The sequence below is a fragment of the Coregonus lavaretus genome (genome assembly GCF_964263955.1).
Source record: "Coregonus lavaretus genome assembly, chromosome: 16".
Lineage (NCBI taxonomy): Eukaryota > Metazoa > Chordata > Actinopteri > Salmoniformes > Salmonidae > Coregonus > Coregonus lavaretus.
In genome coordinates this window covers 26,690,313-26,762,401 of record NC_140003.1, presented here as the reverse complement: position 1 = coordinate 26,762,401, position 72,089 = coordinate 26,690,313, and the positions used below count along the sequence as shown (strand labels likewise).

At 43.6% G+C, this 72,089-nt stretch overlaps 2 protein-coding genes across 2 annotated transcripts; one reads left to right on the top strand and one right to left on the bottom strand.

The window, feature by feature from the left end:
- Positions 1 to 15,861: 15,861 nt before the first annotated feature.
- ikzf2 (IKAROS family zinc finger 2) lies at positions 15,862 to 46,076 on the bottom strand. The gene is made up of 8 exons (XM_084179532.1): positions 45,616 to 46,076; positions 42,938 to 42,984; positions 35,097 to 35,204; positions 25,857 to 26,045; positions 24,325 to 24,492; positions 18,964 to 19,101; positions 18,505 to 18,636; positions 15,862 to 17,391 (listed from the first exon to the last, which is right to left on the bottom strand). Exons 2-8 carry the CDS (start codon positions 42,969 to 42,971, stop codon positions 16,571 to 16,573), a joined length of 1,590 nt encoding a protein of 529 aa, XP_084035658.1. The 5' UTR covers positions 42,972 to 42,984; positions 45,616 to 46,076; the 3' UTR covers positions 15,862 to 16,570.
- A 14,974-nt stretch (positions 46,077 to 61,050) lies between these two features.
- On the top strand, positions 61,051 to 61,703 carry LOC311143772 (mitochondrial import receptor subunit TOM22 homolog; the record flags this gene model as incomplete). Its single annotated transcript, XM_084179658.1, has 2 exons — positions 61,051 to 61,449; positions 61,680 to 61,703. 2 exons carry the CDS (start codon positions 61,051 to 61,053, stop codon positions 61,701 to 61,703), a joined length of 423 nt encoding a protein of 140 aa, XP_084035784.1.
- Positions 61,704 to 72,089: the final 10,386 nt, after the last annotated feature.

The following is a 72,089-nucleotide window of genomic DNA, read 5'->3' as shown; positions in this document are numbered from 1 at the left end:
CTCTCTCTGTGTCGGCCTGTCTGTCTGTCTGTCTGTCTGTCTGTCTGTCTGTCTGTCTGTCTGTCTGTCTGTCTGTCTGTCTGTCTGTCTGTCTGTCTGTCTGTCTGTCTGTCTGTCTGTCTGTCTGTCTGTCTGTCTGTCTGTCTGTCTGTCTGTCTGTCTGTCTGTCTGTCTGTCTGTCTGTCTGTCTGTCTGTCTGTCTGTCTGTCTGTCTGTCTGTCTGTCTCTCTCAATTCAATTCAATTCAATGGGCTTTATTGGCATGGGAAACAATGTTTACATCTCTCTCTCTCTCTCTCTCTCTCTCTCTCTCTCTCTCTCTCACACACACACACACACACACACACACACACACACACACACACACACACACACATACAAGCACACACACACACACACACACTCCCTCTCTCTGTATGTTGTTTGGCCCACAGCAGAGGAAGGAAGGTGGAAGTTCCGCCACATCCAACATCCTCCCCACATGTAGCTCTCCACCCTCTCTTTGAGCTGCCTGACCACAAACCAGCCCAACATTACGCAGAGGCCTTTGCACTGACATCAGGACTTTGCATTGTTGCTTTATCCTATCCCTAACGCTAGATACACAAACTCTCCCATGGAGTGGTTGGAGCACAGGGTGAGTCGCAGACTAGTGCAGCACCCCTGGAGCAGTTTAGGGTTCGGGTTAAGCCCTTGCTTAAGGGCACAGTGGCAGGAGCTGGTGGCTTGGACACTATAAGTAGTACAATACCCAGCTTAAATGTACACATTTCACTGACCAGCTGTGTGATGGGTTCTTTGTTAAACAATGATAGTCCTGTGAGAACAGACAACTGTTTCCTGTGTAATCCAGTGTAGCGCCAGACAACTGCCTACACCTGTGGAGCTGGATTCCCCTAACAACACTCCAACACTCCCCAGACCTTACAGCTCCTGTCTGGAGGCCCCTCCCTGAACTACTCCATATCCTTACTGACATGGCTCTGACACTGTGCTGTGACATCACATCAGTCAATCACTGCACTGAACCTTGTGGGGACATACAATTCAGTCCTATTCAAAATCCTATTTTCCCTAACCCCTAACCCTAACCCGTACCCTTACCTCAACCCTAACCTTATCCCTAACCCTTCTGGTCCCCACAAGTATAGTTAAACATGTCCACACACACACACACACACACACACACACACACACACACACACACACACACACAGAGAGTGGTACAGTAAGTTTAGCCATAGAACCCTTTTTGGTTCTTGCACCATTTCTCTAGCAGTGTAAAGCCTGTTGCTGCATTGTCTTGTGATGTGTGCTGGGTGTGTATTGGCGCGAGAGAGTGATGGCGTAGCAGACCAGCCCTAACATCCCCATGGCCAGGCAGGAAAAACAGGAATAGGAGTCACCAGGTAGAGATTGCACAACTACAGAGTGGCTATATATGGGCTTAAGATATCAGGAACCTCCTACTGTAACATCAAACTCACAGGACTGGGCACAAACCTGTTGAATCAACGTTGTTTCAACGTAATTTGTCAATGTATGTGAAGTGGAATCTATGTGGAAAATTTTTTGTATATAAAAAAGTCATCAACATTACACCTAAAACTGTTGTTTTGAGGGTGACATTTGAACCACAGGATTATGTCATCATGGTAACCAAATTTCAACATAGACAAACCTTAATATATGTTGATCTATAGTCAGGCAGCATCTCCTACTGGAAGTTGATCTATCTAAAGCTACCCTTTGGTCTCCCATCCAGAGTTTTAACCAAGCCCTGCTTAGCTATGATATTTGTCGCTGACTATTACCAATGTGCTATCGTGAGTATTATTGTTGATTTCCACTTAAAAACAAAATCATTTCAAAGGATAGGTTTAACAGAGCAAATGAAATGTGACCATACTTTAACACTCATATCATCAATGATGCATACTATTTAGACCTATATAGCATTTGCAAAGTCATCAACAGCTATTGTTTAAATTCAACCCAAGATTCAACTAAACATAGACAGTACATAGGCCTAGGGTTTCAAACTCAGGTTGATTTCAAATTTAATTATATTTAGTGATATCAAATTGTGTTTGGTTGTCAACCCAACCAAATATCAACATTTGAAGGAAAACTTGTCTGTCGGCCTTGCATTAAAGAACATAATTGGTTAAAGAAAACTGTGATAAATAAAAAAGTATACCAGTTTAATTTAAGGACCAAAGGATTGACAGCCGTCCCATATAGATTGCAAAATAGTTGGGAAGAGATTTTTGACGTACCGATCCCATGGCATAGTGTTTATGGACTGATATGCAAAACGACACCGGATTCAAAACTTAGAATCTTTCAATTTAAATTATTATATAAAATTCTTGCTACCAATAGAATGTTATTTATATGGGGGATACAATCTTCCCAGCTCTGCAGATTTTGCTGCGAAGAGACAGAATCATTAGATCATTTGTTTTGGTACTGTCCATTTGTAGCTTGTTTTTGGACACAGGTCCAGGAATGGCTAAAGGATTGCAATATTTACCTGGAGCTAACCTTGCAGATAGCATTACTGGGTGATCTGAAAAGTCATAGTCAATCGATCAATAATATAATAATACTTTTAGCAAAAATGTTTATTTTCAATTTACAATCTGTAGAAACAATGAGAATAGAAAGGTTCAGAACTTTTGTAAAACATCACAGTACAGTTAAAATATATGGCAAATAGAAATCCTATATGGATGGTGTTAAGAGATAGATGGGTGGTGTTGAATGGAGTTGAAGGATGGGACTAATAACAACTAACAACAAGATAACTAATAATGTAAGCATACTGTGTCCATAATAAGTATATAGGTTGTAGGGAGCTTTTGTGAAAGAGCACAGTTATTAAGATATGGCATATAGAAGCAAACCGGATGGACATCATGAAAATGATCGGAAAGGTTGAGAGTAGAAGAAGTTCAGGAGAAAAAACTAACAAAATATAATTATTGTAAAATTGACTGTGTCCATAAAATGTACATAGTACGTATAAGCTGGAAGTATAGGCCTAAGCATTGTTGTTCACTAGTTTACTCCAATTAGGGAAAGGGTGGTGGGGTTGGAAAGTAATTTAAAGGATACGTATGTGTATGTATGTATGTATGTATGTATGTATGTATGTATGTATGTATGTGTGTATATGTGTCACGAACGTTGAGAGACGGGTCAGACCAAGGTGCAGCGTGAAAAGCGTACATGTTTATTTAACTCAATAAACATAAACAAAACAAAAAACAACGTAACGTGAAGTCCTACGGCTATACACATACAAGCCTAAACACGGAACAAGATCCCACCACTAAGGTAGGCAAACAGGCTACTTAAGTATGATTCCCAATCAGAGACAATGAGCGACAGCTGTCTCTGACTGGGAATCACACCCGGCCAAACATAGAAACACCACATCAAGATCCTAAACATAGAAATTCTAACATAGAGTTTCACACCCTGACCAAACTACCTAGAGAATAACAGTCTCTCCAGGTCAGGGCTTGACAGTACCCCCCCCCCCAAAGGTGCGTACTCCGGCCGCACCAACCTGACTCATAAGGAGAGGGTCCGGGTGGGCATTCCACCTCGGAGGCGGATCCGGCTCCGGGCGTGACGACCTCTCCCTCTCTGCCTCCCCGTTGCGCCCCTGGTCTGGTATGGACCTCGGCGCGATGCTTCCTGTCTCCTTCCTCTCACGATGCACCAAGCCCTGTCTGGACCCTGGTGTGGGAAACCCCGAACCTGGAGAGGGCGGACATCTGGACCTGGATCGGCAATCCCCCCACGATGCACCAAGCCCTGTCTGGACCCTGGTGTGGGGGACCCCAAACCTGGAGAGGGGCTGACGTCTGGGCCTGGATCGGCAATCCCCCCACGATGCACCAAGCCCTTTCTGGACCCTGGTGTGGGAGACCCCGAACCTGGAGAGGGGCTGACGTCTGTACCTGGATCGGCAATCCTCCCGCGATGCACCAAGCCCTGTCTGGACCCTGGTGTGGGAGACCCCGACCCTGGAGAGGGGCTGACTTCTGGGTCTGGACTGGAGCCGCTGACCGGAGCTGAACTGGACCCCGGTAGAGCGGACTGCTCTGGCTCCGGAGTGGAACCGCTGACCGGAGCTGGACTAGGCACCGGTGGAGCGGACTGCTCTGGCTCCGGAGTGGATCCGCTGACCGGAGCTGGACTAGGCACCGGTGGAGCGGACTGCTCTGGCCCCAGAGTGGAACCGCTGACCGGAGCTGGACCGGGCACCGGTGGATGGACTGCTCTGGCTCCGGAGTGGATCCTCTGACAGGAGCTGGACTGGGCACTGGTGGAGCGGACTGCTCTGACCCCGGAGTGGAACCGCTGACCGGAGCTGGACTGAACCCCAGTGGAGCGGAATGCTCTGACTCCGGAATGGAGCCGCTGACAGGAGCTGGACTAGGCACCGGTGGAGCGGACTGCTCTGGCTCCGGAGTGGAGCAGCTGACCGTTGCTGGACCAGGCACTGGTGGAACAGGCCGGGCCGGACTGGGGACACGCACCACAGATCTGGTGCGAGGAGCAGGAATGGGCCGGGCCGGACTGGAGACACGCACCACTGGCCTGGTGCGGGGAGCAGGTACGGGGCGTACCGGGCTGGCGACATGCACCACTGGTCTGGTGCGAGGAGCAGGAACGGGCCGGGCCGGACTGGAGACACGCACCACTGGACTGGTGCGGGGCGCAGGTATGGGGCATACCGGGCTGGCGACACGCACCACTGGTCTTGTGCGGGGAGCAGGTACAGGGCTTACCGGGCTGGTGAGGCGCACTGGTGACACAGTGCGTAGAACCGGAGCAGGATATACTGGACCGTGAAGGCGTACTGGAGGTCTGGAGTGTACAGCTGGCACAACCCGTCCTGGCTGGATGCCCACTCTCGCACGACATGTGCGGGGCGCTGGCACAGGACGCACTGGGCTGAGCATGCGCACTGGCGACACAGTGCGTATCTCCGCATACTTAGGTTCCTCTATGAACACACGCTCGTTCTGTTGGCTGACCAGCTCCTCTCTCCTTGCCTCCACTACTTCCTTCTCCCTTTGAGCCTCCTGTAGCGCCTCCCTCTGAACGGATACCTCCTGCTCCCTCTGATCTAACAGCCCCCGTAATGTGGTGGCCTCATCTCTCAGACTCGATCCGCAGGTCTTGGAGGACCTCTAGAATAGCGGCCTCCTGCTGCCTCGTCGTCCACCCCGTGAGCCCCCCCCAAAATGTTTTATTGGGGCTGCTTCTCGGGGTTCCTCTTCGACCGGCACCGTTGATGTCGCCGTTGATCCTCTCCTACCCGGGCTTCCTCCTTCATTGCCCTACCGTAACGGACGGCCTCCTTCTCGGTGATCTTCCCCCAACCGAGGAGGACATCTACCAACGTGGCCTCCTGCTGTGTCCCGGGTGTTTGCTCCTCCTGGCCACGCTGCTTGGTCCTTTTGTGGTGGGATCTTCTGTCACGAACGTTGAGAGACGGGTCAGACCAAGGTGCAGCGTGAAAAGCGTACATGTTTATTTAACTCAATAAACATAAACAAAACAAGAAACAACGTAACGTGAAGTCCTACGGCTATACACATACAAGCCTAAACACGGAACAAGATCCCACCACTAAGGTAGGCAAACAGGCTACTTAAGTATGATTCCCAATCAGAGACAATGAGCGACAGCTGTCTCTGACTGGGAATCACACCCGGCCAAACATAGAAACACCACATCTAGATCCTAAACATAGAAATTCTAACATAGAGTTTCACACCCTGACCAAACTACCTAGAGAATAACAGTCTCTCCAGGTCAGGGCTTGACAATATGTGTGTATGTACAGTATATATGCATATGCATGTATATATGTATATATATATATATATATATACAGTGGGGAAAAAAAGTATTTAGTCAGCCACCAATTGTGCAAGTTCTCCCACTTAAAAAGATGAGAGAGGCCTGTAATTTTAATCATAGGTACACGTCAACTATGACAGACAAAATGAGAAAAACAAATCCAGAAAATCACATTGTAGGATTTTTAATGAATTTATTTGCAAATCATGGTGGAAAATAAGTATTTGGTCAATAACAAAAGTTTCTCAATACTTTGTTGTATACCCTTTGTTGGCAATGACACAGGTCAAACGTTTTCTGTAAGTCTTCACAAGGTTTTCACACACTGTTGCTGGTATTTTGGCCCATTCCTCCATGCAGATCTCCTCTAGAGCAGTGATGTTTTGGGGCTGTCGCTGGGCAACACGGACTTTCAACTCCCTCCAAAGATTTCTATGGGGTTGAGATCTGGAGACTGGCTAGGCCACTCCAGGACCTTGAAATGCTTCTTACTAAGCCACTCCTTCGTTGCCCGGGCGGTGTGTTTGGGATCACTGTCATGCTGAAAGACCCAGCCACGTTTCATCTTCAATGCCCTTGCTGATGGAAGGAGGTTTTCACTCAAAATCTCATCATACATGGCCCCATTCATTCTTTCCTTTACACGGATCAGTCGTCCTGGTCCCTTTGCAGAAAAACAGCCCCAAAGCATGATGTTTCCACCCCCATGCTTCACAGTAGATATGGTGTTCTTTGGATGCAACTCAGCATTCTTTGTCCTCCAAACACGACGAGTTGAGTTTTTACCAAAAAGTTATATTTTGGTTTCATATGACCATATGACATTCTCCCAATCCTCTTCTGGATCATCCAAATGCACTCTAGCAAACTTCAGACGGGCCTGGACATGTACTGGCTTAAGCAGGGGGACACGTCTCGCACTGCAGGATTTGAGTCCCTAGCGGCGTAGTGTGTTACTGATGGTAGACTTTGTTACTTTGGTCCCAGCTCTCTGCAGGTCATTCACTAGGTCCCCCTGTGTGGTTCTGGGATTTTTGCTCACCGTTCTTGTGATCATTTTGACCCCACGGGGTGAGATCTTGCGTGGAGCCCCAGATCGAGGGAGATTATCAGTGGTCTTGTATGTCTTCCATTTCCTAATAATTGCTCCCACAGTTGATTTCTTCAAACCAAGCTGCTTACCTATTGCAGATTCAGTCTTCCCAGCCTGGTGCAGGTCTACAATTTTGTTTCTGGTGTCCTTTGACAGCTCTTTGGTCTTGGCCATAGTGGAGTTTGGAGTGTGACTGTTTGAGGTTGTGGACAGGTGTCTTTTATACTGATAACAAGTTCAAACAGGTGCCATTAATACAGGTAACAAGTGGAGGACAGAGGAGCCTCTTAAAGAAGAAGTTACAGGTCTGTGAGAGCAAGAAATCTTGCTTGTTTGTAGGTGAACAAATACTTATTTTCCACCATAATTAGCAAATAAATTCATAAAAAATCCTACAATGTGATTTTCTGGATTTTTTTCCTCCATTTGTCTGTCATAGTTGACGTGTACCTATGATGAAAATTACAGGCCTCTCTCATCTTTTTAAGTGGGAGAACTTGCACAATTGGTGGCTGACTAAATACTTTTTTTCCCCACTGTAAATATATATATATATATATATATATATATAAAACATGGGGGATTGGAAGTGATGCAGACAATTACATTGATGGAAGTTACAATCTATCTGCAATATTAAGCTGATCTACACCCTAAAAAAAAAGAAAAAAAAAGAAAAACATTTGAAGGATATGTATTGTCTGCTCGCATAGTTCCATCTCTGCCACTAAGTCTGACTTTAATTCCAGTTTGTCTACAAATTAAGAATTTATATGTTGGATTCACATTTCCATCTCAACCGAAAATCAAAGTTAAAGAATAGGAATAAATCAAATCAAACTTTATTTAAAGTGCATTTAAAGTTTGATTTGATTTAGTCCTATTCTTTAACTTAATGTTTGATTGAGATGGAGACGTGAATCTAACATATACACTGAACAAAAATATAAACGCAACATGCTACAATTTCAAATTTTAAACTCCGATTTTACTGGGTTACAGTTCATTTAAGGAAATCAGTCAATTGAAATAAATTCATTAGGCCCTAATCTATGGATTTCACATGACTGGGAATACAGATATGCATCTGTTGGTCACAAATACCTTTAAAAAGAAGGTAGGGTCGTGGATCAGAAAACCAGTCAGTATCTGGTGTGACCCCCATTTGCCTCATGCAGCATGACACATCTCCTTCGCTTAGAGTTGATCAGGCTGCATTTGCCTCATGCAGTGCGACACATCTCCTTCACATAGAGTTGATCAGGCTGTTGATTGTGGCCTGTGGCATGTTGTCCCACTCCTCTTCGATGGCTGTGTGAAGTTGCTGGATATTGGCGGGAACTGGAACAATCAGTCGTACACGTCGATCCAGAGCATCCCACACATGCTCAATGGGTGACATGTCTGGTGAGTATGCATGCCATGGATGAACTGGGACATTTTGTGTACAGATCCTTGCGACATGCGGCCGTGCATTATAATGCTGAAACATGATGTGATGGCAGCAGAAGAATGGCATAACATTGGGTCCCAATATCTCGTCACGGTATCTCTGTGCATTCAAATTGCCATCAATAAACTACGATTGTGTTTGTTGTCCGTAGCTTATGCCTGCCCAAACCATAACCCCACCGCCACCATGGGGTACTCTGTTCACAACATTGACATCAGCAAACTGCTTGCCCACACGACGCCATACACGCTACGCTGTTTTCCTCTGTCTGCTACAGTTGAAACCGGGATTCATCCGTGAAGAGCACAATTCTCCAGCGTGCCAGTGGCCATCGAAGGTGAGCATTCGCTCACTGAAGTCGGTTACGACGCCGAACTGCAGTCAGGTTAAGACCCTGGTGAGGACGATGAGCACGCAGATGAGCTTCCCTGTGCAGAAATTCTTAGTCTCAGAAGATCCTGCAGGTGAAGAAGCCGGATGTGGAGGTCCTGGGCTGGCGTGGTTACACGTGGACTGCGGTTGTGAGACCGATTGGACGCAATGACAAATTCTCTAAAAAGATGTTGGAGGTGGCTTATAGTAGAGAAATTAACATTCAATTATCTGGCAACAGCTCTGCTGGACATTCCTGCAGTCAGCATGTCAATTGCATGCTCCCTCAAAACTTGAGACATCTGTGACATTGTGTTGTGTGACAAAACTGCACATTTTAGAGTGGCTTTTTACAAGATGCACCTGTGTAATGATCATGCTGTTTAATCAGCTTCTTGATATGCCACACCTGTCAGGTGGCTGGATTATCTTGGCAAAGGAGAAATGCTCACTAACAGGGATGTAAACACATTTATGCACACATTTTTTTTTTGCCTTTTGTGTGTATGGAACATTTCGGGGATCTTTTATTTCAGCTTGTGAAACACTTTACATGTTGCGTTTATGTTTTTGTTCAGTGTACATTATTAATTTGTAGACAAACTGGAATTAAAGCCAGATTAAATCAGTGACACAGATGGAACTATCCAAGCAGAAGATACATCTCCTTCAAATGTTGATATTTGGTTGCATTGACAACCAAACACAATTCAATATCAGTTTTGAAATACAATAAATAGTATATTAACTTGTTGACAAGTAAACAAATTATATGTTGGATTCACATCTCCAACTCAACCAAAAATAAAAGTTGAAGAATGGGAGTAAGCCAGTGGCTCAGATCGACCTATCCAAGCAGTATATAGGCCTACATCTACTTCACATTTTGATATTCGGTTGAGTGCTCATTCAGGATTGCGGAGGAGGGCTTCAGTAGTGTTACTGTGCTGCCTGACTTGGTGAACTGTTATTGGGTTGTCTCTGTCAGATCTTGGCCGAGCCTGACCAGAGCACAACTGTGTGTGAATAGCTGCTGTGTCCCCAACACCTCTGAACAACACTTACAGTATCTTCACACTGGATCTGCCGCATGTTGCCCAAACACACTTTAATAACTCCACCTACATGTACACATTGCCTCACTGGCTGGTGTGCCCCCGCACATTGACTATGTGCCGGTGCCCCCTGTATATAGCCTCGCTGTCACGCCCTGATCTAGAGAACTCTTGTTGGTTGGTTCAGGGTGTGAGTTTCAGATTGAGATCTATGTGATTATATTCTATGTTGGAGATCTAGTATGTGTATGTCTAGGTTTGGCCGGGTGTGATTCCCAATCAGAGGCAGCTGTCGCTCGTTGTCTCTGATTGGGTATCATACTTAGGTAGCCTGGTTGCCTACCTTAGTTGTGGGATCTTGTTTGTGTTCCTGTAAGGCTTGTTGTGTATATAGCCCATAGGACGTCACGTTTTCGTTGTTTTGTTATTTTGTCAAGTGTTTATTCGTCTTAATAAACATGTACGCATACCACGCTGCACCTTGGTCTGACCCGTCACTCAAGGAATGTGACAGAAGATCCCACCGTAAAAGGACCAAGCAGCATGCCCAGAAAGAGCAAACGCCTGGGACTCAATTGGAGGTAACCTTGGTAGATGTCCTCCTCGGTTGGGGGAAAATTACTGAGGAGGAGGCCGTCCGTTACCGGGAGGCAATGAAGGAAAGTGTAGCCGATGAAGGACCCTGGGTGAAGGAAGAAGCCCGGGTAGGAGAGGATCAACGGCGACATCAACGGTGCCGGCCGAGGAGGAAGCCCGAGAGGCAGCCCCAAGAACATTTTTTGGGGGGGCTAAAGGGGTGGTCGGGGATCGAGAGAGAAGAGCCTCGACCATTACACCCGTGGGGGTTCCAGGTGGAGTCTCTACAACCATGGGAGCAGGAATGGGAGCAGTTTTACAAAGAGGAGTCGGAGGAAGACGACGACGATTAATTTCTGTTCCCTCACTTGTGGGGGCTCCCGGAGGGGGATTGGCAGTGGAGAGAGAAGGACTGGAACAGTCGTGGATCTCCAACGCCAGTTCCCAGCCCGGTACGCCCCGTGCCTGCTCCCCGCACCAAACCAGTGGTGCGTGTATCCAGTCCGGCACGGCCCGTGCCTGCTCTTTGCACCAAACCAGTGGTGTGTGTCTCCAGTCTGGCACGACCCATGCCTGCTCCTCGCACCAGACCAGTGCTGCGTGTTCCCAGTCCAGCTCCGGTCAGCGGCTCCACTCCGGAGCCAGAGCAGTCCGTTCCACCGGGGTCTAGTCCATCTTTGGTCAGCTGCTCCACTCCGGAGCCAGAGCAGTCCGCTCCACCGGTGCCCAATCCAGCTCCGGTCAGCGGCTCCACTCCGGAACCAGAGCAGTCCGCTCCACCGGTGCTAGTCCAGCTCCAGTTAGCGGTTCCACTCCGGAGCCAGGGCAGTCCGCTCCACCGGGGTCAAGTTCAGCTCCGGTCAGTGGCTCCACTCCGGAGCCAGAGCAGTCCGCTCCACCGGTGCCCAATCCAGCTCCGGTCAGCGGATCCACTCCGGAGCCAGAGCTGTCCGCTCCACCGGTGCCTAGTCCAGCTCTGGTCAACGGCTCCACTCCGGAGCCAGAGCAGTCCGCTCCACCGGGGTCCAGTTCAGCTCCGGTCAGCGGCTCCACTCCAGGCCCAGACGTCAGCCCCTCTCCAGGGTCGGGGCCTCCCACACCAGGGTCCAGACAGGGCTTGGTGCATCGTGGGAGGAAGGAGAGGGGAAGCATCACGCCGAGGTCCAGACCAGACCAGGGGTGCAACGGGGAGGCAGAGAGGGAGAGGCCGGAGCCGCCTCCGAGGCTGAATGCCCACCCGGACCCTCCCCTACTGAGTCAGGTTGGTGCGGCCGGAGTACGCACCTTTGGGGGGGTGGGGGGGGGGGGGGGTACTGTCACGCCCTGATCTAGAGAACTCTTGTTGGTTGGGTCAGGGTGTGAGTTACAGATTGAGATCTATGTGATTATATTATATGTTGGAGATCTAGTATGTGTATGTCTAGGTTTGGCCGGGTGTGATTCCCAATCAGAGGCAGCTGTTGCTCGTTGTCTCTGATTGGGGATCATACTTAGGTAGCCTGGTTGCCTACCTTAGTTGTGGGATCTTGTTTGTGTTCCTGTTAGGCTTGTTGTGTGTATAGGCCATAGGACTTCACGTTTTTGTTGTTTTGTTATTTTGTCAAGTGTTTATTCATCTTAATAAACATGTACGCATACCACGCTGCACCTTGGTCTGACCCGTCTCTCAACGAACGTGACACTCGCTATTGTTATTTTACTATTGTTATTTTACTGCTGCTCTTTAATTAATATTATTATTATTGTTAATTTTTTTAGGGTATTCTTTCTTAAAACTGCATTTTTGGTTAAGGGCTTGTAAGTAAGGTATTCGGCGCATATGGCAAATAAAATGTGATTTGATTTGTGGGGAGACACCACACCTTGATTGTATAAAAAAAGTGTACAGACTCTGTTGTATCACATAAATAATCATTGTGTCAAATGTGTTGTACAGCAGTTGTACAACTTGAGTGGGAACAGGGTGTGAGAGAGAGACAGTCCTACTGGGTCACAAGTGAGGACCAAGAATTGGTCACATCTTTTTACAATCCTGTGTCCTCATTTACTGTGTCCTCATTTGTATGTGTATATACTGTATTTTAACATACAAACAGGTAATACCTTGCTTCATGATATTCAACTAGTACATATTGTAAAAATCTTTACATCCATATCAGTAAAATCAATACTTTAATAGTGGGAAGCCCATGCCTTATAAACATATATTTAGCTATTTACAGCACAGTATCTTCATCTCATGTCAAGGATATTGGAAACAGACTTCAGTAGCAACATTGGTTTTGTTAATACCTCAATATTCTCTTGAGGTTTTAGAATTTTGTAACATTTGTAACATCATCAAATCCATCCAATTCAGAGTTTGACCTATAAATGAAAGCAATTAATAAGCAATACTGTATCATATATAGAACTAAAGGAGTAAGATTCCTTAAGAGATGTATATATTTTTAAATGAACATAATTTGAAGCTGTAAACATGCTTGTATACTAGCAGAGTGGCTGGTGTTTCTATCAACAATGTAAATGTGTAACTTAAATGATTGTGATACAATTAAAGACATTGTAAAAGTAAAAGAAAAAAGCAATATCCCAAATTATGATTTTGAGATTTTGTTGATACAGAAATTATGTATTCCAAGATGTATTGGAAGAAATACAACAGTCTATAGAAGTACATAGATTACAAATACCTGAGACCCCCACATGATAATAATTTCAACATCAGTGCGTATCTGTGCACATTACTAACCCGTTTTAATATAGTGCCAGAATATACACCATTCATATTATGTATACAGAAGTACCCAGCAACCCTCACTTTTACCAGTATTGTTAGTTAGCACTTGTTATTTAAGAATAATAAAAAACTGCATTTTTACACAACTATTCAAATTTGACATTTACCAAGAAAAATTGAAATCCAGTGCAATTTTTAGTACATATAAAATTCATCACAACCGAGAGCGTCACTAATTCCACTTCAAGTATGCTCTTCATCTAGGAGTGTGGAGTCTGTCAATAAGATCATTTCTTCTTTGTGTTCATATAGGCTCATATAAATGCATTTATAGGTTGCAGCCTCCAGATATATTTACACACGATGCTTCAACATTATATTTATCACTCTTTAACAAGGTTGTACAGTACTTATAGAGGTAAGACGGCTCATACAGCAGAGAGACTGTAGCTCCATCAACAACCCACTGGGCGCACACTGGTTGAATCAACATTGTTTCCACGTCATTTCAATGAACCAACATGGAATAGACATTGAATTGACGCCTGTGCCCAGTGGGAAAGCACTTTATGAGCTAAGGCCTTTACATACACACATACAGATGAAATGTAGGATCTTAATTTGAGCCAGTTTGCTACAGCAGGATAATAATCCTGCAGCAGCAGGAAATGTTAATTATTATGTGGATTATAATGAATGGACATGTTTGTAGGGGTTGACACATTTTCCGTAAGGGAAAAACAAGTCTGAAATTTCTAAGTGGAAATTACAAACTTCAGAAGCCTTTTTAAACCTCAAATACACTACAAGTTTGAAATTTCCTACATTGCAGGAAAGTTCTCCTGCAACAGGGTGAGGTGAACAAATTAAGATCCTACATCTGTAGTAAAAAAAACTGAAAAATAAATGTAAATATACAATATCAATCTCACTTTCACAGACAATAATCGTTTTTTTTTCTTCCCGGTCCGGTAGTCTGACTTTTTGTTATGTCGAACATTTTTCAGAAGTCTAATCTTGGTGCTCACATGGTCTCCCTCAATTGATGTACGCACGAGACAAATCAGAATATAGTAAGATTATCTACAATGACAAGTAAAACATATAACGGCTCTGCAGCAATTATTTCATAACAGATAGTAAAGCAATAGTGTGCACTTTCCTACAGGTGGGCTGACATATGTTTTTCAAATATTCTAAAACTATTTGTTAGCATCCATGCTTGCTTCATAAAGAATAGTAATGATTCTGGATTTGCTTAGAAAAACAATAGGCGGACATACAGTAGATTGAAGACAGTTATAACATAGAATAGGCCTATACCGGTGCATTAGAACATCTATAGAAAGATTAATTATCAAAGATAAAGGTGTGAGTAAATACAAAAATAGGGGCTTTCATTTAAAAAGAATAATGCATTGAGGGAATGCAGAATGCATGTAATAGCTACTACAATAGTTAAAAGATGTAAACAGATACCATTGCCAATACTTTACAGTAACAATAAGCTGTTGCAATAAAAGTACAGTATGTCTTTAGAAATATTAACAGAAATAAGCTGGCACTTTGATTAGGAAGGTTACATACCACATAACATACAGGAAGGAGTGAATAAGTTTGAACTGAACAGTGAACTGAGCCTGGCCATATGCACATAGGGCCATTCCTATGGCCAAAGACCATCAGGACAAAAGACAGTGGCAATTCAAAATATGGTACATGCTGCATAATAAACAGATCAACAGCGACATTACATACTTTGCCAGCAAAATATTTGTTATCTAAAGAGCAGCATGTACATTGTCTTACGCATTTGTCCAAGTACACCTAGATGATCATATTTGATTCTAAAAAGGCTTTTAGTAAACCCTAAACCACACTGCTATCTATCTACTTAACAGTACCAGTGCATCAGCTTAATTGTACTGGGCTCAATCCCTTCCACATCACATTCACATCCAATGTACAGCAGGGTTGGTATCAACTCCATTCAAATAAACTGCTAATCCAAATTCCAATTTTCCTCATAGCTTTTTTTTTAATTGACTGAATTGAAATGGCTTTGTTTCCAACCCAGGAGTACAGTAGAGCTCATGCACTGACATGGCGCTTGCAGAAAGCAGCCTGTTTCCTATAAGACACATGAGTGGGGCAAAGGCAAGCTGCGAGCTGGAGATTTGAAGTTACTATTGAACCATCAAAACAGGGATTGGCTCATCCCTTCCCGTCTTCCCCATCCCTCAAGGCATCAGGCTGCTAGTGAAAGAACAGGTTTAGGGAGGAGGTGGGTTGCAGTGCAGTGTTTTTCCTTTCCTTTCCTCTGTGAAGTGCTGTGAAACTGAGAAGGTTACAGGAACTGTTCCACAGAAAGCAGATATTTAGCTAGGGTATTGAACGAAACAATAAAAAAATCTGTAGACAATGTTTGAAAAGGTAAATCATGAATACCTTTCTCTCTCTCTCTCTCTCTCTCTCTCTCTCTCTCTCTCTCTCTCTCTCTCTCTCTCTCTCTCTTTCTCCCTCTCTCTCTCTCTCTCTCTCTCTCTCTCTCTCTCTCTCGCTCTCTCTCTCTCTCGCCCTCTCTCTCTCTCTCTCTCTCTCTCTCTCTCGCTCTCTCTCTCGCTCTGTCTCTCTCTGTCTCTTTCTCCCTCTCCCTCACTTTCTTGCACATTTCAATTTTTTTGACTCTCTCTCCTTGTCTTTATTTGTCTTTCTCCCTTTCTTTCTTTCTTTCTCGCTCTCTCCTTCTCTCTCACTTCTTCCTTTCCCTCTGCAGAAAATGTAATTATTTAATGTGACTAGTGTGACAACACACCTGTACAGTTAGCCGTTAGAAAGACAGAGAACATGTACAGTATCTTGCAAGAAATCATGTAAGAAATAATATTATATTCTAAAGTATGGTTCAGTTGGTGGGGTCAGGGAAAGCCCCCTTGATAAGTTGAGACCTTACATGGCAGTCTGTGTGACAACAAACAAGTCCAACAGTACATTATTCAGCAAGAAAGGAACAGTGAAAATACTTATAAAACTATAATATAACTACTCACAGTATTAGCTGCTCTGTGACAATCTGAGACACACCATGACAAAACTGTCTAGGTGTACTACTTCTTTGTGATTTTTTTCACTTAAAGAAAATCCCTCACATGAGATATATATCTCAACCTCAAATTTTTTAAAACACCTTGAAAAATAAAAATGTGTATTTGGCCCAGACCTTCATATATTAGTTTGGAATGATATATAGCTAGTATCATTATGCTGCAGCAAATGTTGGTTACATTTCTCTCTCCTGGTTGGTTGCATTGACCACACACAGTTATCTCAACATCACTGTGCTGAGGTGGGATGGGGGGGGGGCAGGGGTGGCTCCTGTCCTGTCCAGCCCTCTAGTTGAAGGTGTGTTCCCCGCGGATGATGTGAGATGAGAACTCATAGCGGTCCTTACTGCGGTGGCCACAGATGTTGCACTCCAGCGGGTCCCTGTAACCATGACAACCCATGTGGATGGTGTACATGACATGGTCCAGGAAGAGAACGCGGCAGTGTTCACACTGGAATACCCTCATCTCCCGCCCCTCTCGCCCAAACACACGCACCCCTTCCCGACTCATAGGCCTCTCTGCCGCCCCTCCCTGGGCCATCTCAGCCACGCCTCGCCCCTCCTCTCTGCCGCCGTATGCTGGGCTGGATCTGGGACGGTGGTGGGGGTTGTTCCAGTGGTAACCCAGCCTATCCTGTGGGCTGCTCCGGGCGGAGTCAGCCGAGTCTAGCCCACTGTTGCTAGGAGACTCTTTTTCCTCTCTGGTACCCTGGGGGTGGTGCTGCTTGGGTCTGGTAAGGGCGATCGGCCCGTTGGAGGAGGGATGGAAGTCAGGGGGAGGAGGGGGCAGAGGTGAAGGATGAGGTGGGGCGTTGCGGCTACCCGGTCGGTCCATACGCAGCTCTGGCCCAAGAGGGTAGACGTGGTGGAAGAGGGGGTTGACCATGGGTACCACCTCAGCCATAGAAAGGGACGGCTGTGGACGGTGGGGACCATGGGGGTGGGGGTGGTGGACCAGGGGCCTCGGGGAGTCAGAGCCCAGGTAAGAGATGGCGTTGTTGATAGCCTGGTCCATCATGTGAGCCTGCATCAGCTCTGCCTCTTTCTCATACTTCAGACCCATCTCATAGCTCAGCTCCGGGTAACTGTAGCGCATCATCTTCTCACCTGCAGAGCACAGCTTGCATATTACCACAATGAAACTCACATATGCATAAGCTCACCGTAGGAGAAATTGTCCAGTCGAATGACATCACTGGATAGTACAGAATACATACAACTGTAACTCTATAGCATATGAAAGAGTGCCTTAATTTTGTGTGCGTCTAACCTTTCCATTTTTAATAAGCTAAGCATTACCAAAGTACACTTCCTTTTCTCTTGCTTTCATCTTATTGTATTTTCTCTTGTGTTGTTTAATAGTGGAAAGCCCCATCCATCTGAATGCACTGTTTAACCCCTCCAAAACAGGGATGCGGTGAGCTGTTTTGCTCTTCTCTCGATAAGAGCTATTGCAGAGATACAGGTGTAACAAACCACAGAGTGAAAAACATGTCCTCGTCTCTCTCATCCGCTCTCTGTGTCTCACTCTATCTCTTCTTCTCTATCTAATAGTGCAGTAAATAATAAAAACAAAATAATTGTCTTCAGCACTAAAATGCAAAAATTGGCGGTTATATGCCAACAAAATGTTTACAACACTGTAACAATTGTTTCGTAATACAAAACAAATGTATTTATTAATGTATTTCAATAATTATCAAAAATGTTAAAATTAAAAATGAAAAAGATTGAGAAATATTCAGAGTGGAACAACTGGATCTGAAATTTGAAATTGTACATTAATCCAACAAAAGTGTGCAGTATGTGAATAGTGTCTTAATTTCTACCGTTTAGTCAAGGTCATCTGTTAGTTGCTGAACAACAGTATCTGGTTTCAATGTACCTCTGCCCAGGCACGCAATTCAATTCATTTTTTGCATGCATACACTCATTCTGTTGCAGTTCTGTTAAACTGAACATAACAAATAAACAGTCGAAACTGTAGACTGAATTTAATCCAACAGAACAGGTCAAATTCAATCCCAAAATGGGATTAACTAAATACCCTACTGATACCCTTAATACCATAATTATGAAAATTACATAATTATTATTCTAAAGAAAAATTACAAAATATACAATAATTATCTAACCTACTATTAATAATTGTGAGTTAGGGGTCCTTACGGTGAACACATTATGGTGCCCCCAGACAGGAAGTGATGCAATGATGCTTACCCACAAACTTCTGTGGAGTGGTGCTCTTCCTCTTCCCTACGTTACTCTGCAGTTTCTCAATGACAGGTGGCCGGTTTAATGTTGCCATGGCAGCGGCCTCTACCAGGGGCCTCTGCTCTTTAGGGACCTCACCTGGGGGTCAGGAGTCAGAGCATGAGAGTGTGTGAGTGTGTGTGAGGTCTGCGCCAAGGCTTGTAGGTAGTAGGTGGCTGGTGTGTAAAAGTAACATAAGTAGAGTTCACAGGGTACTCACACAAACCATAAAAAGGAAGGAGGAAGAGAAGCTAAAATTATCTTTAATTTAACTCCATACCTAAATTATAAATGATAAATGATAAAAGGTTCAAGTGCAAGGTGTAGAAAAGGTGCCAAAGAAAAAGCAAATGTTTCTGAGTCCATGCCATCAACAGAGATACCATATAGCAGGTCTCTGTACCAGAGCAGGACATTCACACTCACCTGGATAAGGCCCAGTGTTGGAGGTGGGATCCATGCCAGCACTCTGAAGGTAGTTATGGCAGCGCTCTTTATGCTCCTCCAATGACGTCCTCTGTTTGTAGCTCCGCCCACAGTAGTCACACTTGTGTGGTTTACCCACTAAATTAGAGAAATGACATCAAAGGAAAAAACTATTAATTTAATTCATTCATCAACTCACATAAACAGACAGGTAACGTAATTCTATTTGAACTCTCTAGGAGGTTTTAGTAAACACATAGAACCCGTGGAGAACACAGAAACTAGAGCAGGGCTATGAGCTCATGGAGTCATAATTGTTCCATTAGTGGGATCCCACACACCATCATTGCCAACCAGACAGAGAAGGTGTGGGCAGGCGAGATATACCAAGACACTCGAATACACACATTTGCCTTTCATACGCCCTGGAACAACTGTTAAAACCTACAACTCTTCCGGGAGCCCATCACTACTACTACGGTGCATAACTCAATTGGCCTGCTGTACACAGACACAGATACACTCTGCATCCCGTTGTAGAAGGAAAATAACTCTAACGTCAGACCTAAACAACATATCTGTTTCTCCTCAGCAGCTGGAGGTGGGGAGTGATTCATGCTTCCAGTTCCATTCAGATGGGGTCTATGCTGGTGAGACTGGCCAAAATCTCCTCTAGCTTTCCCCTAGAGAAGATCGATCCATTGATCCTTCCTTCCATCCTCCCTTCCTTCCAATCTTCCTTCATTCATTTATTAATTGTCCTTCAATCATTCACTCATGAATGAATTACTCATGAATGAATTAATACAATTGGCAACCAAAGGCTGAAACTACTGAAGAGTACTAATCAAAGTCTTCTGTAGTAGAAACAAGGCTCTGAAAGTCCTCAGAATGAGTCATAAAGGGGGAACAGTGGTCCAGACGACACCAAGCAGTGGCCCAGACACTGGCACAAAATAGGTGCCGTTCACATGAGAAAATGTACTAGCACCAGAGGTTACTAGAAACTACCTGACCTGTTACTGTGGGAATAACATGTTTCAGTCTGACAAGTACTTTGAAAGTAAGACACAGATACGCTTATGTAACATTTCACTAAGTCTATCAGAACATATTGATATTTGGACATATTGGTGAGTGGGTGAACGTCTGGTTTACATTTTTCAAGCTGATCTCAAAAACTTGATTGTGGAAAAAATCTGACTGTGTAGGTTACTTGTCTTGTGGTCTGTGAATGCCAATTGGTTTAGTGTATTTGAAACTGTGGTTCATGAGTAAGCTTTATACTAGCAATGGCATCATCATGTAATTTACAGGTCATGATCATCATCATTACAGAACACTTGCCCTATTTTACTTATGAGTCTCTCCTTATGTAGCCTAATATAATGTCACTGTAATTGAAAAACACCATGAACTGTCTGTCTGCTCCAATGATCTCAGCCACAGCACCTGCTAACTGTAGCCAGCCGGATTGGGCAGTCACACTTTCATATTGGAATAGGCAACACACAAACACACACACACACACACACACACACACACACACACACACACACACACACACACACACACACACACACACACACACACACACACACACACACATTTTATTATATTACTCATTAGCAAAACCTCTGGCCTTTTGCTGATTTTGGATGTATCACAAAAATCCCACTTTCAGCAGCTATTCTTGAACATGCAAATAGCCTCATCTCTCTCTGCCTTCAGACACAGTTGGCTGCATCCAGTTGGGTGATAAACAGGAACCTATCTCAGAAACGTATTGTTGTCTCATGTAATGTAAAAAAATGAGTGAGCCTATCACTCCTAATGTTGCACCTTAAACACCTTCAAGATTAACCATTTGCACACATTTGCATAGCAATTCAAATAATTATTTGATTCACATTTAACAATGTGTTTGGGGATGGGTTTAGATACAACACAGTCCATGTAGTGCCACTCTGTGTCTTGACAGTGACACGGAAAAGTATATTCTTGTCTTGCACATCGGATTGTGCAATACATGAAAGCGTTCACCTGTCGCTGTCTCTCTCTCTCTGTTTCTCTGTCTCTCTCCCCACTCAATCTATCTCTCCACACCTAACCTCCCTCTCTCGTCACTGGGGGCAGGGAGAGAGAGGGAGAGAGAGAGAGAGAGAGGAGAAAGCAGAAGAGGCCTTTTATCTAGAGAACGCCATGCCAACCTACTCCCTATGCCACAGAAGAGTTCCTAACATTCCATTCAACCCTCAGGTAGTGTAGTAGGCAGGCTGAGGGGTAGAGGGGATTCATGCAGCACTACCACATACTACAGCACTGCATAGGGAACTACAGTACACCTAAATGTGCCGCCTACACTGACTTGAGGAGGGTGAAGAATTAATTTAGCCTAACAAAACAGGAAGTGAAAATGAGAAAAAGGTCAAAAGAGAAAGAAAGAGACATGGAGAGAGTGTGTGAGAAAGCATGACAGAAAAAGTGAGAGCGACACAGAGGGCTCTATTTTAACAAACTTAACGCAATGGTAAATCTGGTAGCGCTATAGGTTCGGGATTGTGTCAGAAATATTTTTTCTATTTTCACAACCAGAATTATGTGCGCAGTAGTTGGTGATGGCACGAATGGGCTGGGTTTTGATGAATAAAAACGTTGTGGGTGTGTCGAGGGTTGACACCTCACTGGCCAATTAGAACATGCTCCGTGGTTAAATATGTGGTTGCTTCAAGTTGTCTATTTACGGTCTTTCATGTATTGCATTGTAATCAACTCCAATTCGAATGTTAGTCCGTTATAGCCCAGTTCGTTAAATAGCCTGACCCATATTTGCTAAATATGTTAAACATACTAAATATGTTGAACACAGACTAGGCAACTTAGACTATGGCTGGTTTTACGCACATCCAAACTTTTCACAGGAGCTGGACAAAGATCCAATATAAAGAGAAAGGGAGATTGTCCACTCACCGTTATAATGCTCCCAAATGAATGTTTTATAAACATCATGGAACCATCTCACAGATCATATTTGCACTTCTCCAGAAATAGCAGACGAAATAGCATTGCATTCGAGCCATGTACAGTGCCTTCAGAAAGTAATTACACCCCTTGACTTTTTCCACAATTTGTTGAGTTACAGCCTGAATTTAAAATGGATTCGATTTAGATTTTGTTTCACTGGCCTACACACAATACCCCATAATGTCAAAGTAAATACTTTGTAGAAGCACCTTTGGCAGCGATTACAGCTGTGGGTCTTTCTGGGTAAGTCTCTGAGCTTTCCATACCTGGACTGTGCAACATTTGCCCATTATTATTTTCAAAATCCTTCCAGCTCTGTCAAATTGGTCTTGCCATATATTTTCAAGTAGATTTAAGTCAAAACTGTAACTCGGCTACTCAGGAACACTCACTGTCTTCTTGGTATTCAACTCTAGTGTAGATTTGGCATTATGTTTTAGGTTATTGTCCTGCTGAAAGGTGAATGAATCTCCTAGTGTCTGGTTGAAAGCAGACTGAACCAGGTTTTCCTCTAGGATTTTGCCTGTGCTTATCTCCATTCCGTTTCTTTTTTATCCTGAAAAACTCCCCAGTCTTTAATGATTACAAGCATACCCATAACATGATTCAGCCAACACTATGCTTGAAAATATGGAGAGTGGTACTCAGTAATGTGTTGTATTGGATATACCCCACACATAACACTTTGTATTCAGGACAAAAAGTGCATTTCTTTGCCACATTTTTTGTAGTATTACTTTTGTGCCTTGTTGCAAACAGGATGCATGTTTTGGAATATTTTTTATTCTGTACAGGCGTCCTTCTTTTCACTCTGTCAATTAGGTTAGTATTGTGGAGTAACTACACCCTTAGAAAAAAAGGTGCCATCTAGAACCTAAAAGGGTTTTTGAAGAAAACGTTTTAGTTCCAGGAAGAAACGTTTTGGTTCCAGGTATAACCGTTTTTGGTTCAATGTAGAACCCTTTACACAGAGGGTGCTACATGGAACTAAAAAGGGTTCTCCTATGGGAACAGCCGAACCCTGCCACCTCAGAACAAGCGAGCTGATATAAGACAGCTAAGTTACCAACCCTGGTGCCAGTGTTAGAAAATAGCAGAGTGCTGGCTTTTACAAGTCGAAATTGCCAAAGAGCGTGTGTAATACCAGCCGAACATAGAGCCCAGAGAGAAAGACCCACTGGTAATGGGTAGCTACAGCATTCCAACAGGACAACGACCCTAAGCCCATAGCCAAGACAATGCAGGAGTGGCTTCGGGACAAGTCTCTGAATGTCCTTGAGTGGCCCAGCCAGAGCCCGGACTTGAACCCAATCGAACATCTCTGGAGAGACCTGAAAATAGCTGTGCAGTGACGCTCCCCATCCAACCTGAGAGAGCTTGAGAGGATCTGCAGAGAAGAATTGGAGAAACTCCCCAAATACAGGTGTGCCAAGCTTGAAGCGTCATACCCAAGAAAACTCAAGGCTGTAATCGCTGCCCAAGGTGCTTCAACAAAGTACTGAGTAAAGGGTCTGAATACTTATGTAAATGTCATATTTCCGTTTTTTTTTTTCATACATTTGCAAAAATGTCTAAAACCTGTTTTCACTTTGTAATTATGGGCTATTGTGTGTAGATTGATGAGGGGAAAAAATGATGTAATCTATTTTAGAATAAGGCCGTAACGTAACAAAATGTGGAAAAAGTCAAGGGGTCTGAATACTTTCCGAATGCACTGTACATGTGAATACTTCTAAGAGGACAACACTAGAGATTAGGGTATACTGTCGTGTGTCCCAGATCTCAAAGAAGAGGCAGGGGAGAACACAGAGACAGAGGCATATGATGCAGAGATAGGAAAGTGGGTTACAGTTAGAGCAACACAGCGCAGTGTTTCTCTGGTCTACCCATACTGTATATCTACAGAGAACAGAGAGAGTTCCTTTCTGAGGAGACGTGAGCTGAGCAGGTTATAGGAACAGCATGTCCTGGGTGCCTAACCACAGCCCTCATCTGTCTGCACAAAAATCCCCAGAGAGATGCATCCATCCAACAATACGAAACCCTGTCAGGGTTAGATATTTGTGGGGACTGTTGCTAATCTGTCTCACACAAATTTAGACACAGGCCAGACCAGATCATGCTTTAAGTTACAACGAGATAGGCCTGTTCTATAGCATCAACATAGTATGGACTATTTGAGAAGTTAATGAAACCAGGATAAATACTCAGGAGTAACCACAGTAATAAAAAAGTTAAAGGAAGCATAGACCCAAGACAAAGGGAATAGGAAGACAAGGAGAAAAAATAGGAACATAGAGGAAGAAACGAAAGAAGAGAGGACGCAGAGGGGCTGACCTGAGTGTGTGCGTAGGTGGCCTGCAAGTGCGTCACGACGGCGGCAGGCATAGCTGCAGAAGGGGCATTTGAAGGGCTTCTCCCCCGTGTGCAGCTTGATGTGTCTCAACAGGTTGCCCTTCTGAGTGAACGACATGCCACACTGGTTACACTGGAATGGCCTATCACCTGAGAGGGGCACAGGAAGTGTTAAACTGGAACGGGGTACCACTCGAAGGGGCACAGGAAATGCAGGCTCTCATCTCTCCCTCCCCCTTTTACATACAGCCAGATCAGCAACACACAATACCCACCAGCTACCTACTCTTGCTACCTAGTCTTGAGTTGCCACAAGTCTCGATTTCACTCGGCTAGTGGACCGAAAATACTTGAGAAAGACGGAAATGGAGGTTCGCAGCTACTCAACAGCAATCAACACATTGCAATGGTAAAACATGGTTAGATTGGTAAAGACAAGCAACACGCCTTAGCTGAGAACGTTGTAACATCTCAAGTAATGCAGAGAATATATTTTGTCAGTGGGTAGAAAAACACTAACGTGTGGTGTCTGATGTGTGCTGTGTACAATTGATACATTTGAACTACAACCTACAGTTGTCACTACAGAGCCATTTATTGTATATCTACAGTAATAGTGTCTGGAGTGTGGTGAGATGAGGTGTTAGATCTCCACCCTAATAGCTCTGCTCTGGATCGCTTCTCACCACACAGTAGGTGTAGAAATACAGTGAGTTTTTATCAGGCCCCTGGTAGGGCTGTAGACCTTCTACACACACATACACAAACACCACCACCACAAACACCACTAAGTTGGTATAAGTTAATAAGGCTTAGTGTGCCTGTCAAAGTCTTTTCAGATAGTAAATGGTTAAGACTTAGACAGTCTTACAGTGTGTCTTAAAATCTTCCATTGCGTAAAAATACTGGACATCTTTAATTCCAGCTTTACCATGGAAGTATGTTTGTCTGTATCTATGCAAAAAGTTTGCCCGGTTCACCAGTAAACTATAGTAATCTCATCAACATCTTGATGATCGTCTCTTGATCTGCAGCCGAACATTTGGAAAAGTGAAATGTGATCCTAAATCTGTGAAGGCCGAGACACAATAATAGCGTCAGTTAAGGGCTAGGGAACAGGTTGTGGAGGATTCCTGGGATGTTTTCCATGGAAATGATTCCAAGGCTAAACTATTGTATTGTACAAAACAGCAAAGCTCTCCACCTCCACACCCGTAGAAACAATTTCTGACTCACACAATTTTTTCTTTTTTTTAATCATAGGATGAGAGACGTACAATTGCTTTAGTCTGTAAAATACATATCTCATAGGGAGCTACCACGTGAAGTATAATTTATCCATCATTTATTAACGTATAACTAATGGGTTTTTGCAGATTGTTAGATGTTAATGGTAAAACATTGACATTCCTTAGATACATCACAGATTATTGAGTCATTGTTGTTCAATTTAAAGTACATTAGGTTTGGGCCATAAGGGACATAAGGGGAAACCACTTTAGAGAAACATTTACCATTGGGCAGCCGAGTTCCTGGGTCACATGACCCATCTGACCCAGGGACCCCATCCTGTAGGTTGTTTGGGCTGTCAATCATGGGCTCTTCCAATCCCGATTCCTCTTCCCCGCTTTGTCCTATATCCTCTGCTGTGGTCCTCCTGTGCCCTTCATCTTCTGGCTCTTCTTCTTGTTTGATGGTGTTTTCTGGAAGAGACAGGTATGACCAATCAAATTACTGTTTTTCAGACAATACATGACAATCACATGACATGGTTTTAGTGGGTGATCCTTGTTCTTCCAGTAAGAGGTGCAGTGGCTCTAAACCTTGTAAATCTGTTTCTCTTTTAATGTATACCTCCATTGATTGGAACAAGGTAATGTTGCATGTTATTTCCCCTGGAGAAGCAAGTAATATAATGATGCTCAACATAAATTGCCAAAGTTAATGCTAAATCCTAGAGGCAGGGACTCTCCACATCTGACTAACAATGGTTAGTTATTGGTACATTCTTGGAATTGTATGCAATTATTACTGCTATCTTTTTTAAACCTGAGACTTTTGGAATTGACACAGTAAAGTAGTTATGTGGAGAAAAGTCCATGTGGGTTTCGACTTGACTGGCGCTGGGAGACTGGCTGGCTGGCTGGATGGGGGGAGACTCTGGCTGACTAAAGGCACGAACGCCTCAACTCTACTGGGTTGGCCACTAGACTCTCAGTATCCCTCATCCGACGTTATAGGGAGGCTGACACACAGACACACAAATATGGCCCAGATTCATATTCCTCCAGTCTGGCTTAAGTAACTTTTGACTCTTGAGTCACTAGGGACACACACACATAGCCACAGAATAATATTTAGAGATCGTCCTTTCCCACACAACTGTTGAAGGTGCAATATGCAGAAAATGTACCATCTAAAATATATTTTCAATAACCAAAAATATTGTATTTTCAGCTGTTTAAAGCCGAAAGTAAAAGACACAAAAACAAAACTTAAGACCGGGAAGCATAGAAACAGCACACATAAATTAGAACATATCTACCACTTCTTAGACTTACGTTCAATGAGAATGACAGATCTATAACTTACATTTCTATGTGAATTTGGTCGGGTCGCCCACAAAGTTACATATTGCAGATTTAAGATTATGCTATGCTTAGCATATACGTAGGGACCTTACGCTTGAATGTTTGGTATTTGGTATTTTATAGGATCCCCATTAGCTGTTGCAGAAGCAGCAGCTACTGTACTTTTCCTGGGGTCCACACAAAACATAAAGCATGACAAAATACATAACACTATTAGACAAGAACAGAAACACAAATTTAAAATAAGAACAATAGAATAAAAAATTGTCCTGTACTGCGTATACATACAGCATATTCATTACAGCATATACAGTACATACAAGTTTTTAGGTCATTCAAGGTCAGAGGCATTGTGCCGTGAAAAGAAGACTTATTGCATTCCTTCACAGTAGCCTGAAGGAAAACCTGATACGGACGATAATCTTAACCATCCAGACAAGCCTGTTTGTGATTTGTGACTGAGACCATAATCATGGTGTGGGTACGGAAGGAGCCGGAGCAATAAACCCAAACCTCTCACATCCATATCATCCATCCCCTAACTGGGTCCCTTCAGGCTCCTAGGCTCCATTAAAGGGGATTTTGGCAATTAAGCCACTTACAGTTTCTACGTCCTGAGAGTCAGATGAACTCGTGAATACCATTCTTATGTTTGCATCCAGTATGAAGGAAGTTAGAGGTCGTTTTGCGAGCCAATGCTAACTAGCTTAGCGCAAAGACTGGAAGTCTTCCTTCATACTGGACCAGGCACTTGCACAGATAGAGCCGTAGGTGTGCTGGAGCACCTGCCCCCTTGCCCTCCTATGAAAAAAAGTGCACTTTTGATTGGTGGAATATTTTCAAAAAGAATTCCATTTTATTTAATACTTTTGTCTCTTTTCTCTCTAACTTTAAATGCAATGAATTGCCCATCAAACTATATAATTTCATAAACTCATGAATCTTGAAAAAAGTCCTCTCTTCCGCCCTTCTGCCACCGTGAGCACTAGTGTGCTGCTGCACTCGTCCGGCCATACACTAGCGATGAGTTTCAAATGAATACAGCCAGTAGTAGGTTCATTTGGAGTTGCTAGCATGTGTTGTCTCAGGGTCAGGGACAGGGATGGGGGACCCTGCATTCTGACTCTTTGTCAGTAGCAGAACAAATTCAAATCAAGTAAAGACTAGTTAGCTTGTTTTGACAGCATAGCCTAGCTAACTAGCTAGCTGAGTCATCTAGCCTACATTCGGGATGATCAGCTGATATAGCTCAACCCCATAGGCGTTCTAGCAAAGCTAAGGCCTATGTTTAAATAGAGTCGATATCCACGGCCCCGCTGACATTTTATAGCACAATAGACAAATCCCCATAAAAATCTGTCTGTTTAAGATAGAGATATCTTTTTTGCATGGGCTGCGTCTCAATCCACCGCATCCGCCGATGTCAGCCATCCGCATCTGCAATGAAAGGTGTCAGAGCTACAGCGGTGTTTGTCAGACCATGAGACATCCTGAAAATCGGTCTTCTCACGAAAACGTCTGTAGATTCCGAATGGCTTACAAACTAGTATTACCCCTCTATGGAAAGATTAGACTCTCACGATGGTGTTCTACGTTTTGCTTTACGACCCCCACAAGCGTCACGGGACTCGTCTGAAGTCGGTACCGCCGATCTTCTGTCTGTAACATCCAAACAGTTTAGGCTACACATTAATATGACCCCTCTATGGAAAGGTGAGACTCTCATGAACACGTACATGTCTTTCTCTAGGACACCCACAAGCTTCCCAAGACTTGTCTGAAGGTAGCCTAGTACCAGTTAAAATGTTGGTGCCTAAAAAAAGGGTTACACATGTGTCAAATATATATACAGTACCAGTCAAAAGTTTGGACACACCTACTCATTCCAGGGTTTTTCTTTATTTTTACTATTTTCTACATTGTAGAATAATAGTGAAAACATCAAAACTATGAAATAACACATATGAAATCATGCAGTAACCAAAAAAGTGTTAAACAAATAAAAATATATGTTATATTTGAGATTCTTCAAATAGCCACCCTTTGTCTTGATGACAGCTTTGCACACTCTTGGCATTCTCTCAACCAGCTTCATGAGGTAGTCACCTGGAATGCATTTCAATTAACAGGTGTGCCTTCTTAAAAGTTAATTTGTGGAATTTCTTTCCTTCTTAATGCGTTTGAGCCAATCAGTTGTGTTGTGACAAGGTAGGGGGGTATACAGAAGATAGCCCTATGTGGTAAAAGACCAAGTCCATATTATGGCAAGAACAGCTCAAATAAGCAAAGAGAAATGACAGTCCATCATTACTTTAAGACATGAAGGTCAGTCAATACGGAACATTTCAAGAACTTTTAAAGTTTCCTCAAGTGTAGTCACAAAAACCATAAAGCGCCATGATGAAACTGGCTCTCATGAGGACCGTCACAGGAATGGAAGACCCAGAGTTACCTCTGCTGCAGAGGATAAGTTCATTAGATTTAGCAGCCTCAGAAATTGCAGCCCAAATAAATGCTTCACAGTTCAAGTAACAGACACATCTCAACATCAACTGTTCAGAGGAGACCGTGTGAATCAGGCCTTCATGGTCGAATTGCTGCAAAGAAATCACTACTAAAGGACACCAATAATAAGAAGAGACTTGCTTGGGCCAAGAAACACGAGCAATGGACATTAGACCGGTGGAAATTTGTGCTTTGGTCTGATGAGTCCAAATCTGCGATTTTTGGTTCCAACCATCGTGTCTTTGTGAGACGCAAAGTAGGTGAACATATAAACTCCGCATGTGTGGTTCCCACCGTGAAGCATGGAGGAGGAGGTGTGATGGTGTGGGGGTGCATTGCTGGTGACACTGTCAGTGATTTATTTAGAATTCAAGGCACACTTAACCAGCATGGCTACCACAGCATTCTGCAGCGATACGCCATCCCATCTGGTTTGCACTTAGTGGGACTATCATTTGTTTTTCAATGGGACGATGACCCAAAACACACCTCCAGGCTGTGTAAGGGCTATTTGACCAAGAATGAGAGGGATGGAGTGCTGTTTCAGATGACCTGGCCTCCACAATCCCCTGACCTCAACCCTGACTGAGTCTGTAATACCAACATGTTTCAAGCAGACCACCATAGTCCCCGTGCCCAAGGACTCTAAGATAACCTGCCTAAATGACTACCGACCCGTAGCACTGACGTCTGTTGCCATGAAGTGCTTTGAAAGGCTGGTCATGGCTCACATCAACAACATTATCCCAGAAACCATAGACCCACTCATATTTGCATAGAGCCCCAACAGATCCACAGATGATGCAATCTCTATTGCACTCCACACTGCCCTTTCCCACCTGGACAAGAAGAACACCTACGTGAGGATGCTATTCATTGACTACAGCTCAGCATTCAACATCATAGTGCCCTCAAAGCTCATCACTAAGCTAAGGACCCTGGGACTAAACACCTCCCTCTGCAACTGGATCCTGGACATCCTGACGGGCCGCCCCCAGGTGGTAAGGGTAGGTAACAACACATCCGCCATGCTGATCCTCAACACGTGGGCCCCTCAGGGGTGCGTGCTCAGTGCCCTCCTGTACTCCCTGTTCACCCATGACTGCATGGCCAGGCACGACTCCAACACCATCATTAAGTTTGCCGACGACACAACAGTGGTAGGCCTGATCACCGACAACGATGAGACAGCCTATAGGGAGGAGGTCAGAGACCTGGCCGTGTGGTGCCAGGATAACAACCTCTCCCTCAACGTGACCAAGACAAAGGAGATGATTGTGGACTACAGGAAAAAAAGAGGACTGAGCACGCCCCCATTCTTATCGACGGGGCTGTAGTGGAACAGGTTGAGAGCTTCAAGTTCCTTGGTGTCCACATCACCAACGAACTATCATGGTCCAAACACACCAAGACAGTCGTGAAGAGGGCACGACAAAGCCTATTCCCCCTCAGGAGACTGAAAAGATTTGGCATGGGTCCTCAGATCCTCAAAAAATTACACAGCTGCACCATCAAGAGCATCCTGACTGGTTGCATCACCGCCTGGAATGGCAACTGCTTGGCCTCCGACCGCAAGGCACTACAGAGGGTAGTGCGTACGGCCCAGTACATCACTGGGGCCAAGCTTCCTGCCATCCAGGACCTCTATACCAGGCAGTGTCAGAGGAAGGCCCTCAAAATTGTCAAAGACTCCAGCCACCCTAGTCATAGACTGTTCTCTCTGCTACCGCACGGCAAGCGGTACCGGAGTTCCAAGTCTAGGTCCAAAAGACTTCAAACACAGCTTCTACCCAAAGTCATAAGACTCCTGAACAGCTAATCATGGCTACCCGGACTATTTGCACTGCCCCCCCACCCCATCTTTTTACGCTGCTGCTACTCTGTTAATTATTTATGCATAGTCACTTTAACTCTACCCACATGTACATATTACTTAAACTACCTCAACTAGCCGGTGCCCCCGCACATTGACTCTGCACCGGTACCCCCCTGTATATATAGCCTCCCTACTGTTATTTTATTTTACTTCTGCTCTTTTTTTCTTTCGGCGCATGTTGCCAATACAATTTGATTTGATTTGATTTGAATTGAGATGGTTTGGTATGAGTTGGACTGCAGAGTGAAGAAATAGCAGCCAACAAGTGCTCAGCATATGTGGGAACTCCTTCAAGACTGTTGGAAAAGCATTCCTCGTGAAGCTGGTTCAGAGAATGCCAAGAGAGTGCAATGTTGTCATCTAGGTAAAGGGTGGCTATTTGAAGAATCTCAAATATAAAACATATTTTGATTTTTTTAACACTTTTTTGGTTACTATATGATTCCATATGTGTTATTTCATAATTGATGTCTTCACTATTATTCTACAATGTAGAAAATAGTAAAAATAAAGAAAAAACGTTAAATGAGTAGGTGTGTCCAAACTTTTGACTGGTACTGTAAATAATTTCCTGATCTTTCCAATATCTCTCAGATACAAACTTCCTTTAGCATTTTATTTTTACTATCTGTTTTTCCAGGTATGAATCTGTTATTCAATTCATTTCAATGAGCTAATAGCAGTAAGTGTCACGATCGTCATTCATAGAGGAGGACCAAGGCGCAGCGTTGAATGCGAACATTTTATTTATTAGAATGATCACACGATCAAAACAACAAAACGAAACGTGACGTCCCTGGTTACATAAACAAACCAACACGGAACAAGAAACCACAAATAATGAATGCCTAACGGCTACCTAAGTATGACTCCCAATCAGAGACAACGAGCTACAGCCGTCTCTGATTGGGAGCCACCCTGGCCAACATAGATATATAACAACTAGAACATAAACAAATGAAAACTCACACCCTGGCTCAACATACTAGAGTCCCCAGAGCCAGGGCGTGACAGTACCCCCCCCTAAAGGCGCGGACTCCGACCAAATACAACCAAATACAACAGGGGAGGGACCGGGTGGGCACTCCGCCTCGGCGGCGGATCCGGCTCCGGACATGACCCCCACTCCTTCTCTAACCCCCCAAAGTACACCTGGTCCGGTCTGGCCCTGCTGACCGGAGCTGAACTGAACACTGGTGGAGCGGATTGCTCTAGCTCCGGCGTGACGCAGCACCTGACCGGTGCCGGACCCGCCACCGGTGGAACAGGCACGGGCCGTGCCGGACTGACGACGCACACCACTGGCTTGGTGTGGGGAGCAGGAGCGGGCCGAGCCGGGCTGACGAAACGCACCACTGACTTGGTGCGGGGAGCAGGAGCGGGCCGGACCGGGCTGACGACGCGCACCACTGACTTGGTGCGGGGAGCAGGAATGGGCCGGACTGGGCTGGCGACGCGCACCACCAACTTGGTGCGGAGAGCAGGAACGGGCCGGACAGGGCTGACGAAACGCACCACTGACTTGGTGCGGGGAGCAGGAATGGGCCGGGCCGAGCTGGCGATGCGCACCGTAGACTTGGTGCGAGTGGCAGGAACAGGCCGGACCGTACTGGGAACACACACCACTGGCCCTACGTGGGGATCAGGAACAGGCCGGACCGGACTGGCAACACACGCCAGTACCTCTCGCCGTGCCTCTACATCTTCCACCCCCTCTTCGACCAGTGGCCCCCGTAACCTGGCGGCCTCCTCTGCCAATCCGCTGGGCCGCTCTGCCGCGGTCTCCTGCTGGCCCGTCGTCCACGGCGTTAGCCCCCCCCTAAAAAATTTCTGGCCGTCTCCCCTACCCGTGGACCAGGTCTCCATGTCCCTCGCCAGCCTTTCGCCCTTCTGCCACAATGTCAAGCCCTTCTCTTCCTCACTCGGCTTGACCCAGTCGAGGAGGCGAAGGAGATCTGTTAGGGATCTCCCTGGCGATGGCTCCTGGACACGCTGCTTGGTCACATCTTGGTGGTTTCTTCTGTCACGATCGTCATTCATAGAGGAGGACCAAGGCGCAGCGTTGAATGCGAACATTTTATTTATTAGAATGATCACACGATCAAAACAACAAAACGAAACGTGACGTCCCTGGTTACATAAACAAACCAACACTGAACAAGAAACCACAAATAATGAATGCCTAACGGCTACCTAAGTATGACTCCCAATCAGAGACAACGAGCTACAGCCGTCTCTGATTGGGAGCCACCCTGGCCAACATAGATATACAACAACTAGAACATAAACAAATGAAAACTCACACCCTGGCTCAACATACTAGAGTCCCCAGAGCCAGGGCGTGACAGTAAGGCCAAATTCAATATTTCATCAAATATTATTTTTATATGCAAGTGGAGCGTGGTGATTGCTAGAGTTGACTGTGTGTGCTGATTGCTTTAGGGATGACAACAACATCCACTGTGGTGATTGCTATAAGGTTGACACTAAGTCATGGTGATTGCTATAGGGTTTACACTAAGTCATGGGGATTGCTATAGGGTTGACACTAAGTCATGGTGATTGCTATAGGGTTGACACTAAGTCATGGTGATTGCTATGGGGTTGACACTATGTCACACTATCCACTCCACTGAGGTGATAGGGTTGACTACATCCATTTATCTCACAACATAGACTAAATATAATTCTGGAGTCCTGCTATTGTCAGCAATGACATGGCAATCTCTGCAACTACATGCCAGTATTTTCTTAAGATATATTTCCCCTTTTATCTCTTAGCCTTGTGTAAACTGAAAGAGATCCTCTTTTACTAACAGCATGACATTGAATTTATCCTCCAGAGCTGTATTCTGCCAACATGGAGCTAGCAGATTGAGGGGTATTGGAAGTGGGGTATTCACATGAAGAGCTCTCCACTCTCTGTCGAAGCTGGCTGAACTTGAGATGGTTGCTGGGACAACAGCATATTATAGAACCCAGATAAATAAAATATGAAGAAAGAAACTGATGGGTCAAACTACCAAGGAGGATAAACTACATTAGGTTTCCAAGCTAAGTGAAAAGTGCTATCATAAGCTAATCTGAGCAAGGATACCTGTCCCATACCTGGCTGTGTATTGAACACCTCATTGTTTACATTACTCAAGGGTCAGAGATCAAGAGGGTCAAGAAGAGCCACCCATAAGGTATTTTGCTAGTGGAACTGTAGAGGTATTTTGCTGAAGTGAATGAAAAAATACTTTAAAATGTTATACCATACTAATAGTTTGATTCTAAACATAAGTGTATAGACAAACATGTTTTTTTGTTTTGTACACACTGACACAACTGCTTAATTTCAAGAGGAATTCAGTGTCAGTCAGTGTTGTGTTACAAAAGCGGTGTCATGGTAGAGTGGTGTTAGGAAACCTCTGGGTTGGGATGACACAAGATGTATATGTGAGAGTCTCTCTCCCTCTGACAGCACACACAGATCTGGGACCAGTCTACTAATACTGGGGGATGCTGCGGGAAGTAACTTCCCTTTTCTGGTTCAGCCACCTCATGGTGACATGTCTGAAGACAATCAGAAAAATGGCACCATGTCTCAGCTCTTCCTATTTTTGTTCATTTAAGGGAAGGGAACTATGCAAGACCCTTCAGATAAGAAATGAGTTTTTGATGACCCTTTGATAAAAGAAAATAAACTGTTTCTCAAACTGATTCCTCTTGACGCGTGTGTGTGTGTGTGTGTGTGTGTGTGTGTGTGTGTGTGTGTGTGTGAATGTGTAACCACTCACCAGTGGGTGAATAAGGACCCTTGGGCTGCTGTGCGTTGGGTGTGTTTGCAGACAGGTCCACCAACAATCTAGAGTTCTCTGTCTTCCTGGGAGAGCAGTCTCCATTACCTGGGAGACAGATAGACAACAAGATAGCTGGGAACATCGCACTGCACAGCATTGCAATGCACTGAACAGCATACATGGTATCAGTAAAAGGTTTGGACACACCTACTCATTCAAGGGTTTTTCTTTATTTATACTATTTTCTACATTGTAGAATAATAGTGAAGACATCAAAACTATAAAATAACATATATGGAATTATGGGTCCCCTGTAGCTCAGTTGGTAGAGCATGGCGCTTGCAATGCCAGGGTTGTGGGTTCGTATGAACTCACTAACTGTAAGTCTGTCTGGATAAGAGCGTCTGCTATATGACTAAAATGTAAATGTAATGTTGTAACCAAAAAAGTGTTAAACAAATCAAAATATATTTTATATTTGAGATTCTTCAAATAGCCACCCTTTGCCTTGATGACAGCTTTGCACACTCTTGGCATTCTCTCAACCAGCTTCACCTGGAATGCTTTTCCAACAGTCTTGAAGGACTTCCCACATATGCTGAGCACTTGTTGGCTGCTTTTCCTTCACTCTGCGGTCCGACTCATCCCAAACCATCTCAATTGGGTTGAGGTCGGGGGATTGTGGAGGCCAGGTCATCTGATGCAGCACTCCATCACTCTCCTTCTTGGTAAAATATCCCTTACACAGTCTGGAGGTGTGTTTGGTCATTGTCCTGTTGAAAAACAAATGATAAGCCCAAACCAGATGGGATGGCGTTTTTCTGCAGAATGCTGTGGTAGCCATGTTGGTTAAGTGTGCCTTATTCTAAATAAATCACTGACAGTGTCACCAGCAAAGCACCCCCACACCATAACACCTCCTCCTCCATGAATTGCGGTGGAACCACACATGCGGAGATCATCCGTTCACCTACACCACGTCTCACAAAGACACGGAGGTAGGAACCAAATAATCTCCAATTTGGACTCCAGACCAAATGACAGATTTCCACTGGTCTAATGTCCATTGTTCGTGTTTCTTGGCCCAAGCAAGTCTCTTCTTCTTATTGGTGTCCTTTAGTAGTGGTTTCTTTGCAGTAATTCGACCATGAAGGCCAAATTCACACATTCTCCTCTGAACAGTTGATGTTGAGATGTGTCTGTTACTTCAACTCTGTGAAAAATAATACTTTTTTGGGCTGCAATTTCTGAGGCTGCTAACTCTGACGGGGCTGAACTTATCCTCTGCAGCAGAGGTAACTCTGGGTCTTCCATTCCTGTGACGGTCCTCATGAGAGCCAGTTTCATCATAGCGCTTGATGGTTTTTGCGACTGCACTTGAGGAAACGTTCAAAGTTCTTGAAATGTCCGTATTGACTGCCCTTCATGTCTTAAAGTAATGATGGACTGCCGTTTTTCTTTGCTTATTTGAGCTGTTCTTGCCATAATATGGACTTGGTCTTTTACCAAATAGGGCTATCTTCTTTATACCCCCACATACTTTGTCACAACACAACTGATTGGCTCAAACGCATTAACTTTTCCACAAATTAACTTTTAAGAAGGCACACCTGTTAATTGAAATGCATTCCAGGTCACTACCTCATGAAGCTGGTTGAGAGAATGCCAAGAGTGTGCAAAGCTGTCATCAAGACAAAGGGTGGCTATTTGAAGAATCTCAAATATAAAATATATTTTGATTTGTTTAACACTTTTTGGTTACTACATGATTCCATATGTGTTATTTCATAGTTTTAATGTCGTCACTATTATTCTACAATGTACAAAATAGTAAAAATAAAGAAAAACCATTGAATGAGTAGGTGTGTCCAAACTTTTGACTGGTAGTGTACATATATACAACTCCATCTCTCCAAATGTCATCACATCCTACACAAATGCTTTGAGAGGTGTCAATTGTAGCAATCACACCTTCTAAAAAAGTGTAAAAATGCCTGATGATACCCAGAGATACTTAGCCTGGGGATAACTTAATGCTGTATTTCACACTTCTAATTCATAACAGGAAATCATTCTGAACCACTTCCAGTAGCAAAGAGATTTTCCGTGGGTGATCTTCCAACCAGACCCAGTACTTGCTTAGCTTCAGGTGCTAGCCAGTACAGTACCATTTTTCTGTCAGCCTCGTGTCCTCTCCATACAGATCAGATCAGATTGCGGCCTGTCAGCACCCTCCCTGACACACAGGCAATGCCATGGGATAGCTATAGCTGTGGGTCCTTTCCTGTCCACTCAGAAGGAGAGCTGTACAATCCCTTATCCCGTTACAGCCTGGCTCCAGCACAGCCTCTCAAACAATACAGCAGCAACACCACAGCACCCCCAATGACCCAGGTGTCAAATCCCACAGGAGCCAGACCACAGCAAAGACAACACTGTTCAAGCTATCACCTGGGAGTATTCTGTTAATATACACTACCAGTCAAAAGTTTTAGAACACCTACTCATTTAAGGGTTTTTGTTTAATTTTACTATGTTCTACATTGTAGAATAATAGTGAAGACATCACAAGTATGAAATAACACAATCATGTAGTAACCAAAAAATTGTTAAACAAATCAAAATATATTTTATATTTGAGATTCTAAAAAAGTAGCCACCCTTTGCCTTGATGACAGCTTTGCACACTCTTGGCATTCTCAACCACCTTCATGAGGTAGTTACCTGGAAAGCATTGCAATTAACAGGTGTGCCTTCTTAATAGTTAATTTGTGGAATTTATTTCCTTCTGAATGCATTGGAGCCAATCAGTTGTGTTGTGACAAGGTATGGGAGGTATACAGAAGACAGCCCCATTTGGTAAAAGACCAAGTCCATATTATGGCAAGAACAGCTCAAATGAGCAAAGAGAAATGACAGTCCATCATTACTTTAAGACATGAAGGTCAGTCAATACGGAACATTTCAAGAACTTTTAAAGTTTCTTCAAGTGCAGTCACAAAAACCATAAAGCGCTATGATGAAACTGGCTCTCATGAGGAACGCCACAAGAATGGAAGACCCAGAGTTACCTCTGCTGATTTTTGGTTCCAACCGCTGAGTCCTTGTGAGACGCGGTGTGGGTGAACGGATGATCTCCGCATGTGTGGTTCCCACCGTAAAGCATGGAGGAGGAGGTGTTATGGTGTGGGGGTGCTTTGCTGGTGACACTGTCTATGATTTATTTAGAATTCAAGGCACACTTAACCAGCATGGCTACCACAGCATTCTGCAGCGATACACCATCCCGTCTGGTTTGGGCTTAGAGGGACTATATTTTGTTTTTCAACAGGACAATGACCCAACACACCTCCAGGCTGTGTAAGAGCTATTTTACCAAGAAGGAGAGTGATGGAGTGCTGCATCAGATGACCTGGCCACCACAATCCCCCGACCTCAACCAAATTGAGATGGTTTGGGATGAGTCGGACCGCAAAGTGAAGGAAAGGCAGCCAACAAGTGCTCAGCATATGTGGGAACTCCTTCAAGACTGTTGGAAAAGCATTCCAGGTGAAGCTGTTTGAGAGAATGCCAAGAGTGTGCAAAGCTGTCATCAAGGGTGGCTATTTGAAGAATCTTTAATATTAAAATATATTTTGATTTGTTTAACACTTTTTTGGTTACTACATGATTCCATATGTGTTATTTGATAGTTTTGACGTCTTCACTATTATTCTACAATGTAGAAAATAGTTTAAAAAATAAAGAAAAACCCTTGAATGAGTAGGTGTTGTAAAACCTTTGACCAGTAGTGTAGGTTTACAGGAAAGTACCTGAAAGTAACAGTCTAACAGTTAATCTTCGTCAAAGCTTCCCTCATGGAAGCTAAAACAAAATGCTTGTCTTTTATGTGGTAGACTAGTGTTACAATGTTAGGATTGGCTGCTGCTGAATGAGGCACACTGGGAGTTGTGGTCCATGACTATGATGACACAATCCCTGGGTCTGGTCTCCGGTTGCACGCCACGCTGGGGTTGGATGAAATCTCAGGTGACTGACGGGTAGCTATCCATTGGCAGTGGTGTCTGTTGTAGAGATAGGGGTGGCCCAGATTTGTCATGAAGGATTTTCCATTACTGTGCTAAGTGTTGACGCCTTGATGTCTGCCTAGCAGTTCTGTAGGGCCTCTCAGGTTAGGTAAAGGCTCAGTGTGTCTCAAAGGTGGTGTGTACTAATAGCACCTGAATGTTGATGTTCGTATGTTTATATGTACTTGTAATTATTACTGAAACCCTTAATGGTATTTAGCTGAAACTGGTTTAAAAGACGAACTGTGGTTGTTATTCATATATACAGTATACATGCTTGCTAACCCTAGGAAACTATTTTCCACCTTCTCCTCCCTCCTTAATCCTCCCTTTCTGCGGACGACTTTGTCATCCACTTTAAAAAGAAGGTTGATGATATCCGCTCTTCATTCACTCAGCCTATTGAGTCCACTGGTCCCACTCACACAGAGCTACCCTATGTTTTTACCTCTTTCTCCCCTCTCTCTCCAGGGGCGGCAGGTAGCTTAGTGGTTAAGAGCGTTGTGCCAGTAACCGAAAGGTTGCTGGTTCTAATCCCCAAGCCGACTAGGTGAAAAATCTGTCGATGTGCCCTTGAGCAAGGCACTTAACCCTAATTGCTCATGTAAGTCGCTCTGGATAAGAGCGTCTGCTAAATGACTAAAATGTAAATGTAAAATGAAATCCTGCGACTAGTGAGGTCTGGCCGCCCAACAACCTGCCCGCTCGACCCCATCCCCTCCTCCCTTCTCCAGAAATCTCTGTAAACCTTCTCCAATTCCTCACTTCCCTCATCAACTCATCCTTGACCACTGTCGCACCCCTCCTCAAGAAACCAACACTCGACACCTCCGACGTCAAAAACGCTCTCTCAGAACAATCTTCTTGACCCTAACTAGTCAGTCTTCAAGACAGGTCACTCAACCAAGACTGCTCTGTTCTCATCCTCCTAGATCTATCCACTGCATTCGACACTGTGAACCATCAGATCCTCCTCTCCACCCTCTCAGGGCTGGAAGTCTCAGGCTCTGCACACTCTTGGATTGCATCCAACATGGCAGTCTACTCCTACCAGGTGACGTGGAGAGGATCTGTGTCTCTCACTACTCACTACTCTCACTACTGGTGTCCCCCAGGGCTCGGTTCTAGGCCCTCCACTCTTCTCTCTATAAACCAAGTCACTCGGCTCTGTCATATCATCAAATGGTCTCTCCTATCATTGCAATGCGGATGACACTCAACTACTTTTCTCCTTCCCCCCTTTTGACACCCAGGTGGCGATAAGCATTTCTGTGTGCCTGGCAGATATCTCAGCTTGGATGTTGGCCCACCACCTCAAGCTCAACCTCGACAAGACGGAGCTGCTCTTCCTTCCGGGGAAGGCCTGCCCGCTCCAAGACATCTCCATCCCAGAGTGCAAAGAACCTTGCCATGACCCTGGACAACACCCTGTCATTCTCTGCAAACATCAAAGCAGTGACTCGCTTCTGCAGGTTCATGCTCTACAACATCCGTAGAGTACGCCCCTACCCTACCACACTAATTTCCCGTCTGGACTAGTGCAACTCACTGTTGGCTGGACTCCACTCTTGTGCCATCAAACCCCCGCAACTTATCCACGACACTGCAGTCCACCTGGTGTTCAACCTTCCCAAATTCTCCCATGTCACCCCGCTCCTCCGCACACTCCACTGGCTTCCAGTTGAAGCTCGCATCCACTACAAGACCATGGTTCTTGCCTACGGAGCAGCAAGAGGAACGGCCACTCCCTACCTTCAGGCTCTGCTCAAACCCTACACCCCAACCCGAGTACTCCGTTCTGACACCTCTGGTCTCTTGGCCCTCCCACCCCTATGGGAGAGCAGCTCCCACTCAGCCCAGTCCAAGCTCTTCTCTGTCTTGGGACCACAAGGACAGCAGATACCCTGCCCCTCTTCCAAAAACATCTGAAACGCTACCTCTTCAAAGAGTATCTTAAATAATCCCACAGCACTCCCCCCTCACACCCCTTCCCCACCCCTCCCCCCACCAAAAATAAATAAATAAATAATAATAATAAATAAAGCCTTTTGTGAACTAACACTCGCACTTGACTCTTTTCCCCTTACTAGCTCTGACTTTGCTGACAGCTCCTTTATTGATGAAAAATTGACTTACTATACCTGTGATATGTGGTTTTCCCACCTAGCTATCTTAAGATGAATGCACTAACTGTAAATCTCTCTGGATAAGAGCGTCTGCTAAATGACTCAAATGTAAATGTAATGTTTTGATACAGTTATATGTGTGCACTCATACACACTCACTTATTTATCAGCTGCCATTACTCATACAATAGTTAAAATTGCAGCTCGCTGGCCCCTAAGTGATGCATGCTGGAACCAGGTTGAGGAGACAGTGTATGCCCACATCAGTGACCTCAGCGACTGGAGCCAACAACACACACACACACACACACACACACACACACACACACACACACACACACACACACAGTCTGCTAAGTAAGAATCAGAGCTTTGATTCACACCACTTGTTAGCTGACTCAATACTGTATTTACCACCACACCATGGCCCAGATGACTTGTATAGACAGTGGAGGCTTCACTGGAAGAAGACAAAGTGTGTAATGCATCAGATATGGATTGTTCCATGTGTTGGCGTGGCCAAAAGGAAACTAAAATGTATGAAAATGACAAAGAGAGAACAAGAAATCATGATATAGGCTACCGTGTATATGATTTATCTTATCAGACATGTTAGTTACTGTAGGATGTCTTATGAAGTGAGATTGAAAATGAGTTGTGTTAAATTATCAGCAACATGTTGTTGGCTGGTTATAAAAATACCATCATTTCTGAGTGGGAGGACTATAATGAGCCACAGAAACAGGAATGACATAAAGTTAGAATGATCAAGGCTTGGAACTGTGCAGGATTTCTCCCCCTGGACGGCAGAGTAACTCTGTTGTGGCTTGTTGGAAACACACAGGCAGCATAGGCTGGAGCAAGGATCTGGTTTTTCCTGTCAAACTCTCAACCTCCGGACCATCCCTCCAGACTGTGAGAGATCTCATTCACCAACTTGCCTATTAACATTTTAGAGGAGATATGGCGGTATGCTTCAAACATGAACCAAAATATATGTGTATCAGCGATGTGAATGAAAGCAGAGGGCGCTATATCCTACTTCATCCTACTTTTTTCCTTCACACTATAACATTCATGTTTTTTACAACTCGTCCCAAAACTATTTCCAACAAACACAAGAAGGAGTTGTCAAACTCCACAGATTGTCAGTGTGCTCTATCAGAGGGAATCTGTGAAGGATAATGTAAAGAGGACGGAAGTACCACTGTGTACCTGGTACAGCACCACCCTACTGATAAGACATCTCTAGGGGACCCAAGTTGGCAGGATCGTTTTACAGGATCAGAACGCATGTAGCTTGTGAAGGAGGAGGAGGGTGGGAGAGGGGATGCCTCCTTCTCCTACAAGACTGTTCACCCCTGCTCCTACACCTGGTCCACCTGCCCAGTATCCCTGTAGGCCTAGGCCTCTCATCAGGGAACCAGAACAATTACAAACCTACCATATTTATGGATACGGACGGATACCCTACAGACTAGATTAGAAAGACCAGCTTGTATAAAACCATAAAATGACAATTGAGAGACACATCCAGCATCTGCAATGTGAAAAAGGATGTCGCTAACACAACTTTTCAACAGTTTAAAGAATTAGAATAGGTCAGGAGGCTTCAGGTTAGAGAGAAATTGAAGAGTTGACTTACTTGCAGAGTATCCATCAGTTGCCTCTGTTTCCATAGTCGGTGGAGAGCTTTAGGTATCAAAAGAAACAATAAATTAGAAGAGCACTTGAGCTGTACCACGATGCTTACCCACTGGGCACACACTGGTTGAATGAACTTTGTTTCCACGTAATTTCAATGAAATTACATTGAACCAACGTAGAATGGATGTAGATTTGACGTCTGTGCCCAGAGGGTACTCTCTTCCTAACCTCTTCTAAATCCTAATGAAATTAGACAGATTGTACTGTTTGGTTGGAGTGATTTTTTTTTTACGTGATCATTGCATGTTTAGACAACACTTCATAATACATTTAATGAATAAGCCATTATGAATTATTATAAATATTTATGAATGCTAAAATAGCCAAATTAGAGGATATGTTGATTTATGAAAAAGGCAATGATTAATTTGAGATATTTCACAAATATATTACAATAAAGGTTGAGTGAAAATACATTAAACTCATTATGACTGATACAATTACAGGACGTACAAAAATGATACAGTGTTCAAATACAACTGAAGCCGAAAGGTTCACACCACCAGGCTTTTGTCTAGCATCACTGCAACATAAAACTCTATGGTTCAACTTCCCAAAAAGCTGCTAAAGGGCTGGTGGCATGTAAAATATAGCCTTTGAATAGAATGAAGTGGTTCATTGAAAGTTGCACTATTAGAGAAGTAACACATATATCCAGCTAAAACTATACTATGTGCTATAAATGTACATAGAGTGAGAACAGACATTGCAGTTCTAGTAGTTTCAGGTCCCCTGAAAAAGGCCTTAAGCTAAAAATAAATATGTCTGAGAGAACAGTAGTGAGGTGCAAACAAACCACCACTAGCCAACCTAATGTCTGCTATCTGTCTCAACGGAAATGTAGTAGACATGTATTATCTGTTGGTGGTTCAGATGTAATTGTGTAGTATTGATGTTTGATGCACAAGATAATAAGAGGTGTACATCCTCATAGCATGACCCACAAGAGGAGTATGTCCTTATAGTATGACCCACAAGAGGAGTATGTCCTCATAGCATGACCCACAAGAGGAGTATGTCCTCATAGCATGACCCACAAGAGGAGTATGTCCTTATAGTATGACCCACAAGAGGAGTATGTCCTTATAGTATGACCCACAAGAGGAGTATGTCCTTATAGTATGACCCACAAGAGGAGTATGTCCTTATAGTATGACCCACAAGAGGAGTATGTCCTTATAGTATGACCCACAAGAGGAGTATGTCCTTATAGTATGACCCACAAGAGGAGTATGTCCTTATAGTATGACCCACAAGAGGAGTATGTCCTTATAGTATGACCCACAAGAGGAGTATGTCCTTATAGTATGACCCACAAGAGGAGTATGTCCTTATAGTATGACCCACAAGAGGAGTATGTCCTTATAGTATGACCCACAAGAGGAGTATGTCCTTATAGTATGACCCACAAGAGGAGTATGTCCTTATAGTATGACCCACAAGAGGAGTATGTCCTTATAGTATGACCCACAAGAGGAGTATGTCCTTAATAGCATGACCCACAAGAGGGCTAAGCCCTCATAGTTCAGTTTTTTTTTTTAAGCATATAAACCCAATCTCGGGGACTGACCTAGCAAAACATTTTCTTTTAGGAACTAGCATACAGATGTCAACATTTTGGCAACTGTCTTGTAAATGATTACCACTTCTTTCTACATACAATATAATAATAATCACACATACATATTCATAATCAGTCAATAAAAAATGGCATAGATTTTCCTTAAGAATTGACTCTTCAATAATTGGGATACCTATTAGCCTGCAATGAAAACGATTCATACATAAGACTAAGAGCCATGATATGTTTATATTTTTAACCCTCCCGTTGTCCTAGGGTCAAAATGACCCGCCACTGTGTTGAACCAATTTTATTTAATTTTTATATTTTTGGGATCATTTGTGAGGAGGCAGTGATACTTTCTTTTTGACCCTAGGACAACGGGAGGGTTAAGAGTATTTTCTCTCGAATGTACAGTCAGTCCTATATGGGTAGACTAGGCTATTCAAATAAATAAATAAACAAAACAGTTGTTTTAGACTCTAAAGTTAAAGTGATAAGCAACCTAAGTTATTTGATTAATTCAATCAATAAAATTTACCTTTATATTTTTGACAATTGAAATTAGAAGTGCTTCATCAGCAATAGACAGAAAGCCCATAAGAAGTATTTGCACCAACTATCTGCGCCTCCATGGTGGAAACCTGTCTCTACAGACGCTCCGCCGTGCACGTGTGTAGGCTAATTGACAGCCCAAGATCTCCCTTCAGCTTAAGAAAAAATATATGGGTTGATTTTTTTTTCATTTAGATGATCTGAATCAAGGCATTTGATTGACACAATCGGCCGTCACCTGTTATTGTATGACCTGAGCAATCGAATGGGTTGCACTGTCAATTTATCGATCAATCGCTCTGAAACAGTAAGCAGAATGAGGATCTTTGAAGTTTATCTATTGCGTCCAGATAAAACAATGATGCAAAGTTATTATAAATGTATTACAAAGTTGCATAACGTTGTCGTGTAAGGCTGGTAGCCGAATTATTTTGAGGTCATTCTAATGTGTAGGATGCCTGTAACTTGATAAATTGACAAAATATTTGACCGGACATTACCTTTTGTGTCTCCCCTGTTCAAGTGATAATCAGTGATCTTCGTCAGTGAAGCTGCACCTCCTAAAATTCAAATGAAAATCCTCAGTAGCCTAATATGTTTTTGATAGACAATAACAAACAATAATTTAGGGGCTACTCTCCTCCAAAAAAAGTGGGATGCCCCCCAAAAAAACTTGAGTTGAGTATAACACTGTCCTGTCCTGCATACAACCTGAATCAAGTATAGGAACAGAGCAGCGCACTCCTCAAGAAGTAGCTTTGGTAGTTCCTTCCTCTGTGCTGAACTAGCCCGTCAACTTTTCCACCTCAAACGTGACCCCCGCACGCGCCTTCCATGTCTCCTACAGTATTCTATATGGGCACGTCAACATTTATAGACTGTGTATTACTGGATGTTGTGTTTACTAAAGCAGCGAGGTCGAAGACTCAACTTGTTTTTAGACTAAATGAAATAAAGAACTAGGGGGATAGAACTGGATACACCGGTTCCTATGGAATTAGCCAAAGAATAGGAGTAGGGAACAGCCTATTTTCAGCCGAGGGAGGCTAAGGAATCAGAAAAAGCATCCGTATGATATTCAAAAGGTATTGGATGAAGTCGGAGTGAGTGAGTGAGAGAGTGAGTCAGTAGGCAGTGCCTGAGAGATATGCCAGATAGCATGCTGTCTCATACTAACCTGTCAAAGTATTCACAGGTGCAGCTACAAATACATTTCAGTAGATACAGAACGTCTCCTCAACTATGGTGCCCATTCAGTCTAATTCATTTAGGTTACATAAGATAATAAAGTGTCTCTCTTGGCACTGCTGTTTGGGGAAAAAACTTTTCGAATAGTGTCATAGAGACTTTGCAGAACCCCCCACTCCTGCATCATTTCCATTTACGTCATTTAGCAGACGCTCGTATCCAGAGCGACTTACAGTTAGTTAGTGCATACATTATTATTTTTTCATACCCCCTGTGGGAATCGAACCCACAACCCTGGCGTTGCAAACGCCATGCTTTATCAACTGAGCTACATCCCTGCCGGCCATTCCCTCCCCTACCCTGGACGACGCTGGGCCAATTCCGCCCCATGGGTCTCCCGGTCGGCTACGACAGAGCCTGAATTCGAACCAGGATCTCTAGTGGCACAGCTAGCACTGCGATGCAGTGCCTTAGACCACTGCGCCACTCGGGATACAGTTACTCTCGGGAGACAGCCACTCGGGAGACAGCCACTCGGGAGACAGTTACTCATCAACAGGAATCGGATCACTGTTGAGTCGCGAGCCGTCTGGCTTTCATAGGTGAGAAGCACTTGACTTGCTGGATGCAGTGGAGACAGCAGCAGGCATTGCATTGTCTGGATGAATCAATTGTCGGATGTTGAGCGTTTATCCAGGGGCATATTTTATATGTCATCATAGCAGAGTAACTGTCATCCTTGTAGGCTAAATATATAATCATCACTGTGGTGTATTTGTTTTCTTTCCTTATTTACCTTATAAACGCAGGATATTGAATAATCCCATCACAATGTCTTTCTTGGATCACACTGTAATATATTACAGTAGTTCCGCAGGCAGCAACAGTTAATCCGCCGATACTTCCTCCATATTAGAAAGCAGAGCAGACGAGTCGCTGAGTGTCTACTATGGGAACTTGGTCTAACACAGAGAAACTGATCTCTCTCGCTCTCTGGCTGCCTGTGTGTTCGGCAATCGATTACAGTACTTCACAGCCTGTTGCTTTTTCATTTAACATATTGACATTACATTTTTCTAAGATAACACTAACACATTTTGGTTGTGAGTAAATGGTGAAAACAATGATTGAATAGGATGCAAAAGGATAATAATAATAAGAAGAATAAGAATAAGAATAGGAGAATAATAAAGTGATACTGCTACTTAATAATTACAGTAGATACAATTCTCATAATAATATTAATTGTATTAGCCTACTAAACTGTTATTAAAAAGTGCATATCAACCAAGACGATGCGCAATAAAGTAGGCTATGACTTAAAATAAATATTTTGATAATACATTAACATATATTAATAACAGATCATTATTATCACCATTATTATTATTATTATTATTATTATTATTATTATTATTATTATTATTATTATTATAATAGGGGGGATTCCAGTTCTTTTTGACACCACATTTGCCTGCATTTAGGCTATTTACAAAGAGGTCTAAATAATAAAAAACATGGACACAAGCAAAAATACATTACAGTATTCAGACCCTTTACTCAGTACTTTGTTGAAGCACATTTGGCAGCGATAACAGCATAGATTATTCTTGGGTAGGACGCTACAAGCTTGGCACACCTGTATTTGGGTAGTTTCTCCCATTCTTCTCTGCAGATCTTCTTAAAACATGTCAAGTTTGATGGGGAGCGCTGCTGCACAGCTATTTTCAGGTCTCACCAGAGATGTTAGATTGGGTTCAAGTCCAGGCTCTGCCTGGGCCACTCATGGATATATCCTGCGTTGCCTTGGCTGTGTGCTTAGGGTCTTTGTCCTGTTGAAAGGTGAACCTTCGCCCCAGTCTGAGGTCCTGAGTGCTCTGGAACAGGTTTTCATGAAGGATCTCTCTGTACTTTGCTCCGATCCTGCATCTTTGCCTCGATCCTGAGTAGTCTCCCAGTCCCTGCCGCAGAAAAATATCCCCACAGCATGATGCTGCCATCACCATGCTTCACCATAGGGATGGTGCCAGGTTTCCTCCAGACGTGACGCTTGGCATTCAGGCCAAGGAGTTCAATCTTGGTTTCATCAGACCAGAGAATCTTGTTTCTCATGGTCTGAGAGTCTTTAGGTGCCTTTTGACAAACTCCAAGTGGGCTGTCCTGTGCCTTATACTGAGGAATGGCTTCCATCTGGCCACTCTACCATAAAGGCCTGATTGGTGGAGTGCTGCAGAGATGGTTGTCCTTCTGGAAGGTTCTCCCATCTCCACAGAGGAACTCTAGAGCTCTGTCAGAGTGACCATCAGGTTCTTGGCCACCTCCCTGACCAAGGCCCTTCTCCCCCGATTGCTCAGTTTGGCCGGGCGGCCAGCTCTAGGAAGAGTCTTGTTGGTTCCAAACATCTTCCATTTAAGAATGATGGAGGCCACTGTATTATTGGGGACCTTCAGTGCTGCAGAATTTTTTTGGTACCCTTCCCCAGATCTGTGCCTCGACACAATCCTGTCTCTGAGCTCTACGGACAATTCCTTCGACCTCATGGCTTGGTTTGTGCTCTGACATGCATTGTCAACTGTGGGACCTTATATAGACAGGTGTGAGCCTTTCCAAATCATGTCCAATCAATTGAATTTACGACAGGTGGACTCCAATCAAGTTGAGAAACAACTCAAGGATGATCAATGGAAACAGGATGAACCTGAGCTCAAGTTTGAGTCTCATAGCAAAGGGTCTGAATACTTATGTAAATAAGGTATTTCTGTTTTTTATTTGTAATACATTTGCAAAAACCTGTTTTCGCTTCATCATTTTGGAGTAATGTGTGCAGATTGCTGAGGATTTTAATCAATTGTAGAATAAGGCTGTAATGTAACAAAATGTGGAAAAGGTCAAGGGGTCTGAATACTTTCCGAAGACACTACCCGTCAAAAGTTTTAGAACACCTACTCATTCAAGGGTTTTTCTTTTTTTTCTCTTTTTGTTTCTTTTTCTTTCTTTTCTTTTCTTTTTTTAAACTTTTTTTTTTTTTACATCAAAACTATTAAATAACACACATGGAATCATGTAGTAACCAAAAAAGAGTTAAACAAATCAAAATATATTTGATATTTGAGATTCTTCAAATACCCACCCTTTGCCTTAATGACAGCTTTGCACACTCTTGGCATTCTCTCAACCAGCTTCATGAGGTAGTCACCTAGAATGCACTTCAATTAACAGGTGTGCCTTCTTAAAAGTTAACTTGTGGAATTTATTTTCTTCTTAACGTGTTATACCCAATCAGTTGCGTTGTGACAAGATGGGGGGGTATAAATAAAATAAAATAAAATGTTATTTGACACATGCGCCGAATACAACAGGTGTTACAGTGAAATGCAGTTTTAAGAAAGAATACCCCAAAAAATCACAAACATATGCAATATAAAATAATACAAAATTAATTTAACAAATAAATAAAGAGCAGCAGTAAAAATAACAAAAGCAAGGCTATATACAGGGGGTACCGGTACCGAGTCAATGTGCTGGGGCACTGGTTAGTCGAGGTAATTGAGGTAATATTTACATGTAGGTAGAGTTATTAAAGTGACTATGCATAGATAATAAACAGAGAGTAGCAGCAGCTTAAAAGGGGGGGGGGGATTCAAATAGTCTGGGTAGGCATTTGATTAGATGTTCAGGAGTCTTATGGCTTGTGGGTAAAAGCTGTTTAGAAGCCTCTTGGATCTAGATTTGGCGCTCCGGTACCACTTGCCATGCGGTAGCAGAGAGAACATTTTTAGGGCCTTCCTCTGACACCGCCTGGCATAGAGTTCCTGGATGGCAGGAAGCTTGGCCCCAGTGATGTACTAGGCTATACCAGGCAGTGATGCAACCGGTCAGGATGCTCTCGAAGGTGCAGCTGTAGAACTTTTTGAGAATATGAGGACCTATGCCAAATCTTTTCAGTCTCCTTAGGGGGAATAGGTTTTGTCGTGCCCTCTTCATGTGGTCCTCTGTAGCTCAATTGGTAGAGCATGGCGCTTGTAATGCCATTGTAGTGGGTTCGATCCCCGGGACCACCCATACCTAAAAAAAATGATGCGCACATGACTGTAAGTCGCTTTGGATAAAAGCGTCTGCTAAATGGCATATTATAATATTATTATTATGACTGTCTTGGTGTGCTTGGACCATTTTAGTTTATTGGTGATGTGGACACCAAAGAACCTGAAGCTCACAACCTGCTCCACTACAGCCCCGTCGATGAGAATGGGTGCGTGCTCGGTCCTCTTCTTTTTCCTGTAGTCCACAATCGTCTCCTTTGTCTTGATCACGTTGAGGGAGAGGTTGTTGTCCTGGCACACAGCCAGGTCTCTGACCTCCTCCCTATACGCTGTTTCGTTGTTGTTGGTGATCAGGCCTACCACTGTTGTGTCATGGGCAAACTTAATGATGGTGTTGGAGTCGTGCCTGGCCATGCAGTCATGAGTGAACAGAGAGTACAGGAGGTGACTGAGCACGCACCCCTGAGGGGCCCACGTGTTGAGGATCAGCGTGGCGGATGTGTTGTTACCTACCCTTACCACCTGGGGGCGGCCCGTCAGGATGTCCAGGATCCAGTTGCAGAGGGAGGTGTTTAGTCCCAGGGTCCTTAGCTTAGTGATGAGCTTTGAGGGCACTATGATGTTGAACGATGAGCTGTAGTCAATGAATAGCATTCTCACATAGTTCTTCCTTTTGTCCAGGTGTGAAAGGGCAGTGTGGAGCGCAATAGAAATTGCATCATCTGTGAATCTGTTGGGGCGGTATGCAAATTGGAGTGGGTCTAGGGTTTCTAGGATAATCGTGTTGATGTGAGCCATGACCAGCCTGTCAAAGCACGTCATGGCTGCAGACGTGAGTGCTACGGGTCGGTAGTCATTTAGGCAGGTTATCTTAGTGTTCTTGGGCACAGGGACAATGGTGGTCTGATTGAAACATGTTGGTATTACAGACTCAGACAGGGAGAGGTTGAAAATGTCAGTGAAGACGCTTGCGAGTTGGTCAGCTAATGCTCGGAGTAAACGTCCTTGTAATCCATCTGGCCCTGCGGCCTTGTGAATGTTGACCTGTTTAAAGGTCTTACTCACATCAGCTACAGAGAGCGTGATCACACAGTCATCCGGAACAGCTGATGCTCTCATGCATTTTTCAGTATTACTTGCCTCGAAGCGAGCATAGAAGTAATTTAGCTCGTCTGGTTGGCTCGTGTCACTGGGCAGCTCGCGGCTTTGCTTCCCTTCGTAGTCTGTAATAGTTTGCAAGCCCTATCACATCCGACGAGCGTCGGAGCCGGTATAGTACGATTCAATCTTAGTCGTGTATTGACACTTTGCCTGTTTGATGGTTCGTCGGAGGGCACCGCGGGATTTCTTATAAGCTCCTTGAATGCGGCGGCTCTACCCTTTAGCTCAGTGCGGATGTTTCCTGTAATCCATGGCTTCTGGTTGGGGTATGTACGTACAGTCACTGTGGGGACGACGTCATCAATGCACTTATTGATGAAGCCAGTGACTGATGTGGTGTATTCCTCAATGCCATCATGCCAACATATTCCAGTCTGTGCTAGCAAAACAGTCCTGTAGCTTAGCATCTGCTTCATCTGACCACTTTTTTATTGACCGAGTCACTGGTGCTTCCTGCTTTAGTTTTCGCTTGTAAGCAGGATTCAGGAGATTATAATTATGGTCAGATTTGCCAAATGGAGGGCGAGGAAGAGCTTTTTTACATGTCTCATTGTGTGGAGTAAAGTTGGTCTAGAGTGTTCTTCCCTCTGGTTGCACATTTAACATGCCAGCATCAGTTTGTGGTGGTCAATAGACAGCTACGAAGAATATAGATTAAAACTCTCTTGGTAGATAGTGTGGTCTACAGCTTATCGTGAGATACTCTACCTTAGGCGAGCAAAACCTTGAGACTTCCTTAGATATCGTGCACCAGCTGTTGTTTACAAATATACATAGACCGCCACCCCTTGTCTTACCAGAGGCTGCTGTTCTATTCTGCCGATACAGTGTATAACCCACCAGCTGTATGTTATTCATGTCTTTGTTTAGCCACGACTTGGTGAAACATAAGATATTACAGTTTTTCATGTCTCGTTGGTAGGATATTCGTGCCTGTAGTTCGTCCACTTTATTATCAAGCGATTGTAAGTTGGCCAGTAGTATCGATGGCAAAGGCAGATTAGCCACTCGTCGCCGGCTCCTTACCAAGCACCCCGATCTCCTTCCGCAATATCTCCTTTTCTTTCTACTGCGAATGACGGGGATGAGGGCCCTGTAGGTTGTCTGGAGCAAATCCCTCTCGTCCGACTCATTAAATAAAAATTATTTGTCCAGTTCAAGGTGATTAAATCAAATCAAATCAAATCAAATTTTATTGGTCACATGCGCCGAATACAACAGGTGCAGACATTACAGTGAAATGCTTACTTACAGCCCTTAACCAACAGTGCATTTATTTTAAACAAAAAAGTAAGAATAAAACAACAACAAAAAAGTGTTGAGAAAAAAAGAGCAGAAGTAAAAAATAAAGTGACAGTAGGGAGGCTATATATACAATAGAATAAAGTGACAGTAGGGAGGCTATATATACAGGGGGGTACCGTTGCATAGTCAATGTGCGGGGGCACCGGCTAGTTGAGGTAGTTGAGGTAATATGTACATGTGGGTAGAGTTAAAGTGACTATGCATAAATACTTAACAGAGTAGCAGCAGCGTAAAAAGGATGGGGTGGGGGGGCAGTGCAAATAGTCCGGGTAGCCATGATTAGCTGTTCAGGAGTCTTATGGCTTGGGGGTAGAAGCTGTTGAGAAGTCTTTTGGACCTAGACTTGGCACTCCGGTACCGCTTGCCGTGCGGTAGCAGAGAGAACAGTCTATGACTAGGGTGACTGGAGTCTTTGACAATTTTGAGGGCCTTTAATTAATCTCTGTTCCGATGTCCAGAAGCTCTTTTCGGTCATAAGAGACGGTAGCAGCAACATTATGTACAAAATAAGTCGCAAACAATGAGAAAAAACACTCAAAATAGCACGTTTGGTTAAGAGTCCATAAAACGGCAGCCATCCCCTCCGGCGCCATCTTCTCTATACATAAGATAGCCCTTTTGGTAAAAGACCAAGTCCATATTATGGCAAGAACAGCTCAAACAAGAAAAGATAAACGACAGTCAATCATTACTTTAAGCCATAAAGGTCTGTCAATACGGAACATTTCAAGAACTTTGAAAGTTTATTTAAGTGCGGTTGCAAAAACCATCAAGCGCTATGATGAAACTGGCTCCCATGAGGACCGCCACAGGAATGGAAGACCCAGAGTTGCCTCTGCTGCAGAGGATAAGTTCAATAGAGTTACCAGCCTCAGAAATTGCAGCCCAAATTAATGCATCACAGAGTTGAAGTAACAGACACATCTCAACATCAACTGTTCAGAGGAGACTGTGTGAATCAGGCCTTCATGGTCGAATTTCTGCAAAGAAACCACTACTAAAGGACACCAATAATAAGAATAAACTTGATTGGGCCAAAAAAAACACAACCAATGGACATTAGACTGGTGGAAATTTGTCCTTTGGTCTGGAGTCCAAATTTGAGATTTTTGGTTCCAACCGCTATGTCTTTGTGAGACGCGCTGTGGGTGAACAGATGATCTCTACATGTGTATTTTCCACCATGAAGCATGGAGGAGGAGGTGTTATGGTGTGGGGGTGCTTTTCTGGTGAGACTGTCTGTGATTTATTTAGAATTCAAGGCACACTTAACCAGCATGGCTACCACAGCATTTTGCAGCGATATGCCATCCCATCTGGTTTGGGCTTAGTGGGACTATCATTTGTTTTTCAACAGGACAATGACCCAACACACCTCCAGGCTGTGTAAGGGCTATTTTACCAAGAAGGAGAGGGATGGAGTGCTGCATCAGATGACCTGGCCTCCACAATCCCCCGACCTCAACCAAATTTAGATGTTTTGGGATGAGTCGGACCGCAGAGTGAAGGAAAAGCAGCCAACAAGTGCTCGGCATATGTGGAAAGTCCTTCAAGGCTGCTGGAAAAGCATTCCAGGTGAAGCTGGTTGAGAGAATGCCAAGAGTGTGCAAAGCTGTCATCAAGGCAAAGGGTGGCTATTTGAATTATCTCAAATATAAAATATATTTTGATTTGTTTAACACTTTTTTGGTTACTACATGATTCTATATGTGTTATTTCATAGTTGTAATGTCTTCACTACTATTTTACAATGTAGAAAATGTGTAAAAATAAAGAAAAACCCTTTTCTAGAACTTTTGACCGGTATTGTATATATTATTGTTTATTTATTATAATGTTTTCTTGTAAGACGTGGAATAAGCAATAAGCTCTGTTCTGTCCTGTAGATTCATTATTCGCCTCTTCTGCTCCCTCCTGTGGTAAAGACCAGACTTGTCTGAAATGACCTAGCTACTGTTTGTCAATGCCTGTTATAAAAGTTGCTGCACACTCAGAATGAAAAGAAACTAAAAAATAAACGTGAGAGAGTTTTGACATTCTATGTTTTCATGTGATGCGTTGTTCATATGTCACACATGAGAACTTCTGGTCACGTTAGTCACTTCCAACAAATGGTTAGATGTTTCACTCTTTGGATTTGAATAACAAAAAGACTGCTGATGTGATATGATACCTTACTTACTGGTAATAAAAACAAGATAATGTGAAGCACCTTTAGCCAACATGACACACTTTTGTCACAGCAAGGATACATAACCAAATATAATACATTTTCAACATTTAATTTATATTATACAGAACTTTTGATATAAAGAAATTAGTCACACTTTATTTGGATAGTCTGGATAGTCCATCTGTAGATGCTCTACAGATGATCATACTATCAACAAACTAACTGTTGATAAGCAAATGCTTGCTGAGGTTACTGTTAGGGTTAGGTTTAGAATAAGGCTTAGGGAAAGGGTTAAGGTTAGGGTTAAGATAAGGGTTAAGGTTAGGGTTATGGTTAGGGCTAGGAATGAATCCCCCAATACATATACATTCATAATTTATAAATTATAGGGATTATTATAATGCATTACATGAATTAAAAGTAATCAATTACTCATTTATCAATAGTATATATAGTTTGTAATGCAGAATAAGTGTGGTATATTTTGTCCTGAACATTTTTATTCAGTATAAGATGAATTGGAGTATTATTTGAGAAAAATGGAGTTGGACAGTACCTAGGACATTACACTGTCAGAAACATAAATAAAATGTGTAAACAAATTATCAAAATTAGAACTCAAAATTATTCAGATGAGAGAAGCATATATCCCTGTATATAGCCTCCCTACTGTTATTTTATTTTACTGCTACTCTTTAATTATTCTTTATTTTTATTTATATTTTTTACTTATCTATTTTTTACTTAACACTTATTTTTCTTAAATCTGCATTGTTGGTTAAGGGCTTGTAAGGAAGCATTTCACTGTACAGTCTACACTTGTTGTATTCGGCGCTATTGGCAAATCAAATTTGATTTGATTTTGATTTAAATAGAAGAATTCAAAAATTTTCAGTTTGAGTAAAAAAAATTCCTGCATGATAACATTTGCCCTCTTGGAAAGTGTTTACCTCAAAGTTAAGCTTTTACATAGCAGCTCCTGGATTTAAAGGAGTCTGACAGTAGACACCCACCCTGAGAGTGAGCGTAAGGGAAGTTTCCACTGCAAGTTGGCGTTTGAAGTGGAGGGAAAACCGTTGCAAGCCCCCAACCACACCTTTCTCTATTGCTCTCTCTCTCTCTGTCTCTCTCTCTCTCTCTCTCTCTCTCTCTCTCTGTCTCTCTCTCTCTCTCTCTCTCTCTCTCTCTCTCTCTCTCTCTCTCACACACACACACACTCACATCTCATAAGAATTTTGAAATTAAATTTTCCCTTTTTCACACTTTGAAGACATCTTAGTGTGGGTTCTCCAAGACAATGGTATGTTTGTGTAACAGAGGTGGTTTGGTGAACTATGCTTGAATAACTCTCAATGGTTGAAAGGATAGTTACCTACTGCACACAGCATCTACACTCTTAGAAAAAAGGGTTCCAAAAGGGTCTTCGGCTGTCCCCATAGGATAACCCTTTTTTGGTTCAAGGTATAACTCTTTTGGGTTCCATGTAGAACCCTGTGTGCAAAGGGTTTTACATGGAACCCTAAAGGGGTTCTAGCTGGAACCAAGAAGGGTTCTTGAAATGGTTATCCTATGGGGACAGACGAGAACCGTTATTGGTTCTAGATAGCACCTTTTTTTCTAAGAGTATATTCTGTACAGTCTGGGAGGATATGACTTCACTCACAGTAAAAGTTTAAACCACGTTGAATTATCACTTGTATAGGAACTACTGTCCCTGAAAACCATATAAAAACAAAAACATAGAGAATTGTGTCACAAAACCACTAATTAGAAAAACAGCCGGGCCCCAAACCACAAGGCCATCTCTCTTCCTCGTATTTAGAGCCTTGTCCTCTAACTCCTTTTTTTCACTTTCCTCCACATCATCAAACTCAAATAATTTGCCACACGAACGGTTGTCATTAACTGTATATGCTCTCTTTCAGAAGAGAGAAAAGTGAGAAGGCATAACCTCAGGGTAGAGCGAGTGCCTTTCACACCCACGTTAAGGTCACAGATGATGTTGTGGCTTGATATTCTGCATGCTCCTGCAATGGATAAAAGGACAGCAAAGGTGTGAAACTACTCTCAATACAGCCTCATAACAGCTTTGCACTTTTAAACAGGAAATGTTGATCTATAGCAGGTAATTAGCAATGTAAAGAGATAGTTCAGTGAGTTATGACTTGTAGCAATATACCTCAATGCTGCCATCCACTGTTCAAAACAGTAAGTGTGTACTGGGGGAGCACATCTGTTTGATCATGCTGTTGATATGCAGTCATGAATGTACCACTTATTGTTAATTAATTATTTCTCAATATCCAGTGGCACACAGTGTGGCGATTACACATCCAGTAAGCATTACATGAAGAAATATCTACATTAGGTATTATATTCTCAAAATAACAATAGGATAATCAGGCGATGGTAGAGGGCACCAGTGCTCTTCCTAAGGCTTTGTCTGGATACATCCCAGCTGGAAAGAGAAAGTATAGTCATTGACCCTTTTAGCTGGTGATCTATATCACAGTTCATCACAGTTTAAATGTGAAAAGGTTTAAAGGTATTGTATGATGCACTGAAAAATTATGACCATAACACCCATTCATCCATGAAATAAATATATTTTCTCAGCACCCTCAGTATCATATTTTGTGACAGATCTGTAGAGACAGTGTCTGTCCCAAATGGTACCCTATTCTCTATATAGTGCACTACTTTTATCCATAGCCCATAAGGCCCACTATAAAGGGAATAGGGTGCCATTTGGGACTCAGGCACAGACTTGGATGTGAAGGATGAATATCATCAGCTCCACTGAGGTTGGAGAGACTTGCTCTTCATGTATTGTGATAAGAAAACCCTGGTCTTACTGCGAGCTCATCAGTGCAGAGATGTGGGTGTAGAGTAGAGAGAGAGAGGAAGAGAGAGAGAGGGGGAAATTGAGAGAGAGAGGGGGGCGGGGGGTCTGAGAGTTATAGGAGTAGGCCCAGGTGTAAGTCTTCACGCCGCGGCTGCATATCTTACACAGACAGCGGAGGGGATTGCATCGTATTTCACACCCAGCCAGCTATCGAGGGCGAGCAGCATGCCATGTAAACCTAACATGAGTTTGTCAAATGGAACATGCTCTTCCCCACTGGGCACACACTGGGTGACTCAACGTTGTTTCTACGTCATTTCAACTTAATTACGTTGAACCAGCATGGAATAGACGTTGAATTAATGTCTGTGCCCAGCGGGACTCTTCTTGTCATGAAAACCGTTTCAACATGCTTTGAAAGCTGGCTGTAAATTCATTTTGTAGAAACGTTCATTTCTAGACAACATGCCATCCTGACACTGGTATCTTTGTTGTAGTTGTTCTCTCGTCTCATTCGAGTCCTCCTGACACACTCTGCACCGTACATCCCCTGTGAGACAACACCTCAGATCAAACCATACAGTAAGTCTCTTTCACCAGTCCGTATATGATTGTTTCTTACCCAATGTCTGGGCAGAAAAGGGTTGGGGTAGGTTACTTTCTAAATGTAATTGATTACAGTTACTAGTTACCTATCCCAAATTCTCATCAGTAACGTAACTTTTGGATTACCCAAACTCACTAACGTAATCAGATTATTTTCACTTACTTTTGGAATACTTTCCCCTTAAGAGGCATTAGAAGAAGACAAAAAGGATCCATCAAACGTATTTGTTGTGTCATCATAGTGGTCTCTAAATGGTGGGCATACTCAAACAACAAATGTAAATTTGTGCCTTTTTTATGCTGAATTAAATGTCATTGAGAAAACAGAAAGGTGTCATAATGTACACTACCGTTCAAAAGTTTGGGGGCACTTAGAAATGACCTTGTTTTCCATGAAAACATACATGAAATGAGTTTGAATATGAAATATAGCAAAATGCATGGGAAATGTAGTCATTGACAAGGTTAGAAATAATTATTTTGAATTGAAATAATAATTGTGTCCTTCAAACTTTGCTTTCGTCAAATAATCCTCCATTTGCAGCAATTACAGCCGTGCAGACCTTTGGCATTCTAGTTGTCAATTTGTTGAGGAAATCTGAAGAGATTTCACCCCATGCTTCCTGAAGCACCTCCCACAAGTTGGATTGGCTTGATGGGCACTTCTTACGTACCATACGGTCAAGCTGCTCCCACAACAGCTCAAAAGGGTTGAGATAATAATAATAATATTTAGCAGACACTTTTATCCAAAGCAACTTACAGTCATGCGTGCATACATTTTTGTGTATGGGTGGTCCCGGGGATCGAACCCACTACCTTGGCGTTACAAGCGCCGTGCTCTACCAGCTGAGCTACAGAGATCCGGTGACTGTGCTGGCCACTCCATTATAGACAGAATACCAGCGGACTGCTTCTTCCCTAAATAGTTCTTGCATAGTTTGGAGCTGTGCTTTGGGTCATTGTCCTGTTGTAGGAGGAAATTGGCTCCAATCAAGCGCCGTCCACAGGGTATGGCATGGCGTTGCAAAATGGAGTGATAGCCTTCCATCTTCAAGATCCCTTTTACCCTGTACAAATCTCCCAATTTACCACCAGCAAAGCACCCACAGACCATCACATTGCCTCCACTATGCTTGACAGATGGCATCAAGCACTCCTCCAGCATCTTTTCATTTGGTCTGCGTCTCACAAATGTTCTTCTTTGTGATCCGAACACCTCAAACTTCGATTAGTCCATAACACTTTTTTCCAATCTTCCTCTGTCCAGTGTCTGTGTTCTTTTGCCCATCTTAATCTTTTTTTTTTATTTGGCAGTCTGAGATATGGCTTTTTCTTTGCAACTCTGCCTAGAAGGTCAGTATTCCGGAGTCGCCCTTCACTGTTGACGTTGAGACTGGTGTTTTGCGGGTACTATTTAATGAAGCCGCCAGTTGAGGACCTGTGAGGCATCTGTTTCTCGAACTAGACACTCTAATGTATTTGTCCTCTTGCTCAGTTGTGCACCGCGGCCTCCCAATCCTCTTTCTATTCTGGTTAGAGCCAGTTTGCGCTGTTCTGTGAAGGGAGTGGTACACAGCGTTGTACGAGATCTTCAGTTTCTTGGCAATTTCTCGCATGGAATAGCCTTCATTTCTCAGAACAAGAATAGACTGACGAGTTTCAGAAGAAAGTTATTTGTTTTTGAGCCTGTGATCGAACCCACAATTGCTGATGCTCCAGATACTCAACTAGTCTCAAGAAGGCCAGTTTTATTGCTTCTTTAATCAGCACAACAGTTTTCAGCTGTGCTAACATAATTGCAAAAGGGTTTTCTAATGATAAATTAGTCTTTTAAAATGATAAACTTGTATTAGCAAACACAACGTGCCATTGGAACACAGGACTGATGGTTGCTGATAATGGGCCTCTGTAAGCCTATGTAGATATTCCATAAATTCCATTTACAACATTAACAATGTCTACATTGTATTTCTGATCAATTTGATGTTATTTTAATGGACAAAGAAAATTGCTTTTCTTTTGAAAACAAGGACATTTCTAAGTGACCCCAAATGTTTGAGCGGTAGTGTATATATTTTTCTCTCAAACATCCTTTCTAAATTTAAGAGTAATCCAAGTAATCATCTAGTTTTTCAAAAGTATCCATAATCTGATTACAATATTTTTTGCAGGTAATGCAGGTAATTACAGTTTTTGTTATATAATCTGATTACAAGTAATCAGTTACTCCCCAACCCTGGGGCAGGATAGTGCTGTCTGACAAAGGTTCTCATGTTAGTATCTGAAGATTCATAGAAACCTATCCTTAATCTACTTTGACTATAATTCTATCCTCCTGATTCCTGTTTACAAGCAAAACTAAAGCAGGTAGTACCAGTGACTTGCTCAATACGTAAGTGGTCAGATGACGCGGATGCTAGGCTACAGGACTGTTTTGCTTGCAGAGACTGGAATCTGTTCCGGGATTCATCCAATGGCATTGAGGAGTATACCACCTCAGTATTGTAATAATTCCACGATAAAATATTAAAATACTGATTTGCCCTTCCACCGATTGATGTACATTTTAAATTAGCTAATTAGCTGGTAAGCGGCGCGAGAACTGTTTTCCATGGCTGGAATCGTAGAGCTATCACTGGCTGGGGGCCCAGTCGAAACCCGGCCCCCAGAAGGCGAGATCGATGAAGATGAAGATGAAGAGCTGGATGAGAACCTTATGGAGAGGCTGTGGGGTTTGACTGAGATGTTCCTTGCTACACTGCGCTCTGCAGCTGAGGTGACCGCATCGGGCTCAGTCACTGTGGCCAAGAAGCTGTACAGTTACTCCCGCGTTGCCCTGTGGGTGGGCACTACCTCGTTCATGATCCTGGTCCTTCCGGTGGTGTTTGAGACTGAGAGACTACAGCTGGAGCAGCAGCAGCTAGAGCAGCAGAGACAGATCCTGTTGGGCCCCAACGCAGGGATGTCAGGTGGGATGCCAAGGTTGATGCCTCCCGTTCCAGTGACCGATGTGACGACAGCCTTAGCGCTTCAACCAACGAGGGAGAGTGGAGGCTTGGAAGGAGAGAGAGACAAAGAAGAGGGAGAAGAGAATACAAAGCTACATCTGGTCAGCATATGTGATCATTCCAACATCCAGGATTGGCCATTTTAAGGAGATTAGAGGAGGATGATGTCACTTCCTGGGTGTTGCAATAATGAATATCCCTTTCGCTGTCTCTCTTACTCAACATCCTGCAGAGACTTCTGCACACTGTCTTCTGAGCACTGTGTTTTTACTTCATTTCTTTTTTTATACATAGCGATATAAATATGTATGTGTTCAAGGGGGTTTGGATCAGGTGGATAACTGAAGAAATGAGATTATTATTGTGGTTATAACTGGTTACCAAGAGTGTGTGGTCTGAAGAAAAATGTTTTAATGTGGGTGTGTAGCTACATATGGCCTTGAAACCGTTGTAACCTGTGTTTGGTTTGGGAACGTGTTCATTCCACTCGTGTGTGGGAAAATCATGGTAGACATTACTTACATCATAGATCCGTCATATTCACAATCACAGCTGGTCATTGAGATCTATAGTGTCTGCTGGTTTTCATTGTTACCTCTCCCTCAAGAACTGGCTTACACTAGAGAAGCCAGGTAAGGTCATTGTCCATTGACTTGGTGACTTCTTGGTTGAGGCAACAAAGACCAGCAGGCCACAAGACTCCAAAGACAAAGCCATAGATAGGGTGTTAAAGTGTTCTTTGTTGTGAGTGTTAGAATACAGATTGAACAACTTTGCAGTGGGATAGACAATTGAAAAGCTTTGGTGATCAGAGTATGTATGAAAAATGTATGCACTCACTAACTGTAAGTCGCTCTCGATAAGAGCGTCTGCTAAATGACTAAAATATAAATATAATATAAATATAAGTACATATCAGGGTTGCGTTATAAAAAAATATCTGAAACTTTTTAACATCACACGGAGCACCAATGAATCCATTATAAAAAAAATGGAAAGAATATGGCACCACAACAAACCTGCCAAGAGAGGGCCGCCCACCAAAACTCACAGACCAGGCAAGGATGGCATTAATTTACATTTATATTTACCTCATTTAGCAGACGCTCTTATCCAGAGCGACTTACAAATTGGTGCATTCACCTTATAGCCAGTGGGATAACCACTTTACAATATGTATTTTTTTTGGGGGGTGGGGTGGAAGGATTACTTTATCCTATCCCAGGTATTCCTTAAAGAGGTGGGGTTTCAAGTGTCTCCAGAAGGTGGTGAGGGAGCTTGTTCCACCATTGGGGTGCCAGAGCAGCGAACAGTTTTGACTGGGCTGAGCGGGAACTGTGCTTCCGCAGAGGTAGGGGGGCCAGCAGGCCAGAGGTGGATGAACGCAATGCCCTCGTTTGGGTGTAGGGACTGATCAGAGCCTGAAGGTACGGAGGTGCCGTTCCCCTCACAGCTCCGTAGGCAAGCACCATGGTCTTGTAGCAGATGCGAGCTTCAACTGGAAGCCAGTGGAGTGTGCGGAGGAGCGGGGTGACGTGAGAGAACTTGGGAAGGTTGAACACCAGACGGGCTGCACCATTCTGGATGAGTTGTAGGGGTTTAATGGCACAGGCAGGGAGCCCAGCCAACAGCGAGTTGCAGTAATCCAGACGGGAGATGACAAGTGCCTGGATTAGAACCTGTGCCGCTTCCTGTGTAAGGCAGGATCGTACTCTCCGAATGTTGTAGAGCATGAACCTACAGGATCGGGTCACCGCCTTGATGTTAGCAAAGAACGACAGGGTGTTGTCCAGGGTCACGCCAAGGCTCTTCGCACTCTGGGAGGAGGACTAAACAGAGTTGTCAACCGTGATGGCAAGATCATGGAACGGGCAGTCCTTCCCCGGGAGGAAGAGCAGCTCCGTCTTGCCGAGGTTCAGCTTGAGGTGGTGATCCGTCATCCACACTGATATGTCTGCCAGACATGCAGAGATGCGATTCGCCACCTGGTTATCAGAAGGGGGAAAGGAGAAGATTAGTTGTGTGTCATCTGCGTAGCAATGATAGGAGAGGCCATGTGAGGATATGAAAGAGCCAAGTGACTTGGTGTATAGCGAAAATAGGAGAGGGCCTAGAACTGAGCCCTGGGGGACACCAGTGGTGAGAGCACGTGGTGCAGAGACAGATTCTCGCCACGCCACTTGGTAGGAGCGACCGGTCAGGTAGGACGCAATCCAAGAGTGAGCCGCGCCGGAGATGCCCAGCTCGGAGAGGGTGGAGAGGAGGATCTGATGGTTCACAGTATCAAAGGCAGCAGACAGGTCTAGAAGGACAAGAGCAGAGGAGAGAGAGTTAGCTATAGCAGTGCGGAGAGCCTCCGTGACACAGAGAAGAGCAGTCTCAGTTGAATGACCAGTCTTGAAACCTGACTGGTTTGGATCAAGAAGGTCATTCTGAGAGAGATAGCAAGAGAGTTGGCTAAAGACTGCACGCTCAAGAGTTTTGGAGAGAAAAGAAAGAAGGGATACTGGTCTGTAGTTGTTGACATCAGAGGGATCGAGTGTTGGTTTTTTGAGAAGGGGGTCAACTCTTGCTCTCTTGAAGACGGAAGGAACATAGCCAGCGGTCAAGGATGAGTTGATGAGCGAGGTGAGGTAAGGGAGAAGGTCACCGGAGATGGTCTGGAGAAGAGAGGAGGGGATAGGGTCAAGCGGGCATGTTGTTGGGCGGCCGGCCATCACAAGTCGCAAGATTTTATCTGGAGAGAGAGGGGAGAAAGCATAGGGTAGGGCAGTGTGAGCAGGACCAGCAGTGTCATTTGACTTAACAAACTAGGATCGGATGTCGTCAACCTTCTTTTCAAAATGGTTGACGAAGTCATCCACAGAGAGGGAGGAGGGGGGAGGGGGGAGGGGGAGGAGGATTCAGCAGGGATGAGAAGGTGGCAAAGAGCTTCCTAGGGTTAGAGGCAGATGCTTGGAATTTAGAGTGGTAGAAAGTGGCTTTAGCAGCAGAAACAGATGAATAAAATGTAGAGAGGAGGGAGTGAAAAGATGCCAGGTCCGCAGGGAGTCTAGTTTTCCTCCATTTCCGCTCGGCTGCCCGGAGCCCTGTTCTGTGAGCTCGCAATGAGTCATCAAGCCATGGAGCAGGAGGGGAGGACCGAGCCGGCCGGCAGGATAGGGGACATAGAGAGTCAAAGGATGCAGAAATGGAGGAGAGGAGGGTTGAGGAGGCAGAATCAGGAGATTGGAGGGAGAAGGATTGAGCAGAGGGAAGAGATGATAGGATGGAAGAGGAGAGAGTAGCGGGAGAGAGAGAGCGAAGGTTGCGACGGCACATTACCATCTGAGTAGGGGCAGAGTGAGTAGTGTTGGAGGAGAGCGAGAGAGAAAAGGATACAAAGTACTGGTCGGAGACATGGAGGGGAGTTGCAGTGAGATTAGTAGAAGAACAGCATCTAGTAAAGATGAGGTCAAGCGTATTGCCTGCCTTGTGAGTAGGGGGGGACGGTGAGAGGGTGAGGTCAAAAGAGGAGAGGAGTGGAAGGAAGGAGGCAGAGAGAAATTAGTCAAAGGTAGACGTAGGGAGGTTGATGTCACCCAGAACTGTGAGGGGTGAGCCATCCTCAGGAAAGGAACTTATCAAGGCGTCAAGCTCATTGATGAACTCTCCAAGGGAACCTGGAGGGCGATAAATGACAAGGATGTTAAGCTTGAATGGGCTAGTGACTGTGACAGCATGGAATTCAAATGAGGAGATAGACAGATGGGTCAGGGGAAAAAGAGAGAATGTCCACAAAAAGAGAGAATGTCCAAAAGAGAGAATGTGCCACCACCCCGCTGACCAGATGCTCTCGGGGTATGCGAGATCACATGGTCAGACGAGGAGAGAGCAGTAGGAGTAGCAGTGTTTTCAGTGTTAATCCATGTTTCCGTCAGCGCCAAGAAGTCGAGGGACTGGAGGGTAGCATAGGCTGAGATTAACTCTGCCTTGTTGGCAGCAAAACAGCAGTTCCAGAGGCTGCCTGAGACCTGGAACTCCACGTGGGTGGTGCATGCAGGGACCACCAGGTTAGAGAGGCAGCAGCCACGCGTTGTGAGGTGTTTGTATAGCCTGTGCGGAGAGAAGAGAACAGGGATAGACAGAGGCATAGTTGACAGGCTACAGAAAATGGCTACAATAATGCAAAGGAGATCGGAATGAAACAAACTAAACATCTGGGAAAGGAGAGAGCAGGGCCTCCCTCACTTATGTTTCACTGAAACACCCAAATATAACTCTCCCAACTTCCACCTCAGAAACTATAATTGTTGTAAACAACAGCGGTTCAATGTTTTCTAGGAATAGACTAACTTAGTTTATTCAGCTAGCTAACTTGGTACAGTATACTTCCGTGAAAATCGTCCAGGGCACCTAGTCATATGACGCCACAGCCAACTAGCATGCCGGACTTCAACAACACGGTTTAGCACCAATACTCGGCCACAACAAACCACCAGTGTGTCAACATGCCAAGCAGAGAGGCAACAAAGAGACCAAAGATAACCCTGAAGGAGCTGCAAAGCTCCACAGCGGAGATTGGAGTATCTGTCCATAGGACCACCTTAAGCCGTACACTCCACAGAGCTGGGCTTTACGGAAGAGTGGCCAGAAAAAAGCCATTGCTTAAAGAAAAAAATTATCAAACACGTTTGGTGTTCGCCAAAATGCACGTGGGAGACTCCCCAAACATATGGAAGAAGGTACTATGCTCGGATGAGACTAAAATTGAGCATTTTGGCCATCAAGGAAAACACTATGTCTGGCGCAAACCCAACACCTCTCATCACCCCAAGAACACCATCCTCACAGTGAAGCATGGTGGTGGCAGCATCATGCTGTGGGGATGTTTTTCATCGGCAGGGACTGGGAAACTGGTCAGAATTGAAGGAATGATGGATGGAATTAAATACAGGGAAATTCTTGAGGGAAACCTGTTTCAGTCTTCCAGAGATTTGAGACTGGGACGGAGGTTCACCTTTCAGCAGGACAATGACCCTAAGCATACTGCTAAAGCAACACTTGAGTGGTTTAAGGGGAAACATTTAAATGTCTTGGAATGGCCTAGTCAAAGCCCAGACCTCAATCCAATTGAGAATCTGTGGTATGACTTAAAGATTGCTGTACACCAGCGGAACCCATCCAACTTGAAGGAGCTGGAGTAATTTTGCCTTCAAGAATGGGCAAAAATCCCAGTGGCTAGATGTGCCAAACTTATAGAGACATACCCCAAGAGACTTGCAGCTGTAATTGCTGCAGAAGGTGGCTCTACAAAGTATTGACTTTGGGGGGGTGAATAGTTATGCACGCTCAAGTTTTCAGTTTTTTTGGTGTTATTTCTTGTTTGTTTCACAATAAAACATATTTTGCATCTTTAAAGTGTTAGGCATGTTGTGTAAATCAAATGATACAAACCCCCCAATTCCAGGTTGTAAGGCAACAAAATAGGAAAAATGCGTGTGGGTGTGAATACTTTCGCAAGCCACTGTATACTAGGCGGTCAGAGGAAAGAATACAAAATTGTCAAAGACTCCAGTCACCCAAGTCATAGAATGTTCTCTCTGCTACCGCACGGCAAGCGGTACCGGAGCGTCAGATCTAGGACCAAAAGACTCCTTAACAGCTTCTACCCCCAAGCCATAAGACTACTGAACAATTATTTAAATGGCCACCCAGACTATTTACCTTGACCCCCCCCCCCCCATTTGTTTTTACACTGCTGCTACCCCCTGTCTATTATCTATGCATAGTCACTTTACCCCTACCTACATGTACAAATTACCTTGACTAATCTGTACCCCCGCACCTTGACTCGGTAGCAGTACCCCCTGTATATAGCCTCATTATTGTTATTGTATTGTGTTACTTTGTATTATTTTTTACTTTAGTTTATTTGGTAAATATTTTCTTAACTCTTTCTTGAACTGCATTGTTGGTTAAGGGCTTGCATTTCACAGTAAGGTCTACACCTGTTATATTCAGCGCGTGTGACAAATAAAGTTTGATTTGATAAGTAATTTGTAAGATGCACGTTTGCAAGATATTGAACATGTGGACTTGATCTATCTTGTAAGTGCCTAGTCAGTTGCACAACTGAATGCATTCAACCTAAATGCGTCTTCCACATTGAACCCAACCCCTCTGAATCAGAGAGGTGCGGGGGGCTGCCTTAATCGACATCATCTATGCCGGGGGAGCAGTTGTTGTGGGGGTTAACTGGTCTCACCTTGCTCAAGAGCAGAGCAGCAGATTTTTCCACCTTGCCAGCTCAGGGATTCAAACAAGCAACCTTTCGCTCAGTGTCCCAACGCTCTAACCGCTAGGCTACCTGGGTTGACTTACTGAGGTGTCCCATTTTCCTGAATCCCAATACACACACACACACACACACACACACACACACACACACACACAGATATGCTAATCTCCGCGCTGTCTGATCCACTCAGGCCTGTCTAACACACACCGTGGTGCCAAAGCGAATCACAGCATGTCACTCAAAGCCTGACTGGGTCTCTTATCGAATACATTTTCTGAGAAACGAGACGAAACAAGATATCAATAGAATGTCTAACTGAGCAGGAACACACCATGGGCCCTGGTCAAAAGTAGTGCACTATGTTGGGCAGGGCTATCCAACCCTGTTCCTGGAGAGCTACCCTCCTGTAGGTTTTCGCTCCAACCCCAGTTGTAACTAACCTGATTCAGTTTATCAACCAGACAATTATTAGAATCAGGTGCGCTAGATTAAGGTTTGAGCGAAAACCTACAGAACGGTAGCTCGCCAGGAAGAGAGTTGGAGAGCCCTGTTTTAGGGAATAGGTGCCAATTGAGAAGCAGTCATAGCCGGGGGAAGTATGGGTGCAGAGGTTGCTACAGCACCCCCCTGAAAAATCGTCATAAAAAATCATTAAAAATGAATACAAACGTAGTGCACTGGGCCTTTAATTGTCCCGTGTTAGCGGACCGATATAGCCGTCTGCAGCGCTGGCAAAACATTTTTTTCTACCAACCCCCCCACACCCAAACTACTTCCCGTGGCTATGGAAGCAGTCAATAACAACTCCAACTAAATTATATTGTCATGTCTGCTCTACCCAAAATTACAACCAAATAATTGCAGCATTACCGCAAAAATGGAAGAGGAAAGTGGAAGGGGGAAAAAGTAAGGAACTTGTCTGTCAGCCTTGCATTAAAGAACATAATTGGTTAAAGAAAACTGTGATTAATAAAAAAGTATACCAGTTTCATTTAAGGACCAAAGGATTGACAGCCGTCCCATATAGATTGCAAAATGGTTGGGAAGAGATTTTTGACGTACCGATTCCATTAAAATTGTTCAATTTGAATTACTATATAAAATTATTGCTACCAATAGAATGTTATTTATATGGGGGATACAATCTTCCCAGGTCTGCAGATTTTGCTGCGAAGAGACATAATCATTAAATCATTTGTTTTGGTACTGTCCATTTGTAGCTTGTTTTTGGACACAGGTCCAGGAATGGCTAAAGGATTGCAATATTTACCTGGAGCTAACCCTGCAGATAGCATTACTGGGTGATCTGAAAAGTCATAGTCAATCGATCAATAATATAATAATACTTTTAGCAAAAATGTTTATTTTCAATTTACAATCTGTAGAAACAATGAGAATAGAAAGGTTCAGAACTTTTGTAAAACATTACGGTACAGTTGAAAATATATGGCAAATAGAAATCCAATATGGATGGTGTTAAGAGATAGATGGGTGGTGTTGAATGTAGTTGAAGGATGGAAGTTACAATCTATCTGCAATATTAAAGCTGATCTACTACAAAAAAATAAAATAATAGTAATAAAAAAAGAAAAAATTATAAAAACAATTCTATGCAGACCCTCTTTATTAATCAAATCAAATCAAATGTAATTTGTCACATACACGTGTTTAGCAGAAGTTATTGTGGGTGTAGCGAAATGCTTGTGCTTCTAGCTCCGACAGTGCAGTAATATCTAACAAGTAATATCTAACAATTTCACATACACACAAATCTAAGTAAGGAATGGAATTTAAGAACATATACATATATGGACAAGCAATGACAGAGCGGCATGGACTAAGATACAGTAGACTATTATAGAATACAGTATATACATATGAGATGAGTAGTGCAAGATATGTAAACATTATTAAAGTGACTAGTGTTCCATTTCTTAAAGTGGCCAGTGATTTCAATAGGCAGCAGCAGCCTTTAATGTGCTAGTGATGGCTATTTAACAGTCTGATGGCCTTGAGATAGAAGCTGTTTTTCATTCTCTCTGTCCCAGCTTTGATGCACCTGTACTGACCTTGCCTTCTGGGTGATAACGGGGTGAACAGTCAGTGGCTCGGGTGGTGCTGTAGGTGTGTTTCTTATTATATCTGATTTAGCTGCAGTTAGATAACCAGTCATGCTTTTAACCCTGAAGTAAACACATTAGTTGTCTTCTATTGCAACGGGTCAGCAGTATGTCCAATGATCGGGTTCATTAATTATTAACAGAAAAAGCCCACGGCTAGAGATAAAGCTTTGTTAGTAACATCTTACATTCAGTAGAGCTGGAGATTGCTCTTGTTGTTTTCAAGTAATTTATAATGTAAAAGTAATAAGCTTCTTACGATAGAGTTAATCTATGTGTGTTCTGAGTGATGACATCTTTCCCAAGCTGGTTGAAAATACTTTATTACAATTGGTTTATAACTTAGTTCAAAGTTGGTAACATTTGGTACATTTATAATTTAGTTTAAGCAACTTTCAGTTATGCAGACAAAGAGAGACCAATAGACTGTTTAATTCATTCTCATTTGTGTCTGAAGACCCTGGGCTGTGAAATTGCAGAACAGCAACTTAAGAAAATAAATAAATTACAGACAATCAGATAACCCACCATACCTGACCTTGGTCACAAACATTGGACAGATTACAGAGAGAAAGGTGGTAAAGGCAACATGACATATCATCTCATTTTGTACTACATCACAGTGCAATCACAGAGCAGCCCTGCCATTGCGCCAATAATTCCCTTTATTCTCTATGGTTATTTGATGTCCTCTCTTTACCAAAGTTTAAATGATCATGCCTTTATGTGAAGTGTCCTGTGAGGGCTGTAAAAACATAGATGTATTCAGAAAGCAAACTAAGGCTGGGTCACAACTACACTATACAAAAGTATGTGGACACCCCTTCAAATTAGTGGATTCGGCTATTTCAGCCACACCCGTTGCTGATAGGTGTATAAAATCGAGCACACAGCCATTCAATCTCCATAGACCATCATTGGCAGTAGAGTGGCCTTACTGAAGAGCTCAGTGACTTTCAACGTGGCACCATCATAGGATGCCACCTTTCCAACAATCAGTTCGTGAAATTTCTGCCCTGCTACAGCTGCCCAATCAACTGTGCTGTTATTGTGAAGTGGAAACGTTTAGGAGCAACAACGGCTCGGCAAAGGTCACAGAACAGGACCGCCGAGTTCCAAAGTGCGTAGCGCTTAAAAATCGTCTGTCCAATGGTTGCAACACTCACTGCCTCTGGATGCAACGTCAGCACAATAACTGTTCTTCGGAAGCTTCATAAAATGGGTTTCCATGGCCGAGCAGCCGCACACAAGCCTAAGATCACCATGCGCAATTCCAAGCGTCGGCTGGAGTGGTGTAAAGTTTGCCGCCATTGGACTCTGGAGCAGTGGAAACGCGTTCTCTGGAGTGAGAAGTCATGCTTCACCATCTGGCAGTCCGATGGACGAATCTGGGTTTGGCAGATGCCAGGAGAACGCTACCTTCCCAGAGGAGTAATAATAGTCTGGGGCTGTTTTTCATGGTTCAGGCTAGGCCCCTTAGTTCCACTGCAGAAAAATCTTAATGCTACAGCATACAATTACATTCTAAACGATTGTGTGCTTCCCACTTTGTATCAACAGTTTGGGGAGGCCCTTTCCTGTTTCTGCATGACAATACCCCCGTGCACAAAGCGAGGTCCATACAGAAATGGTTCGTCGAGATCGGTGTGGAAGAATTTGACTGGCCTGCACAGAGCCCTGACCTCAACAATAAAATATGCATGGTCAAACGATTCAATCAATACTGGAAAAGAAGAGACACTGTCAGTGGTCTGTACCTTCACATCTCTTGTAATGACCGTTTTCAAACTGCCTGTACCACATGACGCTCAGTCCTGGTGGACTAGCTCATCACGTGTGTGTGTGTGTGTGCGTGTGCGTGTGTGTCCATGCATGCCTGCATGTGTTTGGTGTGTTTGGGTGTCTGGTAGCATCAGTGTAGCTCCTACAGAGCTGTTCATTTTCCCATCCTCTAGATATCTGTCTAGGTGACTGAGCAGCCATTTTGGTTTGGTTGTGTTGATCACTAGTTGTTTCACTTCAGGGAGTTGGGGTTGTTGGTGTGATTGCTCCTGAACCTGTGATATCACAGGGGATCAACTCAACTGTATTGCTTTCCACTGATGGCTATCTACCTTTATAGATATTATTATTATTTATAGATATTACATATGATTATTTATAGGAAACTGTAAATGTTGTCTGTTACAATGCCACAATGCCAGGAAAGAGGAACAGTAAGCGATTGATTGATAACTATTGG

Bases quoted from the DNA above. Each gene is read 5' to 3' on its own strand.
- ikzf2 (XM_084179532.1), bottom strand. From the start codon at position 42,971: ATGGAAACAGAGGCAACTGATGGATACTCTGCAA. The intron at 24,493-25,856 runs GTAAATGTTTCT...TGCCCCTCTCAG, and splicing joins AGGAACTCGGCTGCCCAATG to GTGATAGGCCATTCCAGTGT. The intron at 17,392-18,504 runs GTAAGCATCATT...TGTGCTCTGCAG, and splicing joins CACTCCACAGAAGTTTGTGG to GTGAGAAGATGATGCGCTAC.